We start from the raw sequence: 72,089 nt of genomic DNA, 5'->3' as shown, positions 1-72,089 counted from the left end.
GTTGTACACACCATTCAGTCCTCAACCTTTGTTCAACTAAACATCTCTAAGCAATGATTTATGCCATCCTAGGCATAACTTGGACTATCCTAGGTAATTCTGTAGGCCATTTATATAACAAGTGTACTTGCAGCCCTAATGTGTTAATTTATGGAATGAAGTGCTCTGCATGGCCTCTGAAGCCCAGAAATGGATTAAACACAATCCACAGTTCATAAAACACATTTCATTTCAGTATTGGCCTACATATTTTGTGCAGTCACATTTGGTGGTATGAAGACTTATCACAACCTTAGGTTCTTTTACCTACTCTTAAATAAGTGTTCTACCCAAGCAAGGATGGTAAAAAGATGAAGACAATTCAAAAAGTTAGGAGCAGTTTTAATGGCATAATAGAGAGGCACCTTACTCCTCTAGTCTAAAGGAAGATAGTTTTAAAAAGAGGGAGAGAGCAATCTCAGAGAACCCTTAGTTTTTTAGGATGGATTAGATGGCTATTAACATCACTTACAAAAGTGTATTGAACTTAATGGAGCTTATGTTGAGAGAGCATATTTTTTTTATTTTTCTTTTCTAGTTCCATTTTGCCATGGCCATTGTGATGTCTCCAACTCTTGTAGAATTTGCTGATTTTTCACCTTCAATTATGGCTACATTTGCTTATTTCTAGGCAAGGTGGTTTACTGAGAATATTTCCATAGTTGTTCCTTCTGATAAACTGATACATTCATCAACATAAAATAACTTTCTGGTTTGTTACAACCATTTTTGATTTAAAGTCTGTTATATCTGAAATTAGAACAGCTTCCTCAGCTCTTCCAAGAACATTCAGGATAGTTTCTAGTTATTTTCTCAGTTCATACCAGACACATAATGTAAGACGCAACTTAACACAAGACTCTAGCATGATTTCAAACTACATAAACTCCAAAAGCAGCAGCAGGGAGGGTGCACCAAGGGGTGGTCGCCAGTGGCCAGGCCATGCTGAGAGGGGCACATGGCATGCTTACTTCAGTGCTGTGGATGTCTGGGGTACCTGCATGCGACAAGGTCATGGCCCCCAGCAGATCAGAGCGAAAGGGCAGGGCAGATGCCCAGCATTTTTCCATACAACCCTGCTGGAGTTTCTGGTGTGCCTCCTCTCCAAGAAGCCACTAAGATATGAAGCATTAATCAATGACCTGAGTAATGAAATGCTGAGAAAAGCCTATCCCACCACTGACAGGATTCCTAACATCATGCCACAGGCAGCAAGGACAACCCAAAAAATAAATAAACAGAGCAGCAATAGATCATATTTTTTAAAAAAACACACCTACATTTTCTCAATACCATATTCCTTTTAAAACAAGGTGACAGGTAATAAGTTCAAGAGAATGTTTCTGTCTCTTCTTATGCTGATAGTCCTTATTCCACTGACTTCTCCAGCTGGACTTAGGGGGAAGAAAACGTCCCACAGGGTATCCCAGTACCACCAGCCTCTGCTTCTACAGTTTGTTCCTGTCAAGTCCCATAGCAGTCCATGTGTTCTTGCACCTTTAGACTTGGATAGGCATTAAACTCTTCAGGCCTAGCTAAGGCAACCAGAGTCAAGGTGGTATATAAATTCATGATATGTTGGGCATTCATCTCTGAAAGTTCTACTTGGTAGAAATACTGGAGATCACTTTGAGAAAACCAATTATCATGTTCATCTTGATGCAATGAGAAGAACACAATGCAATTTCTCTGACACTGTGGTTAAAAAATAAAAAAGTATAACCTGAATCCAATCTTCTATCAGTCAAAGCAATCTGAAGAACATTTTACAAAATTCTATGAAATAATTACTTCACCTTCAAAGCAGTCAAGGTCATGAAAAACAAAGGCTGAGAAACCATTCCATTCAGTACTTAAAGAAACATGTTTTCTAGGAAAGCAAACAAAAGCAACTAAGTATACACAATATCTGGGAGTAAACAGAACCCATAACCTTTCATGATAATTAAAATTTAAATAGCCTGAAGAAAGAACCAACCCATGGAGAGCTATGCCACTTTCAAAGAGGAAGAATTAACTTGAAAAACATGCCAATTTTCCCGAAATGGACTTCGGAAATCAGTGTAGCTTAAGTCAGCGGCCACGTACCTTACTGGACCTCCATTCTTGATGCGTGTGCAAGGGAAGGTGTCAAAGGCAGACAACAAGCAGGAGCTGGCCACTGGACAAGGAGCAGCCATTCACATCTGGAGCTGCTGTGCTTCCCGGAGCTCCACCCTAGAGCCGAGAAAAGCCCCACCTGTGGAATGGGCCTCCCTCTAGGTCTTGCCCTCTGAGCCCCAGAGCTCAACCCCAGGCCCTACCGCCTACCACACAGACATGGTCAGCTGCACCCCTGGGCCAGGTGCTGCTCACACGCAGGCTCCCGCTCAGTGCCCAGGGAGTGAAATGGGTCTAGCATCACGGCCTGGGCCTAGCGTTCTCAGCTCACCACAGTATCGCCTGGAAGCCACCCCCCCACCTCCCAGTCCTCCCCTGACCCAGGCCAAGCCCATTCTCCTACTCAGGAAGCAAACCAGAAGACCTCTGCTGGGGGCTGTAGGAACTAGTAGAGACCACCTCAGGCCAGAACTCTGCCACAGAGACTGCCATCTGGGACCTCCCACACCGACAGGAAACAGAAGCTCTGTGTGCCTACTCACTTTGGCCAGAAGTGGAAATGCGGGGCAGCCCTCCCAGGGCCTGAAATGCAACCGCCAGGCATGCATTTTACCTGCCACCAAGCGTCCAGTGGGTGAGCATCAGATGAGAGGCAGGGCCGCTGCTTGCTTGTGACCGACCCTCGTGGGGCCCTTTCTTCCCCCACAGCCATGTCACAGACATGTTTTGATTGTTACCAGCTGTGGGAGGGTGCGCAGGACAGCTCCTGGCTTCCACAACGAAGAATTATCAGTAGATCCGCGTTTGGGAAAGACTATATAGGGGCCGTTAAGTCTCCGACATTCTGAATAAAGTGGAAATGGTTCAGAATTCAACAGAAACAAGACGTGTTTATGGGGTCTAGGGTCACCCCGAAGTGAAATGTGCACAGTGTTAAGTCACTTTTTCCTATTTTAGGGAGTAGATGACTGGACAAGAAACAGGTGAATCCAGTCACAGCCAATGAGCAGATTCCTACTACCCTTTAATAAATCCTCTTTAATAGGGAGTGGTGTGAGGGACAGGCACTGGGGCGTAGTAGACTGAGCCTCCGCATGTAGTGCCGGAATCCCATATGGGTGCTGGTTTGAGTCCAGGCTGCTCTTCTTCTGATCTAGCTCCCCGCTATGGCCTGGGAAAGCAGTGAAAGATGGCCCAAGTCCTTGGGCCCCGGCAACCACGTGAGAGACCTGGAAGAAGATCCTGGCTCCTGGCTTCAGATCAGGCCAGCTCTGGCCAATGTTCATCTGGGGAGTGTAACAGTGGAATGAAGACTCTCTCTCTTTAACACACACACACTCTCTCTCTCTCTCTGCCTCTCTGTAACTCTACCTTTCAAATAAATAAATCTTTTTTAAAAAATTTTCATGGAATAATTGAATTATACATTTAGGGGCAGATGTTGTGATGCAACAGGTTGCACCACTGATTACAACTGCATCCCATATGGAGAGTGCCAGTTCTAGTCCCACAACCTTCACTCCCAATGCAGCCTTCTGCTAATGCATCCAGCAAGGCAGCAAATGATGGCCCTAGTGCTTGGCCCCTTCCGCCCACATGGGAGAACTGGAGGGAGTTCCTTGCTCCCAGCTCTGCCTCGCCCAGTTCTGTTTGTTGCAGGCATTTGAAGAGTAAATCAGAAGGTGGGAGTTATTCTCTCTCTCTCTCTCTCTCTCTCTCTGTGTGTGTGTGTGTTGCTCTCAGTCCCTTTCTCCTTAAATTAGAGGAAAATAAACATTGTTAGAAAAGAGAAAAAAGAAAATAAACATTCTTTAAAATATAGTAATTTTAGGCTGGCACTGCTGCTCACTTGGCTGATTCTCCACCTGCGGCACTGGCACCCTGGGTTCTAGTCCTAGTTGGGGTACCGGATTCTGTCCCGATTGCTCCTCTTCCAGTCCAGCTCTCTGCTGTGGCACGGGAAGGCAGTGGAGGATGGCCCAAGTGCTTGGGCCCTGCACCCACATGGGAGACCAGGAGGAAGCACCTGACTCTTGACTTTGGATTGCCGCAGCATGCCAGCCATTGTGACCATTTGGGGGGTGAACCAACGGAAAGGAAGACCTTTCTCTCATCACTCTCTCTCACTTTCTAGCTCTGCATGTTGAAAAAGTAATTTTAGATTTTTTATATATAGTAATACTCCTGGATTCCTGCCTCTGCCAACAACCACCATGTACCATCTTCTTCCAACTACAATCCTCTCTCACTGAGATCATCCCAAATATCCCAATAGCCTCCAAACTTCCCCCTTTGCCTTTCTTCAGACTGCTCTCAGCACAACACACCAAGGGGTTCTTTTAAGCATGTGAATCACATTTCTTTTTTTTTTAACTTTTATTTAATGAATATAAATTTCCAAAGTACAGCTTATGGATTACTATGGTTCCCCCACCATAACTTCCCTCCCATCCGCAACCCTCCCCTTTCCCTCTCCCTCCCCTCTTCCATTCACATCAACATTAATTTTAAATTCTCTTTATATGCAGAAGATCAGTTTAGCATATATTAAGTAAAGATTTCAACAGTTTGCACCCACATAGAAACACAAAGTGAAAAATAGTGTTTCAGTACTATTTATAGCATTAAATCACAATGTACAGCACATTAAGGACAGAGATCCTACATGAGGAGTAAGTGCACAGTGACCCCTGTTGTTGACTTAACAAATTGACACTCTTGTTTATGGCATCAGTAATCAACCTAGGCTCTTGTCATGAGTCGCCAAGGCTATGGAAGCCTTTAGAGTTCACCAGCTCTGATCATATTTAGACAAGGTCGTAGTCAAAGTGGAAGTTCTCTCCTCCTCCCTTCAGAGAAAGGTATCTCCTTCTTTGGTGACCTGTTCTTTTCACTGGGATCTCACTCGCAGAGATCTTTCATGCTGTTTTTTTTTTTTTTTTTTTTTTTTTTTTTTTTTTTTTTTTTTGCCAGAGTGTTTTGGCTTTCCATGCCTGTAATACTCTCATGGGCTTTTCCGCCAGATCTGCATGCCTTAAGGGCTGATTCTGAGGCCAGAGTGCTGTTTAGGACATCTGCCATTCTATGGGTCTGCTGTGTATCTCGCTTCCCTTGTTGGATCGTTCTCTCCTTTTTTATTCGATCAGCTAGTATTTGCAGACACTAGTCTTGTTTATGTGCTCCCTTTGGCTCTTAGTCCTATCATTATGTTCAATTGTGAACAGAAATTGATCACCAGGACTAGTGAGATGGCATTGTTACATGCCACCTTGATGGGATTGCGGAATCCTCTGGTATGTTTCAAACTCTACTGTTTGAAGTAGGTCAGCTTGAGCATGTCCCGAATTGTACATCTCTTCCCTCTCAATTCACAATAGCTAAGACCTGGAACCAACCCAAATGCCCATCAACAGTACACTGGATAAAGAAATTATGGGACATGTACTCTATAGAATACTATACAGCATTCAAAAACAATGAAACCCGGTCCTTTTCAACAAGATGGAGGAATTTGGAAAACATCATACTGAGTGAATTAAGCCAGTCCCAAAGGGGCAAATATCATATGTTCTCCCTGATCAGTGACAACTAACTGAGCACCAAAGGGGAAACTTGTTGAAGTGAAATGGACACTATGAGAAACAGTGACTTGATCAGCTCTTGTCCTGACTGTTGATGTACAATGTAATACTTTATTCATTTTAGTATTTTTTTTTGTTCTAGTACTATTGGTTGAACTCTGTAATTAACACACAATTATTCTTAGGTGTTTAATTTTAACTGAAAATTGATCCCTGTTAGGAATCTGGAAAGCATTATGTTGAGTGAAATAAGCCAGTCCCAAAGGGACAAATACCATATGTTCTCCCTGATCGGTGACAGCTAACTGAGCACCAAAAAGGAAACCTGTTAAAGTGAAATGAACACAATGAGAAAAGGTGTCTTGATCAGCCCTTCCCTGACTGTTGATGAACAACTTAATACGTTATCCCACTTAGTATTTTTTTGTTTGTTTGTTCTACTTAATACTTTTGCTTGAATACTGTAATCAATATGCAGTTATTCTCAAGTGTAAATCACATTTTGTTCTATGTCAAAGTCATGTTAGGCTTGCCAGTGACACCTTCCATTTCCCAGCCTGGGATTCGCACTCCCCACTGGTCTATGGCTTCTCACACTTCTCCCATCTCTTTACCTCTCCTTGAACAAACCAAGAGACACACACATCCAGACTTCTGTTTGTACTTGAAATTCCTGTCTGGAATGCTCTTCTATCAGAAACATCCATGGAGGGCCAGCACTGTGGTATAGTAGGTAAAGCCGCTGCCTGTGACTCCAGCATCCCTTATGGGTACCAGTTCAAGTCCCAGCTGCTCTACTTCCAATCCAGCTCCCTTCTAATGGCCTGGGAAAGCAGTAGAAAATGACCCAAATGCTTGGCTCCCACCACCAACCTGCGAGACCTGGAAGAAGCTCCCTGGCTTCTCACTTCAGCCTGGCTCAGCCATGGCCATTGTGGCCATTTGGGAAGTGACCCAGTGGATGGAAGATCAATATCTCTATCTCTTCCTCTCTCTGTGTAACTTTGCCTTTCAAATAAATAAATCATTTACAAGGAAAGAAGAAACAAACAAACAAACATCCATGGGCTCACTTCAACCCCTTCTTCTGACTGTTAGTGTTTCTGTGATTGAGCTCCCTCCAAATTCCCTGTGGTGAATGCCATGTACCCCTCTAATTCACATCTGGAAGTCCTAACCTCCAGGGTTCCTCTACGAGGGCACCCCAGGGCACGTGAAACATGTATGCCACCTTTTCATCCCATTATCCCTGTAGATTTGGAGATCCTCCCTGGGTGGATGTACTTAAACAAGATTGTGAAGACATGATGTATTAGGAAGAGAATCTTCATGAGGCATGGAATCAGCCAGCACCTGGTGCTTGCATTTCTGTCCTCTAGGGCTGCAAGAAAATGGATTTCTGCTGTTCAAAACACCCCATCAGTGGCAAATACCTGAGCTGACAAATACCTTCCTTATCTACTTGCTCCTTACTTTGCTCTACACCACACATCTCCTTCTAACATGCTATCTGTCTTATTTATTTTCCTTAGTCATACAGGAGTAGACCAGAATTGAAAAGAAAAAGATTGGGGTGGTGCTGTGGCACAGTGGATTAAAGTCTTGGCCTGAAGCGCCAGTATCCCATAAGGCACTGGCCCTGGTCCCAGCTGCTCCTCTTCTGATCCAGCTCTCTGCTATGGCCTGGAAAAACAGTGGAAGATGGCCCAAGTCCTTGGGCCCCTGTATCCATGTGGGAGACCTGGAATAAGCTCCTGGCTCCTGGTTTCAGATCGGTGCAGCTCTGGCTGTTACGGCCATCTGAGGAGTGAACCAGCAGATGGAAGACCTCTCTCTGTGTCTCTACCTCTCTCTGTAACTCTTTCAAATAAATAATATTAATCTTTAAAAAGAAAAGAAAAAGGCTAAAAGCAAACAATAACCAGCTTCAAAAAGTATAAACAGAAACCACACTACACCCCACTCCACTAGACTAGAGAAAATAGCCAAGAGCACAAAATGATGAAATTTATAACAAAGGCACAGCAGCTAAAGCTGCTGCTACAACACCTACATCCTGTGGCTGAGTGCCATTCCAGTTCTGGCTATTCTGTTTCTGGTCCAGCTCCCTGCTAATGCACCTGAGAAGGTGACAGAGGATGGCCCAAGTGCTTGAGGCCCTGCCAACCATGTGGGAGGTGGAGTTCCTGGCTCCGGGATTCAGCTTAGCTCATCTGGGGATGTGGCAGCCATCTGGAGGAGTGAACCTGTGGATGCAAGATACCTCTCTCTGTGTGTCTATCTCTCTCTCTTTCTCCATCTCTCCTGTCTCTGTGCAACTCTGCCTTTCAAATAAGTAATTAACCCCTTTTTTAAAACCAAAGATAAAAAAAAAAAGATCAACAAAGATGAAAGTTAGTTCTGAAAAACTTCTAGGATCATGATTAGGGAAGAAAAACATGACCAAAAGTGAGAAACGAACATTTGAATGTAACTTCAAAGGCTAAAAAAATGATGAGAGATTATTTTGAACTCCAGGATCCAAAATTGGAAAAACAAAATTTCTTAGAAAAACATAACTTACTGAAACCACGAGGAGGTGCTGCAACATCAGCTTCCAGATGCCTCATGTCTCTCCAGGAATTTTTTGTGTCTTCATCTGGAAGAGCTCAGGTAGGCACAAGGAGCATCCTGCACCTCTGGGTCACTCTTCAGAGAGAGGAAGAATACAGGTGGAGGTGCCTTCAACTAAGACAGCAGGGACAATGTCGATGTTATTGATGAACAGAAAGGATACAAGAGATAACTCCTCACACCACAGTGCCACACATCAGGCCACTATGCTGTTTTCTATTGTTGATGCATGCAATTGATGGCTTAAAACAATGAACACAATTATCTTGCCATTTCTGAGAACTGGAAACCTGGGCACAACTTAGCTGGGTCTTGGGCTCTTACAAGCCTGGAACTGATACAAGCTGTGGTTTCATCTTAAGTCTCAACTGCTGAAGAACCCTCCCTCAAGTTTGATCAAGTTGTCACCAGAATTCTTTTCCTTGTGGTGATAAGAATGAGGAATATAGCTTCTCACCAGCTCTTGGCAGGGGTGGAGGTGGGAGTGGGTGGTGGTGGAGGGTGGGGTGGGCATGGGGATAGGCTGCCTCTGGCCTTGGGGACTATTGTAGTGCCCTGGTATTTGCCTTTTCCATAGACAAGCCACAGGATTGATTTGCAAGGCCACTGGGATAATGTTTCACTCCCATCTGCCAAGACCAAGTGTTTTATGAGGGTACTTCAAAAAGTTTGTTGAAAATAAAATTAGATGATATGTTAGGGGTGAACATTTGGTTCAGCAGATAAGATACTGCTTAGAATGGCCATATGCCATGTCAGAGTGCCTGGTTCAAACCCTGGCTCCTCCATTTCCTATCCAGCTTTCTGCTAATGCATTCTAGGAGGCAGCAGGTGATGGCCCCATGTGGGAGAACATCTGGGCTCCTGGCTTCAGCTTGCTGTTGTGGCATTTGATGAGTGAACTAGCAGATGGAAGCTCTCTTTGTCTGTCTCTCTCCCCACCCCCATCACTCTTTCAAAAAAATCAGTCTTTAAAGAATGATGATGGTTATGTCAGTGACAGTGATGACATGATGATGATAATGATAATGATGATGGTGATGACAATGATGATGAAGGTGATGCTGCTACTGACAATGATCATGATGGCAATGGTAATGGTGATGATGATAATGCTGGTGCTGATGGCAAATTAAATTCATTGAGTACTTACCATTTGCCTGGCATAGCTTTATTTCTTTCACTTGAAACTCTTTTAACTGAAGTATAATGTATATACAACAAAAGTCATGAATTTTAAGTACACAGGCATGCGGATGGAAGATCTTTCTCTCCCCCTCTCTCTCTCTTTGCCTCTCCTACTCTAACTTTTTCAAGTAAATAAATGAATTTGAAAAAAAAAAAAGTGTACCGAGTTCCTTTGGCCTTCATTTCCCATCTCTGATGCCAGCAAGGCACCAGGAGGACCCCTGCCAGGGGGTTCCATTTCCTGCTCTCAGGAAGAAGAGTGCCAACACCTGCTATTTTTAAAAGTATCTTTAACTCAAAGTAAGCCATATGCCAAAATGGCATATTGTGGAGTGACCAATGTCAACCCCCTTTACAGACAGAGACCAAATGGAAGCAGCCTTAAACTCCTATGCCCTGAACCAGTTGCAGTCACTGAGATCAAGGTAGATCATTAAAATGCAGGTTCCCACACTTCTTTTGTCTTATTACAGTTTCACATTGACTATATTTTATTGTACCTACTACATGAAGGTACCTCAATAGGCTCAGGAGAAAATGGAATTTAACATTGTTTATTTTGATGCAAAATATTTTTTTTAAATCTGCACATACATTTTTGTTCTCCATAATCCATGCCCCTTGGTTTGGACATTGTTTATCCCCCACAAGAGCTTGTGTCTTGGGACTTGGGTCCCCAGGGTGGTGCTGGGGCCTTAAAGAGGCTGTAGTCATGTCAATGGTGGCATCACTCACAGAAGAAACTAACACTCCTCTCGTGGACTGCATTGGTTCCTGCAAGAATGAGTTCCTACAGAGACCAAGACTGCCCCTTCCCCAGCCCAGTCTCTTGCTTCCTGTATGGTCTTATGATCCTTCTCACACACTCCCACCATGATGTCATCCACTAGGATGTGGTGCAGCCAAGGGGCCCTCACCAGAGGCAGAACCCACGGGGCCTCCCAGTCTTGCACTTTCAGCCTCCAAAACCATGAGCTAAATCACCCTCTTTCCTTTTCTGTCTAAACTACCCAGGTATTTTGTTATAGCAACAGAAAATGGACTAATGCAAGTGCCTTCTGAGAGGGATAGACATTCCTACTGTGAGTGCTCTCAGCTGCACTGAGACTCAAGGCCCAGGAGGCAGATCCAGGAATTCAATGGCAGGCACCCCACCCTCCAGGCTGGGGCCCCAGGGACTCCGCTAAACTGCAGTGTGGCCACTTGGAAGGTGGTTTGAGGAGCCCCAAGAGGTCCCTCCAGGAAAAAAGGCCACATCCCCACCTACTCACCCTGACACTGAAGCATGCCTTGAGACTCCTTCCTCTGAGAAAACACTTCATTTCCCAAGAGGTTCCTATTAAAAGCCATGAAATCAGGAGGCACCACTCCAGCGGCCACTCCTGCCAGTTAGCAGTGGCATCCATTTCCCCAAGAACTGGGGAGCTTACAGGGATGGAGAGTGTGGGGAAAGCCATCTGGTAGGAGCATGGGGTCAGGGATTACCTCAGCAGATACTTGGAGCTTTGCAGCTTTGAGAACCAGCATGAAAGTTGAGCTGAGGCAAACAGGGCCGTTGCCCTACCTGCCAAACCTCGCTGCTCTCACTGTCTTTTTTAAAGGCTCTGCTGGTGAAGACTTACCTTTCTCCACCTGCTCTGGAGAGAGATAGAACATGGGGCCCACCCTGTGCAAAGGGGAGCTCACCAATTCATTGACACTGCTGCAATGTAAGAGAGAGCGGCTGTCAGGTTGGGTCACCAACAGCACTGATCCTTATCCACAGATGCTTTCCCAGTAGTCAATGGAACCTTGTTGCTGCTGAAATACAAGTAAGGGGACACATTTATATTCTAGACACTGAAACAACTGCATGATTTCTGGTGTTTTGAGAAAACATCCCAAGCTACTTGGAACGACCACCTGAAGAAGCTCTTAAGGGGATCAGTCAGGACTACATGCCATGCAATGGAAACCAAGTTCTCTGCCAGGGAGAAAATGTCACTTTTGCCTCATTGTTCATTGGCTGCATTTCTAACTCTTGCAGAAGTATCTTATGTACACAGTGGGCTACAGCAAACACAGCATTGTATATGTTATAAATCCCATCACTCATGGTCATGTCAAAATCATGTGAAAGCAATGATTCCAAGGAGGTATTCAGTGGACAATACAGCAAGATTTTGCAGGATGCCCCAGAAACTAGGCATCCAAAAACCAGTGACTAGAATCTAGAGAGATAAATGTCTTCTGGGTATTTGGAAGGGTTAGCTGTCCAAAGAAAGTTTTTGAAACCAGAGATCTCACTACAGTGCTGTGAAAAAATAAGAGACCCATGGATGAATGGAACAGGAAGTTTCTCACTGGTGGCAAAATCCCATTCTGAGGTGGTGACCCAGACTTTCTGTGTCATTAAATGTTTCCATGTTTTAAAACTGATGACTATGAGGGATCAGTGTCACAGAAAAGAATCATATTTGCTGATGATTTTAGGATCTGGATATGAAACCTATTCTCGAGTGAAATACGTGACTCCTCAGTGACTGGAATCAATTCCACAAAGTCCACAAAGATGCCATCCTTCTGTATCTCAACTTTTAAATCAGAATTAAACTGAATACCTTTTGGGCAGTCTGTTATGGCCAAAGACACCCAGATCCACCTGAAATGAAGCATCAAGGAGACCATGCCAAGGGCCAGAGAAGTGTCTTTGGGGGCCATCTGATAGAGGGAAGGAAACTGACCACTGTCACTCAGAAGAGGTTCAAAAGACCCAAGAGTCAGCTAAGGGAAAATGCGAGAAATCTCTGTAAGGTTATTGCTATAGTGAATAATCTTATTCTTGAAGAATTTAAGCAAATGCTGGATGTATCTGAAGATTTTAGAATATTTCATTTTTCTCATCTCCCACTGTATATAAACTTCCTAGTTCATGAGTCATTAGACTCACACGTTTAGGAAACCATTTCTCATTTTCACTCACCCACACTACTTAAGGACAAATGTGGCTACTCCACCAACTCTCTGCACACCTTCTCTTTAGATCATACACTGTGGCAAATGTATAAAGTCACTGTAATGTAAATTTTTGTGTCTAATTAAGGCAGCTAAAGGTGATGTGCTTTTCTCCCTTTCCCTTGCACACTCACCTGTGGAACTTCGTAGAGTTCCCAGAGTGTTTCCATGTGGATAGTAATGCTTGTTCCTGATATTACAGCTATAGACTTTCTCTGTTTCTGACACGTGTTATTGGGAAGGGGCTTTTCCAGTCCAGCAAGCCAGATGAAGAGAATCTCCATCACCACAATATCACTCTGATTACATTATAGAGGTCGACTCCTAAGGTCACATTGGGTAAAAGATGGGGTTTTTTTGTGATCTCCTCAATAGTGAAAACCAAGGCCAGAAAATAACTTTTTTTGGGACTGGAACCTGCATGAAAGGCACAAGGATCTTAAGGAAAAAGCCACCAATCCAGATTATCCTCAATTTTACTGCAATAACTGTTACAAATGGATTGGTTGTTCCCAAAAATTCATATGATCTAATCCTTTTCTGTACATTAGCAGAGGACAGAGTGTGAAAACTGCTGTGTTCACAGGACAGAATCCTCAAAAGAACAAAAGCTGATATGACCTTGATCCTGACCCCCCAGCCTATATAATTCTGAAAAGCAAGATCTGCTTTTACACCACATGGTTGTCCATTCAGCCAAAGAACATGATCTCATTTATGGATGCACACCTCATCAATTTAAATCATCTCTGGCATTTAAATCATCTTCTAAGTTTTTATATTTGCCCTCTCGAATGTTCATGAACACCTAGGAAGAACATTCCAGTTGTCCAAGAAAGCATGACAAGGAAAGTCACATCATCTTTAGCATGCCTCCATACATGTTTCCTCAATTCACAAACTACAATGATTCTTCTTCTGATAAACATCAGTAAACGCTTCTTGAAATAGGAGTCATATGATCATAAGGCTGCAGGTTGTAATTGGAAGAAAGAACAATTCAACTGAAGGTTATGTGATCAGAAAGAGGGATGATGTCACAGCACTGAGAATGGTAGAGTGAAAGCCTGCCATTTATCCAGAAAAATCTCTTCCTCATCAAACTTACCCATCAACCAGCATCACAAGCCAGCATAATGAAATCAGATGCAGAGTTACAAGGAGGGAAACAGTGAAAAGGGGGAGCTCTTTAGAGAAGCCTAAACAATCACTGGGTGGACTTGAAACCTTGTGCTGTGAGACCTGTGATGCTTTTCAATTAAGACAGTCATCCATTTTTAGAACACTAAGCATATCTTAAAGTAAATCATTAACAGTGGTATCAGTGTATTCCAAACAGGCCTTCTTCACTCAATTTTCCCTACAGAATTGAACATAAATAGTCTTCCATGCAAAGAACATGATGCATTTCTACTTTCTGGGTTGTGGCATTTCACAAAAATGTAATTGAGGAGTCCTTTGTATTTATTTCTCATGTCTGGTGTGTTGAGTCTTGATGAATGGACTAGATCATGCACAGTTTGTTAAGGGTTATTGTGTGCTCCAGAGAAAGTGACAGTTTTTCAGGTCTTGGTTCATGCTGCAACATAATATGCATGTATATATGTATATATGTGTGTATGTATATTATATACATATTCTCTCTATATATTTATATATAGGTATTCTATAACCATGTAAACAGTTGCTTTATATTGTTTTATATATAGTTTCTATAAATATTTGTTATCCAAATATGTCATTAATACTTTCTCTGCAGAATGAGGAAATTTGAAAATTCTTGCTAAATGAATCAAATAATATTCAGTTTTGTGTTTCATGTATCTCTGTTCCTCTCCTCATTCTTCTACACTTCTGTCAATTCCTCATCCTCTCATTTCTTTCTCCAATTCCTGTCCAGTACGAAAATGTCTAGAAGGCTCTTTAAAACACTAGGTATTTGTGAGCTTCGCCATTTCAAACTGTTTTATGCTGCCTTTATTATCTCTAAGAACAGTTTATCAGGAATTACTGTTTATTTGAGTTTTGGTGAATCCAGCATTAGACGGTATAGTGTCTAAATCTATTGATAGTCAATATGGCTTGTTTTTCCAAGTATCATCAACACAGGTATTTTCTTTTGGGTTTGTTAAGATTAGATTATGATCTCCAATTTGCATGGCATACATCTTGGAGGAATCTTGCTTCTATTCATAGAATCTACTCTTGATGCTGGAAATTCACTATCTCCTTATCTGTGCCATTTAGGGTACACTTAAATGATGTGCTGCATGAATAACCATGGGGAATACTACCACTAAAATAAATAAATATTTCTTAAGTTGGATGCCTTGTGCACATATCAAATTAGGCAAATTTTTAAAAATCAATGTGAGTAAAATCATAACACCAAGCCAATTTCCATCAGGTATTTTCTGGAGAGATCTCTGGACAAATGCCTAAAATACTCAATCAGTTGCATCACCTTGGTGGCACCAAATATGCTTCTCAAATCCATTGGCGCTAATGATAGTGCAATAATCTATGTCCTAATATCTACCTTCTATCAAAGATCTATGCAGTGTCAACCTACTTCCTGGAGCATTATAGTAAAAAGCACTTAGAAAATTAGCACCTTCATAAACAGGTGAGAAGAAAATTATGCTGTCCTACAAGATACTATAATTTGTAAGCATAAAATTTATAAATATATGTATATACATATGAAGCATTTATATTTAGCTACAAAAAGAAAGTATCCTAAAGAGGGGCAGAAGCAGAATAATCCCCTTTCTGAAATGTATTTTTACAGAATAAGATAGAATCAGGGACACATTGTGAATGTTGTAGATTTCAATCATTGAAGTTCTCATGGTATATTCATCATTAAAATATAATTATTATTGTAGTTGTGCAAAGCTGTTGCCCTGAGATTACATTTACCCAGTAAAAAACTTACTTTCTTGAATATCATTCTCCTTTAAAACTGTAGAAGAAATGAAATGTTGTCATAGCCCCAAATCAAGCACATAGAAGAGACGTTTGTGAGCACATGTGGAAGAGTTCATGTAATTCAGGTTGGTTCATTTCAGTGTAGGGGTTCTGTAAGAATCTACCAGTGAGGCACAATAGGCCCCTGAGCTGATGAACGGGGTCAGGGAAGGACAAGAAAATACCAACCAGACTCTGCTTCCTCCTATGATGAGATAACATTTCCTGAACCATTCAAGGTGCTAGGCAAGAAGAAATGTCTTCTTCGTGTCCAGAATTAATTGTCAGTTTTTACAAGGGACAGATGATGGACAAGAAGAGACAAAGAACACATTTCTTTATTCATTTGCACACCCCCAAAAAATTAGCTGTTATGTAAATTAATGGAAAATGATTTTAGCAAGAACTTACCATCTGCGTGTGAGAATATTCTGGAAATTATACATGGTTCTTGGAAAGAAGTATGTGCAAAGGGGGAAAAGCAGCAATCTCAATACATCCATCCTTGTAAAAACTCCATTCCATCTGGAAAAATGTTGTTGCAATCATCATAACAAGAAACAAAGAGATACAGCTGCAGAAAGAGCAACAGAATAATCAAAGTGAAGATCCTCAAAATTTGTGAAAAACCCTAGGACAGGACAGCATTTCAACATGCAGTGTCATGCAGATGCATACATATAGTGTGTGTGTGTGTGTGTGTGTGTGAGAGAGAGAGAGAGAGAGAGAGAGAGAGAGAGAGAGATTGCCTGAATCAAGCTACTTTAATACTGCTCCATCTGATGTCTTTCCACCAGCTGTCCACTCATCCATGGGGGAATCTGGAACCCTTTCTGCTCTGAGGATCTGTAGCTCAGGTCTTCTGACCTGGTGAAAAACACAAGAAACAAAGCATGTTTGTGAAGATCCTCTTCACCACAGGTGTCAGGATTTTCCCCAAGTCCATGGATGCAGACTCAAGGGAGAAACCCCTGTTAGTTACATTTGGTCCAAGGGCTTTGTCAAAAACCTTTCCATGAACTTTTTACAATTATGTACCTGGACTGCATCAGAGGACACGAACGGAGGCATCAGGTGTGGATCTCATTAAGGTTTCAGACCAGAAATCTCCAGTGTCACACACTTCAAAGACCCAGAGAGCAATGGGGCACCCAGTGTTCTGGGCAGGCCCACATTACCTAGATGCAACACAGACCCCAAACCAATCCTGTTTAAGTTCCCATTCGGTATGTCAAATCACCACATCTTCAGTTGTAAAACATGAAACTCTTCCATGTTGCTGTTAACCGTGGTAATCTCGTGTTGATCTGTTTTTGCACCTTCAACCTTGGTTGATGCTCTCATGCGAACTAGGGACTCTTTGACTACTTACCACTTTTTACTACAAAGCAGGCAATACCAGCCAGAAGTCACCTCTTTATTCCCACCACAACAAACACCAAAGGCAGAGTAATGCCTGCAGACTCTTGCATTGCTTGGATACAAGCAACTTTCAGGATGCTTATGTAGGTCACCATCAGGGCAGCTACATACCTTTAAACTCTGTTAAAACCCACAGACTGCACAACACAAGAATGAACACAATGGATAGCATGTGCTGCAGGCAATAATGATGATCAACACTGACTAATAATTTGTGCTTTCATGCCAGTGTGATATATTGCTAATAAAATAAATCTAAAAGGATGGGGTAAAGAGGGCATATAGGAAAATGCTATTATTCCACTCTGAAGTTTTCTGAACTCAAACTGCTATCAATGAGATGCCTAATATTTTCAGCAAAACACATTTTCCATTGCCTAGCCACTGCTCTGATGCCATAAGGGAGATTTTGAATAGAGGCTCGTGCAAATTGAAAATGAGTATAGCCACAATGCACACAAAATTCACTGACTTGCATAAAAATGAGAACATAATGACTTGATGAGTTATATTTATTACCAGTACAGTGATGAAACTTTCGCCTATTCATTTAAACAAGAAAAGTCAATCTAAATCAGAGAAAATATCTCTTATTTTGTCTCATGTGTAGAAACTAAAAGTAGAGTCATTCTGAATGCACACAGTTCACTGAACAAAGGTTGAGAACAGAGATGACGAAGTCCACGCAATGAGAAGGCTTAGAAATTGCATGGAAAATGTGTGTTATGAATATGTGTGTTTGTAATAAAATATGAAAATGTGTGTTTGCAATAAAACTGACTAATGAGAAGAGATTTCACATAGTGTTACATGCCTTACACCTTGGAATTGCAGAGCAAGGAAGAAGCAGGATTGGGAAGAGGCACCATATCACTGCCAGGGGCATGTGCTCATCCTCTGACCTCCACAAAGTCCTATGGGATATAAAGGCAGAGAGCGCATGTACAAGCGGTCCTACTGTTTCAATACACCTGCCTTGCTAATTCTGATGCCAGATAAGATTTGAAAGCTCTGAGGGCTCCTGTGCAAGGTGAAACTCTTGCTGAGGGCTGCTGTTGCCAATCTCACCTGAGTCTTTGGTGCACAAACACCTATTTGGATGAAGTCTCAATCTAGGGGCAAGTGGTGGTCTACACGAGGGCCTCCGTAAACTCCCAGAGTTGCATGATAAAGATCTCTGGAGGTGGTACTGTGGTGCAACAGCATAAGTCTGCACTTCTGGCACCGGCATCCTACATGAGTACTGATTCATGTCCAGCTGCTCCTCTTCTGATTCAGCTCCCTGCTCTATCACCTGGGGAAACAGTGCAGGATGGCCAAGTTCTTGGGCCCCTCCACTCAAGTGGGATACAGAAAAAGCCCCTGGCTTCTGGCTTCAGATCAGCTCAGCTCCAGTCTTATTGGCCATTTAGGTAGTGAACCAGTGGATGCAAGATCTCTTTCTCTCTCCCTCTGCTTTGCAAATAAGTAAATAAATATAAGCTAATAAAACATTAATGAAGAGACCCAATGGTCTCTCTAGGTGGCATTTAGCACAGTCCTGTGGAAAAATTCCAATCCATCGTCAGCCATGGGTGTGCTCACAGGGTCTGAGGGTTACCTTGATCCCCTGAAGGAATCCAGACTTGTGCAGAAGAGCAAGAACAGACTCCCTAACACCCACCATTGTTGGACTGCAAAGACAACCTGAATGTTGTTCTGCAGCACCAATGTTCATCTGATTTCAATGTAAGGGGATCCATAAGATCCCAGAAGAACCAAGAAAAAACATATCTGTACACAACATTCTCTGAATAATATGATAATTATTGTTTCTGAGGAATATGGTTGTGCATGGTTTATCTATTTTTCTTTATATTTAATTTTGGATTTAATTTCGCATGTCTACATCTTGTATAATAAAAAGATAAATGATGCTTCCACATTGAAAATAAATGCCCATGCATTTATACCTAAACTATGAGCACTCCTATTTTAAACAAAAAAAGGAAACAAGCCAAGTCAGAATAGAATAGATTCTTCATATAATGAATACACATATGTGTGACTCAATTATTTCTAATAAATCCAAGTATCAATGAGACACTATTTGCACATACCAACTCAGGCCACCTGTTAAGATAACCAGTGTGAAGGGAATAATAGTGTTATAATTGTCTAGAATGCATCATTTTAATTCTTGAGGATTTCGGACATATGCCTGAAATACTGCATCACATGAATTGCTGGGTTAAACCAATTATATGGTCCATTATAGTGGATTCTCAGAATCCATTGGCTTAAACCATAATGCAGGGGCCAGTGCCATGGCTCACTTGGATAATCTTCTGCCTGTGGTGCCGGCACACCATATATGTGCCAGGTTCTATTCTTGGTTGCTCCTTTTCCAGTCCAGCTCTCTGCTGTGGCCTGGCAAGGCAGTGGAGGGTGGCCTAAGTGCTTGGGCCCCTGCACACACATGGGAGACCAGGGAAAAGCACCTGGCTCCTGGCTTCAGATCGGTTCAATGCCGACTGTAGCAGCCATTTGGGGAGTAAACCAATTGAAGGAAGACCTTTCTCTCTCTCTCTCTCTCCTCTCTCTCTCTCTCTCTTACTGTCTGTAATTCTACCTGTCAAATAATAAAAAATCATAATGCAAAGAACGATGCCCTAATATCTATCTTCTATCAAAGATCTATGTACTGCCTTCTTACTAACTGGATTATTAAAGTAGAAGTCAGTTTGAAAGTCAGAAACCTTCAGAAATTGGTATGATAATAAAATTATGCTAGACCTCAAAGATATATTTAGGTCTAAATTAAATATAAAGGTAGTTACATGGAAGAAAAATATCATATTTTACTACGAATGCAAACCTAAGAGAGGAGGAGGCAGAATAACCACAAATTTCAAATATCTATATATTTTTGCAGTTGTCTAAACACCAAATTATTACTTATGAACTGAAACATTTTCTTTCTTGGCCTATCTTTTATTTTCAATGGGGATTTTTTAAAATGCATTCTTATGGTCCCCAAATCAAGTGCCAGGTAGAAAAGTTGATCAGCACATGTAGAAGAACTCAAGTAAACACAAGGATGTTCATTTCAGTGCCTGGGCCGGGAGACAGTGTTTTTTCAAACTGATCAAATTGGAGAATGGAGGACAGGAGGTATAACAAATACCCTCTCTTTTCTTCTATGAGGAGATGCAGTGTCACACCAACATTCTAAGATTAGTCAAAAGAAATGTCTTGATGAGGCCACAAGCCTCTAGAGATTCACAAAAGAAGACAGTTCACTTAATCTAGAGTCATAGTATCACAAGAAAAGCCACCAGAGCAAAAAACAAAAAAAAAAAGAAGAAAAATGCAAAGAATATCTCCACAATGCCAACAAGAAACAAGGAAAACATCATGACGCTCCCAAATGAACATGACACTCCAGTACATGATTATGAAGATGATGAAAGAGAAGATTGCAAAATATGCAATTGAAAATTTTATGATAAGAACATTTAGAAATTATCATAAGCAAATGCATGAACTACAGAAACCCAAGCAGGACATGACAGAAAATCTCTCTTATGAAAATGAAATATTAAGGAGGAATCAAAATGAAATGAGGAATTCAGTAGAACGTGAAATTGAAATACTGAAGAGAAATCAAAATGAAATGAAGAATTCAATAGAACAAACAAACACATTTGAGAGCCTTAAAATTAAAATCAGTGAGGCAGAATAGAGAATATCTGACTTAGAAGACAGAGCACAGGAAAATATATAGTCAAACCAAAGGAAAGAAGAGGAAATAATAAATCTAAAAAAAATTGATACATGATACTATTAAAAACCCAACATTTGGGTCCAGGGAGTTCTTGAAGGTGTGGAGAGAGAAAGGATTAGAAGGCCTTTTTAATGTGATACTAGCAGAAAATTCCCCAGGTTTGCAGAAGGAAAGAGAAATCCAAGTACAGGAAGCACATAGACATCCCAATAAACAGACCAAAAGAGAGCTTCATCATAACACGTTGTTATCAAGCTCACCACAGTGAAACATAAAGAAAAGTTTCTAAAATGGGCAAGAGAGAAACATCAGATTACTCTTAGAAGATCTCGAATTAGACTAACAGCAGACTTCTCAGCAGACAGTACAGGCTAGGAGGGAATGCCATGATATAGCCCAAGTACTAAGAGAAAAAAATGCCACTACACAGTATTATATCCTGCAAAGCTCTCATTTGTTAATGAAGGTGAAATAAAGACCTTTCATAGCAAAAAAAAAAAAATTGAAAGAATTTGTCACCATTCATCCAGCCCTGCAAAAGATGCCTAAAGATTTGTTACACACAGAAACATAGATACATGGCCAGTGATACAAAAAAGGTAAAGGAAGAAAATCGATCAGTAAAAGATCACAGGAAGCTCAAAGAATTTATTAGAAATATCTTTGGAAAAAATGACAGGGCAAAGTCACTACTTATCAATAGTCACATTGAATGTAAATGGCCTCAACTCTCCAATTAAAAGACATAGACTGGCTGGCTGGATTAAAAAACAAAACCCATCAATTTTCTGCTTGCAAAAAGCACATCTTTCCAACAAAGGAGCATGCAGACTAAAAGTGAAAGGTTGGAAAAAGTGTTTCTATGCCAACAGAAACCAAAAAAGAGCTGGCATAGCTATCTTAATATCACACAAAATAAACTTTAACAAAAAACCTGTTAAGAGAGACAAAGAGGGGCAGTATATAATGCTTAAGTGTTCAATTCAACACTAATTGGAAGATGTAACTATTATAAAAGTACATGTACCTAATCACAGGACACTAGGTTATTTAAAAGATATGTTTAGGAACTTAAAAAGAAGACTTACATTCCAATACAGTAGTATAGGGGGACTTCAATACTCCATTCTCAGAAATAGACAGATCGATCAGATAGAAGATCAACAAGGAAACAGCAGATTTAATAAACACTATAGACCAACTGAATCCAACATATATCTACATAACTTTTCATCCTATACTTAAAGAATACACATTCTTCTCAGCTGTACAAGGAACCTACTCTAGGATTGACCACATACTAGGCCATAAAGCAAGTCTCAGAAAATTAAAAAGAATCAAAATCAAACCATGTATCTTTTCAGACCACAAAGGAATGAAGCTGGAAATTAGCAACTCAGGAATCCCTAGATCACATGCAAACACATGGAGACTGAACAACATGCTCTGAAATGAACAGTGAGTCATAGAAGAAGCAAAACAGAAATCAACAACTTTATGGAAGTTAATGAGGATAACAACACAACATATAAAAATTACAGGATAAAGCAAAATGAGTGTTAAGAAGAAAGTTTATAGCAATAGGTGCCTACATCAAGAAATTGGAAAGGGACCAAATAATGAGAGCCAATGCATCTCAAGGATCTAGAAAAACTAGAGAAACCAGATGCAAAACTATTAGGAGAAGAGAAATAATTAAAATTAGAAAAGAAATCAACAGAATTGAATCAAAAAATACAAAAGATCAGCAAAATGAATGGATGGCTTTTTGAATAAAAACTCAATTGCCACACAATTGGACCAACTAACTAAAAAAAGAAGAGAAAGGACCCAAATCAATAAAATCAGAGATGAAAAAGGAAATGTAACAACAGACACCACAGAAATAAAGAGTCATCAGAAATTATTAGAAAGAGTTGTATACCAGTAAACAGGGAAATCTATCAGAAATGGATAGATTCCTGGACACATACCACCTGCATAAATTGAACCATGAAGACATAGAAAATCTAAACAGACCCATAACTGAGACAGAAATTGAATAAGCAATAAAGTCCCTCCTAACAAAGAAAAGCCCAGTGCCAGATGGATTCACTGCTAAATTCTACCAGACATTTAAAGAACTAACTCCAATTCTTCTCAAACTAGTCAGAACAATCAAAAAAGAGGAATCCTCCCAAATACTTCCTATGAAGCCAGCATCACCTTAATTCCTAAACTTGAAAAAGATGCAGCAGAGAAAGAGAATTACAGACCAATATCTCTGATGAACATAGACATAAAAATCCTCAATAAAATCTGGCCATTAGAATGCAACAACACATCAGAAAGATCATCCACCCAGACCAAGTAGGATTTATCTCTGGTATGCAGGGATGATGGTTCAATGTTTGCAGATAAATCAATGTGATACACCACAGTAGCAAACTGCAAAAACAACATATGATTATCTCAACAGATGCAGAGAAAGCATTCGATAAAATACAACACCCTTTCATGAAGAAAACTGTAAGCAAATTGGGTATAGAAGGAACATTCCTCAGTACAATCAAATCAATTTATGAAAACTCACGGCCAGCATCCTATTGAATGGGGAAAAGTTGGAAGCATTTCCACTGAGATCTGGTACCAGATAGGGATGCCCACTTTCACCACTGCATTTCTATATAGTTCTGGAAGTTTTAGCCAGAATAATTAGGCAAGAAAAAGAAAATTTTTAACTTTTATTTAATGAATATAAATTTCCAGAGTACAGCTTATGGATTATAATGGCTTCCCCCCCATAACTTCCCTCCCACCCGCAACCCTCCCCTTTGCCTCTCCCCCCCTTCCATTCACATCAAGATTCATTTTCAATTCTCTTTATATACAGAAGATCAGTTTAGCATATATGAAGTAAAGATTTCAACAGTTTGCACCCACATAGAAACACAAAGTGAAAAAGACTGTTTGAGTACTAGTTATAGCATTAAATCCCAATGTACAGCACATTAAGGACAGAGATCCTGCATGAGGAGTAAGTGCACAGTGACTGCTGTTGTTGACTTAACAAATTGACATTCTTTTTTGTGGCATCAGTAATCACCCTAGGCTCTTGTCATGAGTCACCAAGGCTATTGAAGCCTTTTGAGTTCACCAACTCTGATCATATTTAGACAAGGTCATAGTCAAAGTGGAAGTTCTCTCCTCCCTTCAGAGAAAGGTACCTTCAAGAAAAAGAAATTAAAGGGATACAAATTGGGAAGAAAGAAGTCAAACTATCCCTCTTTGCAGATGATACGATTCTTTACTTAGAGGATCCAAAGAACTCTACTAAGAGACTATTGGAACTCATAGAAGAGTTTGGCAAAGTAGCAGGATATAAAATCAATGCCCAAAAATCAACAGCCTTTGTATACACAGGCAATGACATGGCTGAGAAAGAACTGTTAATATCAATCCCATTCACAATAGCCACAAAAATAATCAAACACCTTGGAATAAACTTAACCAAGGATGTTAAAGAACTCTATGATGAGAAATCCAAAATCTTAAAGAAAGAAATAGAAGATGATACCAAAAAATGGAGAAATCTTTCATGCTCATGGATCGGAAAAATCAGTATCATCAACATGTCCATTCTCCCAACAGCAATTTATAGATTCAATGCCATACCAATCGAAATACCAAAGACATTCTTCACAGATCTGTAAAAAATGATGCTGAAATTCATATGGAGACACAGGATATCTCAAATAGCTAAAGCAATCTTGTACAACAAAACACAGCCATAGGCTTCACAATACCACATTTCAAGACATACTACAGGGCTGTTATATTCAAAACAGCATGGTACTGGTACAGAAACAGATGGGTAGACCAATGGAACAGAATAGAAACACCAGAAATCAATCTAAACATCATCAGCCAACCTGTATTTGATCAAGGATCTAAAACCAATGCCTGGAGCAAGGATAGTCTATTCAACAAATGGTGCTGGGAAAACTGGATTTCCATGTGCAGAAGCATGAAGCAAGACCCCTATCTTACACCTTACACGAAGATCCACTCAACATGTATTAAAGATCTAAATCTATGACCCAACACCATCAAATAATTGGAGAACATTGGAGAAACCCTGCAAGATATAGGCACAGGCAAAGAATTCTTGGAAAAGAGCCCAGAGTCACAGGCATTCAAAGCGAAAATTAACAATTGGGATTACATCAAATAGAAACTTCTTATGTCTGGCACTGGCAAAAGAAAATCAAAGCAAAATTTATAATAAACAAAATGAACAGATGGAAAAGTTTGCAGAATCACTTCTACATATAATGAAATCTTGGTGTGTATCACATCATTTGAAATTCATATGAAATGATATATAATTAAGGAGTTTCTGGACAATGAATTATACATATTATAATGACAACATGTCTAATGATTGCACTGAAATATTCCAACTATATTACTAAGCTGATTTTAGTATAGACTCCAATGAATGATTAAAAGTAGCAACCAAATGTGTAATTCATTTTATCAAAATAGGAAGATAACAAGGTCAATGAGTTGACAATGAAAATACAGGATTGAAAAGAAATGAGATGGGTTTGTGCTTATGAACATAAAACCCAGGCTAAGAAATTAGTACACAGTATTATTTTGAAGGAGGGGGATTAGGACCACCATGAGGGTGTAGTGGATATAACCACCACCTGTAAACCTAACATCCCATGTTGGTGCGAGTTCATGGCCTGTCTGCTCCACTTGCAACTCAGCTCCTTGTTAAGATCTAGAAAAGGCTCTGGAAGATGGCCTAAGCCTTTCCGTCCCTGGTACTCACATGGACACCTGAATTAACCTCCTTGCTTTGGCATGAACCAGCACTGGCCCACTACAGATATCTTCACATTCCATCACAAGATGGAAGGTTTATCCCACTCTCTCTTCATTTTCTGTGGATTGGTCCTTCAGAACAAAAATGTTTTAAGAAAAGTATAAATTGTTCATAAGGAGGTCACATGCTGCAAGTTATTTTATAACATCACAATGCAAAATCAGTTTTATAAATTTTAGTTTCTAACCATTGAAAACTGAGAGAGCCTAAGAGCTATTCCTGAGAACATCTGTTTCCTTGGAAATTATTCTATCCCTGAATCCTTTCAAAGCATTCTTCTCAGGTCTGAAGAGAATAATGTAGCACTTGGGAACAAAGATGCAGCCCAGGAGCCCTGCACTGGAGCACAAGATGGAGAAGACCTCCACAGCCACCATGACCTTCCCCTTGGTGCTGTGGTAGACAGGCAAGAAGGTCACCCAGACACTGCAAAACACCAGCATGCTGAATGTCAGGAATTTGGCTTCATTGAAGGTGTCAGGCAGATTCCTGGCTAGGAAAGCCACAGTAAAGCTGGCCAGGGCCAAGGAACCCAGGTAGCCCAGGACACAGTAGAAGGCAGTGACGGAGCCCTTGTTGCACACCAGGATGATGTGGCCATGCTCAGAGTGTGCATCTGTGTCAATAAAGGGAGGAGAAGTCCCAAGCCAGAAGCCACAGAGAGCCAGTTGGATCAGGCAGCAGATGGGAATAATGGAGTTAGGTAACCCTGATATCAGCCAGTGTCTCATTCTTCTCCCTGGGCCAGTGACCCTGAAGGCCAGAAGCACAGTGATAGTTTTGGCCAGGACAGTGGAAATAGCCACAGTGAATACCACTCCAAATGTGGTCTGCTGGAGGACACAGGTGGTTTTGTTGGGACGACCAATGAACACTAAGGAGCAGAGGAAGCAGAAGATGAGGGTGATGAGCAGGATGTAGCTGAGACAACGATTGTTGGCCTTGACTATGGGAGTGTCTCGGTGCTTCACAAAGACCCCAAGGACAACAACGGTGAGGACAGAGAAGCACAGAGCTGTGCAGACCAGGGTCATCCCCAGGGCATCTTCAAACGACAGAAAGGTCACTCTTTTGTGGAAGCACTGGTCTCGCTCTGTGTTGGCATACTGAAGATCTGGACACTTCACACACTGGTCCATATCTAGTGAGAAACATACAATAACATCATCCCAAGTTCCTGATTCACAAGGACCCGACTTAGCCAGTTTAAGCAAGTAGTCCTTATTTGATGTTGAAATAGCATATAAGATGACATCTACAAATTATTGGCCATTATTCATGCCCATCTTCCTCATGTTAGCCAGAGTTATTACTCCATCTCCCTAAGTACCTTACATACTCATGAGTACATGCTCTTTTTGTCCTAACAAAGTACTAAGGGCTACTCTCTGAACCTACTCATGGTACTTTAAAAACCTACCTTTTTGACCTGTTTCATTTTAACACCACAAATTCATTCTTCACGGTTTCTTCAGATTGGGAAGTGATGATCAAGATGCCAGGGGTTTCTATGTGTGGTAAAGACTACTCTGACCTTTATACATTGCACATGCTTGCTGCATCCTCACTTTGAACAAGAGCAAGCAGCAGTCCTTGTTTTCTTAATGAATACATTCTTTCATAATTCAACTTTTTTTAACTAATGCTTTTTTCATAGATAGAACTTTGGGAATATACGGGTTCCTTCCCCTAAAACCACCTTCCCATCCCAACTCTCATCCCACCTCCCTCCCCCTCTCCCATTTCCTTCTTTATTATGGTTCATTTTTAGTTTGATTTTAAATATAGAAGACCAACTCCATATTAAGCATAGATTTGAACAGTTTGCATCCATGAAGACAAACTACATATAGAATAGAGTTTGGGGAAAAATTGCAGTCAATTCTCAAAGCACAACTCATTATGGATGGAGTTCCTACATGGGGAATAAATGCACGGTGACTCTGTTATTCCTTTAACAATTAACACTCTTATGTATGACATCAGTGATCAGCCGAGGCTCTTGACATGGGCTGCCATCAATATTTGGACATTGCCATAAGCAGTTGGATGTTCTCTCCTCCCTTCTGAGAAGAGTATATTCTTCTTTGATGACCATTTCTTTCCATTTAGGTCTCACGGAGATCCTCCATGGAGGCTATTTTTTGCCAGAGTCTTGGCTTTTTATGCCTGCAGTAAGCCCTTGTTTTAATGGTGTTATTCCTTCTGGATTCTCATGGCCCTCTTAATGACCAAAGGATCCCAGTTTTATTTCTAAGGAGTGTTTATTTATTTATTTATTTATAATTTAATGAAAGGCAGAGTTTTGGAAGGAGGAGGAGAAGTAGGAGAGAGGGAGAGTGAGAGGGAGAGAGAGAAGGACAGGAGGACAGGGAAAAAGAGAAGGGGAAAGAGAAAGAGGGAAAAAGAGAAAGGAAGAAATCTTCCACCAGTGATTCACACCCCAAATGATGGTAATAGCTGGAACTAGGCTGTCTTAAGGCAATAAATGGGAGCTTCTTCTGGGTCTCCTACATGATGTGGACTCAGAAACTTGGGCTGTCTTCTGCTGCTTTCCTAAGCATCAGCAGAGAGCTGCATTGGAAGTGAAGCAGCTGAGACTGGAACTGCAGCCCAACTGGGATGCTGGCATTCCAGCCAGAGGCTTCGACTCCTAGTCACAGTACTGGCCCAGGTTCCCACTCTTAATTTCATGCACTGGGATATTTACTGTGTGAATTTGGGGTGCACAGAAAGTACCCTGTTATCTCACTAAACCACATCTCTCTAAGGTAGGATCTGGATAGCCATTCTATGGGCAAGCACTGATTGAGAGATCACCATTAGAAAGCAGATGGTCAAGTTCTAGAGAAATGCAGAAGAGTTGTACACTTGATACCTTCTGGATAAGATGCCACCCTTGAGCAGATTTCCATCAAGGAACACACTGGGATGCTGCCTGTAATCAAAGTCAGTCTGGAGATCACCTTGAACCCTACTGGCATAGTTCCACTTTGCTGCCTTTTTATCCTTGAACATGAATTTTCTTTCTCTGTCAGTATCCCCTTCTATACATTGCTCCATCGATGTCAGATATTGCAACTTGAAGATGTCTTCCAAAATTTAGGTGGTCTTATCTTTGGATAGTTCCTACTTTTGAGATATTACATGTGCTCATTTTCAGAGCTTTGTTTTCCAGAATTGGTAAGCAAAAATAACCGTTTTTTTTTTTTGTATTTAATCTAGTATTCCAGCACTACTTAACTCAGTTACTGATTTTTGATTGTATTACACCATCCCAAGATTAGTTGAAAATGATGCCACTTTTATATCTTCCCTTATAATAAGTTGCATGGCTTTCATTTCTATTATATGCACAAAGCAGACCATCCTGGTAATTTCCTGCATAAGTTGCACTCTTTCTTCAACTTTGTATCCAATCTTCAGCCATAACTTCCATGATTTTAGCATTCTAAAGCACACTTTAGGATTGAAAACTGATCCTTCTTTTTGGCATTTTTGAGTTGTCTTGTTCTTCTTGTATAATTCTCAGATCACTTAGATTTGTTAAATGTTTTTGTTCAGTTATGCTATTCTTATTACTATTATTGTATGCAAGGCATTGGGCATGATGTAACCTATTTAAAAATACTGTTGGATTTATGTTGTTTAAAATTTCAAATGTGTGAATTTATTTCAACAACAGTGTCTTACAATTTCATTTTACTGAAATATCTGGCAGTATTTGACCAAACAAGTTAAGATGTTTCTGTAGAAGAAACAGAATTTTTCCATTTTTCCTATTCTGTACAGGAGTTGAGAAAGAGTTCCTTTCCTATGTGAAAGTGTTTATCACAATAAAAGTATTAAGCATTATTTTAATAATCTTCAAGATACTTGAATTTTTTAAAAATTTCTCAATGTATTTCATCATTTTTATATCTGGAAATTTCTGAATTTCTTCTCTATTCAAACTATCACCATTAAATGATTAAAAAGTTCTAGTATTACTATTTTTATATCTGTGCAGAGATCTCTTCAGCTCTCTTTGTGTAACACACACAGACATTGTAATCTTGTTTTTAGTACTGTTCCAACTTTCTGAGGTTCATAAATTTTGCTTGTTTTATGAGCACCACCTATAAGCTCTTCCAATTTTTATTTACCTCAGTTTCTTTATAATGTCCACATCCTATCTTCAAGGGTTTGTGTTGAATTTGATGTCATTAACCTACCTTGCTATGCATTCTTTTTACCATGCATGTCAGCATGTATTATTTTGAAATAAATTTTACTCATGAGTGTATGTGTGTATGCATAGGAATGTTCCTGAAGATATATATTTTCATAAGCAATGATTTTTCTCAAAGGCTAAGCTTAGCTCATTTATGATATCTGATGAGTGTTATCCTTAGCATGATATACTATATAATTTCTAATACAGCTTTTCGTCTTACACACAGTTTGATGAGAGTTGTGCTTTCTCACTGCAAGCATGCTATATTTGAATTTGGTGAAAGCATTTTATCTAAACACACACAAGGAATGCAGACATGAATTTACCTAAATGATTTTGCAAATACTACATGTGGTAAAGTATAGTGTGCAAAATTTTATCCTTTTAGGGATTATTACTGAATATAAGGTTTAACTTCCACCAGAAGATGAAAAGAATCTTCTCAGCAGTCATAATCCACATCCTTTTCTTTTCATGGAGAAGAGGAAATTCTAAGAAACAGGTGTTAATTTCTCCATGAAGCTGGCACTGACATACCTGTCTGATTGGAAATCTCATTCTCAGAACAAGGTGTGCAATCAAAACAACAGGTAGGCTTCCCCTCCAGAGGGGCTTTCCTGAATCCAGGGCTGCAACTCTCACTGCATACTGAACGTGGAGTCTGAGAAAAATCAAATGAATATTGGTCATATTGGGAATGTTACTTCTGTTCCAAGTAGAGGGTTTTCAAGTCCTGCACAACCTATTCACTGAAACTGTAAACACCTATTTCTGACACAATCATGACATGCAAGTTTATTTCCTAAATAAAAAGATTCAAAACATGTGGAGGAACAAGTGTGTGTACTGTCCATCCTCAGACACTAAAAACATAACAAAGTATTTAGATTGGGAGGGGTGTGGTTTAATGTCTCTAAGTATGTTATAATAAGCCAAGTTGCACAAATCCCCATATTAATTGGAGGGTAACAATGTATAGTGTGAATCTTATGATCAGACCAACTTACCTCTGTAATTCCTGTGGCCCACTCTATCAAATTCTCAGAGAGAGACAACTGTTGGCTCTGTGGAACATACGGGGAAAACTGTCCTACTTTAACCTTATGTCCAACACCATATGGAAAATTCAGAAAGTTGAGAATGTCATATTCAGCTTCCAAATTCCTCATGTGATTCAAATTCACTAGGTCACCCGCAGGATTGGTAAGTTGGAGGTTCTTGAGAAACGGGTGCAACTGAAAAAATGCATCATATTCTCATGAAGACTGCCCAAGCAATAACACATCAAACCCAGGTTAGAGAAAGCCTTTTGTCTGTAATCACAAATAAACAAAGGGAACTTTTTATAGCCACCCAATGAATTAAAACTAAAAACCTGATGAGGACTACATCAAAATAAGTGTGATTTCACTCACGTTCATCCAAAAACAAGGGCAATCAAAAATATCTAACTGTGAAATTATGACAGTTTCAAAATGTGGTCCACATTACCAACACTCACTTATTTTCCCAGTGTCCCTAGGACAACCATCTGTAATGCAGTTACCAGAATAAAATAATATGCAATTTAATGAGATGTCTTATGTACATTGTGGATGAGCATACTCAGCAACATTTGACACTAAAAAGTAATAATTTCTTTACTGCTTAGATTGAAAATGGAATGACACAGTCTAGGTATTCACAAGTCATAATTAAATTGTCAGGATGGGAGAGTAATTTTTAAGACACAGCACTGATGCTTATCCAAGTTACCTTCCCACTTGAAAATGGAACCCTGTTTCTAATCACAAATTAGAAAAAAGGCTCATTTATATCTTGTGATTGAAGGAAGATTCCCAAGTTATTGGTTTGAAAACCCGCAGAAGCTTTTAAGGGGATCATTCCAATAATACAAGTCATGCAAAGGAAACCAAATTACCTGCCAAGGAGAAAATTCCACCTTTGACCCACTGCTCACTGGCTGCATTTCTAACTCTTGTAGAAGCATCTCATGTACACTGTGGGCCACAGCATACACAGCATTGTATATGTTGTAACTCCCATCACTCATGCTCATATCAAAATGATGAAAAGGCAAGGATTCCAAGGAGGCATTCAGTGGACAGTTTCTCAAGGTTTTGCAGGATGGCCGAGTAACTGAGCAATCAAAATGTAGTGACCAGAATGTAGAGAGGTAAAAGTCTTCTGGGTATTTGGAAGGGTTAACTGTCTGAAGAAAGTTTTTGAAACCAGAGATCTCACTATGGTGGTGTGAAAAAATGAGAGTCCCATGGAATGAGTGGAGCAGGATATGATGCTCATCGCTGGCAAAATCCCATTGTGAGGTGGTGACCCAGACTTTCCATGTCATTACACGTTCCCATGTTGGAAAGCTGACGCCTATGAGTGAATCAGTGTCACAGAAAAGAATCACCACATTTGCTGATGATTTTAGGATCTGGATATGATACAGCCTCTGGAATGAATTATGTGACTCCTCAGTGACTGGGATGAATTCCACAAAGTCTACACAGATGCCATTCTTCTGCATCTCGACTTTCAAATTGGACATAAACTGAATACCTTTTGGGAGGTCTGAGATGGCCAAACCCACCCAGGTCCAGCTGAAATGAAGCATCAAGGAGACCATGCCATGGGCCAGAGAAGTGTCTTTGGGGGCCATCTGATAGACAGAAGGAAACTGAGCACTGTCACTCAGAAGAGGTTCAAAAGATCCAAGAGTCAGCTAAGGGAAAAGGCAAGAAATCTGTGTAAGGTTATTGCTATAGTGAATAATCTTATTTCTGAAGAAATTAAACAAATGATGGATGGATCAGAAGATTTTAGAATATTTCATTTTTCTCATCTCCCATTACATATAAACTTCCTAGTTCATGAGTTATTAGACTCACAGGTTGAGGAAAACATTTCTCATTATCACTCACCCACATCACTTTAGAACAAATGTGGCTACTTCACCAAATCTCTGCACACCTTCTCCTTAGAATATGCACTGTGTGAAATATATAAGGTCTCTGTCACTTAAACTTTTGGGTCTAAGTAAGGCGCCTAAGGTGATGTGCTTTTTCCCTCTCCCTTACACACTCACCTGTGGAATTTTGTAGAGTTCCAGGAGTGTCCCCATTTGGGCAGCAATGCTTGTTCCTGATATTACGGCTACAGACTTGCTCTGTTTCCTACACGTGTAATTGGGAACATACTTTTCCATTCCCGCAAGCCAGATGAAGGGATTCTCCATCACCATCATGTCACTGTGCATGACATTATAGAGATCAAATCCCAATGTCATGTTGGGTAAAAGATGGGTGTTCTTGTTGATCTCCTCAATAGCAAAAACCAAGGCCAGAACATATTGGTAGTTTTTGGATTGAAACCTGCATGAAAGGCACAAGGATCTTTAAGGGAAAAGCCTCCAATCCAGATTATCATCAATTCTACTGTAATTACTCTGACAGATGGATTGGTCATGGTCAAAAATTCAAGTGTTCTAATCTTTATATGTGCATTTGCTTAGGACAGAGTGTCAAGAGCATCATATTTGCAGGACAGTTGTCCTCACCAGAACCAAAGCTGCTAGTATCTTTATCCGGGTCACCCAGCCTAAAAGATTCTATAAAATAAGATCTGCTTTTACACCATAATGTCACATCACAAATACTTCTTGAAATAAGAGTCATATGATCACAAGGCTGCAGGATGCAATGGGAAAAGAGAATAACTCAGCTGAAGGCTATGTGATCAGAAATTTGGATGACATCAAAGCATGGAGAATGGTAGATGGAATCTTGGAGTTTATCGAGAAAAATCTCTTCCCCATCAAATGTACCGATCAAGGACCATCCCAAGCCAGAAAAATGAAATCAGATTCAGAGCTTGAAAGAAGGGAAACAGTGAAAAGGGAGGAGCACTTTGGAGAAGCTGGAAACACTCCCTGGGTGGACTGGAGTCGCTTTATATATATATATATATTATATATAAATATGTATAAATAAATAAATATATTTATTTATATAAAATATATTTTATTTATATAAAATGTATTTATTTATATAACAAATAAATATAACTAAATAATTATATATATTTATATATCAATATATATTATTGATATATAAATATTATTTATATATGAATATAAATGTTTTATATATGTATATTATGTATATATATATATAAAACATTTATATTTAGCTCTAAAAATGTATCTTAAAGAGGGGTGGAAGCAGAATAATCTCCCTTCTGAAATGTATTTTTCCCAGAAAAGGAAAGAATCAGGGACACATCATGAGGGTTGTAGATTAAAAACATTAAATTTCTTATGTTCATCATTAAAATATAATTATTATATTTGTGCAAAGGTGTTGAGCCAAGATTGCTTTTAACTAGTGAAAACTTACTCTCTTGAATATCTTTTCTTCTTTACAATGTAGAAGACATGAAGTGTTCTCATGGCCCCAAATCTAGTACATAGTAGAAAAGATTGTGTGCGCATGTGGAAGAGCTCATGTAACTCAGTTCATTCATTACAGTGCATGGGTTCCGTAAGAATCTAATACTGAGGCACAACAGGCACCTGAGTAGATGAACATGGACAGGGAAGCACAGGAAGATCCCAACCTGACTCTCTGTCCTCCTACGATTAGAAAACCTTTCCCTGAACCGTGCATGAACACAAGAAAGAAAATGTCACCTCATGCTCCAAATTAATTATCAGCACTTTTTAGGAGAGACAGAGAATGCAAAGAGTAGGAAACCACATATGTCTATTGGGTCTGCAGACCGAATAACAAGTAGCTATTATGTAAATCAAGGGAAAATGATTATGGCAAAGGGAACTTACCGGATGAATGTGAGATCGCTTTGGAAAATATTCATGAGTCTGTTAACGAGGTGTATGTAAATGGGGAAAAAGGAAGCAATCTCAATGTCTCCATCCTTGTAAAAACTCCGTTCAATCTTGGAATAGCACTTGGGACCATCCTGACAAATCACAAGGAGATATAGCTGCAGAAAAAGCAACAGAAAAATCCAAGGAAACATTTTCAGAGTCTGGGAAAAACCCTAGGACACAACCACAGTGGAACGTGCAGGGTTATGCAGGTGCATACATATAGCATGTGTGTGTGTGTGTGTGTGTGTGTGTGATTCCTTGAATCAAGCCACTTTAATACTGCTCCATCTGACTTTTTCCACCAGCTGTCCATTTGTCCATGGGGGAATCGTAAACCCTTTCTGCCCTCAGGCTTTGCAGCTCAGGTCTTCTGCCAGGTGCAAAATACAGGAAAGAAAACATGTTTGTGATTCATCCTCTTCACCCCAGGTGCCAGGATTTCCTCCAAGTTCATGGATAAAAAGACTCAAGGGAGAAACTCCTCTCAGTTACATTTGGTCAATGGGCTTTGTCAATAAACCTCACCATGAACTTTTGGCAATTATGTACCTGGATTACATCAGATGGCATGAAGGGCAGCATCAGGCAAGGTTCTCTTAAAGGTTTCAGACAAGAAAACTCCTGTGTCACACACTTTAAAGATAAAGAGCCACAGGGCAGCCTCCCACACTGCATTTTTGGGCAGGCACATATGGTCTTGATGCCACATAGACCCCAAACAAATCATGTATAGAGAGATACCCACTAGGACATGTGGTTTTCAATCACTGTGGAACCAGTAATCACCCTGAATTCAGAAGTTCCTATTCTGTATGTCAAATCACCACATCTTCAGGTGTAAAACAAGAAACCCTTCCACTAGTGTTAACCACGGTCATCTCATGTGGATCTGTTTTTGCACCTTCAACCTTGGTTGATGCTCTCATGAGAACTAGTAACTATTTGAGTACTCTTTGCTTTTTACCATAAGACAGACAACAGCAGCCAGAAGTCACCTCTTTATTCCCACCACCACAAACACCAAGGGCAGGGTGATGGCTGTAGACAACTGTACTGCTTGAATGCAAGTGACTTTCAGAACTATTATGATGGACAGGGCAGCTACATACCTTTAATCTTTTGCAAAACCCACATACTACACAACACGAGAGTGAACACAATGGATAGTATGTCCTGTAGGTAATAGTGATGATCAACACTGACTAATCATTTGTGCTTGCATATCAGTGTGATGTATTGCTAATGATGTAAATCTAATAAGGATGGGACAAGAGGGCAATAAGAGAACTCTAGTATTCCACTCAGAAGTTTTCTAAACTCATACTGCTATAAATGAGATGCCTAGTATTTTAAGCAAAACACATTTTCCATTGGGTACTCACTGCTCTGATGCTACTAGTGAGGTTTTTAATAGAGGCTCATACAAATTGAGATGAAGTATAGCCACAACACACACAGAATTCACTGACTTACATAAAAATGAAAGTTCATTGTCTTGATGAGTTTGATTTATTACCAGTACAATGATGAAACTTGTAGTCTGTTCAGTTAACAAGAAAAGTAAATCTAAATCAGAGAGCAAATATCTCCTGTTCTCTCTAATGTGTAGAAACTAAAAGTAGAGTCAATCTGAATGCAAATGATTCACTAAAAAAGATTAGGAATGGAAAGGATGCACTCCATGCAATGAGAAGTCTTCAAAAATTCATGGAAAATGTATGTTATGAAACAATTGTGCATTTTTTTTAACTTTTATTTAATGAATACAAATTTCCAAAGTATAGCTTATGGATTACAATGGCTCCCCCCCATAACTTCCCTCCCACCCGCAACCCTCCCCTTTGCCTCTCCCTCCCCCCTTCCATTCACATCAAGATTCATTTTCAATTCTCTTTATACACAGAAGATCAGTTTAGCATATATGAAGTAAAGATTTCAACAGTTTGCACCCATATAGAAACACAAGGTGAAAAATACTGTTTGAGTACTAGTTACAGCATTAAATCACAATGTACAGCACATTAAGGACAGAGATCCTACATGAGGAGTAACTGCACAGTGACTCCTGTTGTTGACTTAACAAATTGACACTCTTGTTTATGGCCTCAGTAATCACCCTAGGCTCTTGTCATGAGTCGGCAAGGCTATGGAAGCCTTTTGAGTTCACTGACTCTTATCTAATTTAGACAAGGTTGTAGTCAAAGTAGAAGTTCTCTCCTCCCTTCAGAGAAAGGTACCTCCTTCATTGATGACCCGTTCTGTTCACTGTGATCTCACTCATGGAGATCTTTCATTTAGGTCCCTATTTTTTTTGCCAGAGTGTTTTGGCTTTCCAAGCCTATAATACTTTCATGGGCTTTTCATCCAGATCTGTGTGCCTTAAGGGCTGATTCTGAGGCCAGAGTGCTGTTCAGGACATCTGCCATTCTATGGGTCTGCTGTGTATCTCACTTCCCATGTTGGATCATTCTTTCCTTTTTTATTCGATCAGCTAGTATTTGCAGACACCAGTGTTCTTTGTGTGCTCCCTTTGGCTCTTAGTCCTATCATTCTGATCAATTGTGAACAGAAATTGATCAGAGGGACTAGTGAGATGTCATTGGTACATGCCACCTTGATGGGATTGAATTGGAATCCCCTGGTATGTTTCTACCTCTACCGTTTGAGGTAAGTCAGCTTGAGCATGTCCCGAATTGCACATCTCTTCCCTCTCTTATTCCCACTCATATTTAACAGCGATCACTTTTCAGTTAAGTTTCAACACTTAAGAATAACTGTGTATTGAATACATTATTCAACAAAAAGTATTAAGTAGAACAAACAAAAAATACTAAGAGGGATAACGTATTAATTTGTTCATCAACAGTCAGGGCAAGGGCTGATCAAGTCATCATTTTTCATTGTGTTCATTTCACTTTAACAGGTTTCCTTTTTGGTGCTCAGTTAGTTGTCTCGGATCAGGGAGAACCTATGGTATTTGTCCCTTTGGGACTTGCTTATTTCACTCAGCATAATGCTTTCCAGATTCCTAACAGGGATCACTTTTCACTTAAAATTTAAACACCTAAGAATAATTGTGCGTTAATTACAGAGTTCAACCAATAGTACTAGAACAAAAAAAATACTAAAATGGATAAAGTATTACATTCTTCCTCCCATAACCACCCACCCTCCCACAAACCATCCCATCTCTTACTCCCTCTCTCATCCTATTCATCATTAAGATTCATTTGTAATTATGTTTCTATACAGAAGATCAACTCTATACTAAGTAAAATTTCAACAGTTTGCACCCACACAGACACACAAACTATAAAGTAAAGTGTTTTTTTTTTGTAAAGTAAATTTTGAAGATTCGTTTTAGCGATAATTCTCAAAGTATAACACATTAAAGACAGAGGTCCTACAAGGGGTGCAAGTTCACAGTGACTCCTGTTGTGGATTTAGCAATTGACACACTTATTTATGACATCAGTAATCATCTGAGGCTCTTGTCATGAGCTTCCAAGGCTATGGAAGCCTCTTGAGTTCACAAACTCTCACCTAACCTATTTAGACAAGGTCATAATCGAAGTGGAAGTTCTCTCCTCCCTTCATAAAAAGGTACTTCCTTCTTTGTTGGCTGCTTCTTTCAATGGATCTCACTCACAGAGATCCTTCATTTAGGCTTTTTTTTACCACAGTATCTTGGATTTCCATGCCTCTGTTGCAATCATGGAATTTTCAGCCAAATCCAAATGCCTTAAGGGCTGATTCTGAGGCCAAAGTACTGTTAAGGGCATATGAGTCTGCTGTGTATCCTGTTCCCATGTTGGGATCGTTCTCTCCTTTTTAATTCTATCAGTTATTATTACCAGACACTGGACTTGTTTATGTGATTCCTTTGACACTTAATCCTACCTTTATGATCAGTTATGAACTTCAACTGATCAATTTACCTAGTAAGATGGCATTGGTATCTGCCAACTTAATGGGTTTGGAGCCCCATGGCACCTTTTTAGATTTACCATTAGGGGTAAATCCAAGGGTGCATATGGCAATATGTACATCTCCTATCTCTCTTACTCCACCCCTATTTTTAACAGGGATATCACTACAGTTGGATTTATACCCCTAAGAAAATTTCTGTGTTAATTAAAGAGTTCAAAGAATGCATTGAATAGAAAAAAAATACTAAGAGGAATAAAATAGTAAGCTGTTCCTTGAAAGTCAGAACAAGTGTAGATCAAGTCATTGCTTATCATAGTGTCAGTTTCACTTCTACAGGTTTCCATTTAGGTGATCAGTTAGTTGTCACAGATCAGGGAGAGCATATGATATTTGTCCCTTTGGGACTGGTTTATTTTACTCAGCATGATTTTTCCAGATTCCTCTGTTTTGTTGCAAATGACTGCATTTCATTTTTTTTACTATTGTGTACAATTCTATAGAATACATATCCATAGTTTCTTTATCCAGTCTTCCATCGATTGGCATTTAGGCACATTCCATGTCTTAGCTATTGTGAATTGAGCTGCAATAAACATTGAGGTCCAGATAGCTCTTTTATTTGCCAATTTAATTTCACTTGTGTTAATGTTGAGGAGTGTGATGGCTGGGTCATGTGGTATGGCTATATTCTGGTTTCTGAGAAGACTCCAAACTGTCTTCTATAGTGACTCTACCAATTTGAATTCACAGCAAGAGTGGATTAGTGTGCCTTTTCCCACAAATCCTCACCAGCATCTGTTGTTAGTTGATTTCTGTATGTAAGCCATTCTAACAGGGTGAGGTAAAGCCTCATTGTGGTTTGGATTTGCATTTCCGTGATGGCTAATGATCTTGAACATTTTTCATGCTGGCCGTGAGTTCTTCATAAATTGCTTTGATTGTGTTGAGGAATGTTCCTTCTATACACAATTTGTTTAGAATTTTCATCATAAAAGAGTGTTGTATTTTATCAAATGCTTTCTCTGCATCTATTGGGATAATAATATGGTTTTCCTCTGCAGTTTGTTAATGTGGATATCACATTGATTGATTTTTGAACATTGAACCATCCCTGCATACCAAGAATAAATCCCACTGGGTATGGGTGGATAATCTTTCTGATATGTTGTTGAATTCTACTGGCCAGAGTTTAATGAGGATTTTTGTATCTATGCTCTTGAGGGAAATTGGTTTGTAATTCTCTTTCTCTGTTGAATCTTTTTCAGGTTTAGAAAATAATGTGTACTGGCTTCAAAGACAGAATATGGGAGGATTCCCTCTTTTGATTGTTTTAAATAGCTTGAGAAGAATTGTAGATAGTTCTTCTTTAAATGTCTGGTAGAATTCAATAGTGAGTCCATCCGGTCCTGGGCTGTTCTTTGTTGGGAGGGCTTTTATTACTGATTCAATTTCTGTGTTGGTTATGGGTCTGTTTAGGTTTCCTATGTCTTCATAGTTCAATTTAGGTAGGGTGTATGTGTCGAGGAATCTATCCATTTCTGTTAGATTTCCCAGCCTGTTGGCATACAACTCTTTTTAGTAATTTCTGATGACTTTTCTTTCTATTTCTGAGGTTTCTGTGTTAAACTCTTTTTCTTCTCTAATTTTATTGGTTTGGGTCTTCTCTCACCTTTTCATGGTTAGTTGGGCCAAGGGTGTGTCAATTTTGATTATTTTTTCAAAAAAAGCTTTTAATTTTTCTGATCTTTCGTTTATTATTTGGATTCAATTTTGTTGATTTCTTCTCTAATTTTAATTATTTCTCTTCTCCTACTAGTTTTGTGTTTGCATTGCTGTGTTTTATACAAGATCCTAGAGATGCATTGATAGCTCATTTATTTGGTGCCTTTCCAATTTCTTAATGTAGGCACCTATTGCTATAAGCATTCCTCTTAACACTGCTTTTTCTGTATCCCATAAGTTTTGATATGTTGTGTTGTTTATTTGCTTCCAGAAAGTTTTCAATTTCTCTTTTGATTTTTTCTATGAGTCTGTTCATTTTGGAGCATGTTGTTCAGTCTCCATGTGTTTGCATATGTGCTAGGGATTCCTGAGTTGCTAATTTCCAGCTTAATTCCATTGTAATCTGACAAGATGCATTGTAAGATTTTGATTCTTTTGAATTTGCTGAGACTTGCTTAATGGCCTAGCATATGGTCATTCTTGGAGAAAGTTCCATGCACTGCTGAGAAGAATGTGTATTCTGCAACCGAAAGATGAAAAGTTCCATAGGTATTCATTAGATCCATTTGTCTGTAGTGTCAATTAAATCTGCTGTTTCCTTGTTGATTTTCTGTCTGGTTGATCTGTCCATTGCTGAAAGTGGATTATTCGAGTCCCCCAATACTACTGTATTGTAGTCTAAATCTCCCTTTAAATCACTTAACATATCTTTTATATAGTCCAGTGCCATGTAATTATGGGCATAAATGTTTATAATGGTTACCTCATCCTGTTGAATTGATCCCTTACTCATTATATAGTGCCCCTCTTTCTCTCTTTTAACACTTTTCATGTTAAAGTCTATTTTGTCTGATATTAAGATGGCTACACCAGCTCTTTTTTGGTTTCTGTTGGCATGGAATAACTTTTTCTAACCTTTCACTTTGAGTCTGCATCCTCCTTTGTTGGAAAGATGTCTTTCTGGTAAGTAGCAAATAGATGTGTTTTGTTTTTTAATTCATTCAGACAGTCTCTGGCATTTAACTGGAGAGTTGAGGCCATTTGTATACAATGTAACTATTCGTAAGTAATGACTTTGCCCTGTCCTTTTTCCAAAGAGATTTATAATATATAATTTGAACTTCCCATGATTATTTACTGAGAGATTTTCTTCTTTGACCTTCTTTTGTATTGAGGACTGTGTTTCGGTGTGTTACATATCTGTAAGCATCTTTTGCAGAGCTGGAAGCCTGGTGACAAATTCTTTCAATTTCTGTTTGCAATGGAAGGTCTTTATTTCACCATAATTTACAAATGAGAGCTTTTCAGGTTATAATATTCTGGGATGACAGTTTTCTCTTTAGTACTTGGGCTATATCTTGGCATTACCTCCTAGCCTGTAGGGTTTCTGATGAGAAGTCTGCTGTGAGTGTAATTGGAGATCCTCTGAAAGTAATCTGGTGTTTCTCCCCTGCACATTTTAGAATCTTTTCTTTATGTTTCACTGTGGTGAGTTTGATTATAATGTATTGTGGCGAGGATCTTTTCTGGTCATGTCTACTGGGAGTTCTGTATGCTTCCTATACTTGGACGTTTCTTTCTTTCTCCAAACCCGGGAAGTTTTCTGCTAGTATCTCACTAAAAAGGCCTTCTAATACTTTCTCTCTCACCATGCCCTCATGAACTCCTAAAACCTGAATGTTGAGTTTCATAATAAATACTGTCGATTCCCAACATTTTTTATATTTCTAATTTCCTCTTCTTGTCATTGGTTTGACTGTATACTTTCTTGTGCTCTGTCTTCTAAGACCAATATTCTCTCTTCTGCCTCACTGATTCTGTTTTTAATGCCCTCAATGGCATTTTTTCCTCGTTCTCTTGAATTCTTCATTTCATTTTGATTTCTCTTCAGTATCTCAATTTCATGTTCTACTAAATTCCTCATTTCATTTTGATTCCTCCTTAGGATTTCATTTTCATGAGATAGATTTTCTTTCATTTCCTGCGTGGATTTCAGCAGTTTGTGTATTTGCTTTTGATTCCTTCTATGTAATCTTATCATCAGTATTTTAAGTTCCATTGCTTGCATTTCTTCTACCTAATCTTGTATTGAAGTGTCATTTTATTTTGGGAGTGTCATATTTTCATCCTTCTTCTTATTTCCTGGATTGTTGCATTTGTTGTTTTGCATTTTATGAAATAGTGGTTGGTTTCTTCTTTTTTGTCCACTGTGTCAGCTTTTATCATTGAGCTATGACTCTGTAGATAAGTGGACTGTTTTCAGTGAATTTCTAGAGGCTTGTGGTGGGTGTGGCCAGAGAGCTCTGTTTAGTTCTCCAGGATCAAGAGTGTGCATAAAGTGAAAAACCCACTTTGGGTGCGGTCAATCTCCTCTCATTTTAATCAGAAGGAAAGTAATACCTCGCAGCTGAGCTATTCTCCTCGATGGAGACCAATGCAAGAGCACGAGCCCCAGTGGGTATAATATTTATCTACTCTGTCCCAAGGACCACACAAAGGATCTGTGCAGTCCTCAGTGTATTTCCCCAGAAATGTCTCTCACAGAGTTACGAGGACCACCCAAGCTCGTGGCATCTCCCACTGAGACTGCTTAAAGTCTCAGCCACACATTGAGTTCTCCCACACAACCTTTTTTTTTTTTCACAGTCCCAGTACAGAAGCCTCACACAATCACAAGTTCTTATTCGCCTGTTATTTCTCCCAACCAGAATCAGGAGTCTCCACTCAGCTGATTGCTTGGTGCAGACACGAGCAAGTGCAGCTGTTACTTATGTCCAAAATGGCAACTGCTCTATTGGCTTGTATGTCTTTGTAGGGTGATCAGTGAGAGCGAAACTTGTCTGAACCATCCTCTTTTTTCTCTCTTTTCTAGTTAGGCTGGTGAAATTTCACCCATGGGGCTTCAAGCCTCATTACCTCTAGGCTCTTCCTGCCACTTTTTCACCAGTGTCTTGGGCTACTGTGGTCTCATCTCACCTCACTTTCCAGCACACATGTGTAGCTCTCAGCTATTGGAGTCCCAAGCTGTGGGCATTCACATCCTCCCCATGGGTCCACTGTCTCTCTCTAATTTTGGAAGAGATTCCTCTGCCTTTTTTTCTCAACTCTTCCCTGAGAATACACTATCTCCACTTTTTTACAACTATTTTATCCTGAGATGGATCAGTAAGCTCCCTCACTATTCCACCATCTTGTAACTCCATCTTCTACATTCTTAATGCTGAACATTATGGTTTTTATAGCCCAGGCCACTGCAGTCTGATCTCCTCTCCTTACCCAAGATGTTATTTTCCGTGGTTCTTTGCCCCTAAAGCTCAATTTAGACAGAAATGTATGATCAGATTCTATACTTTTTTACAATTAGAATGTATATTTTCCTTAAATAAGTTTGAAGTGCTACATTTGAAGCATTCATTACAAGCTATAAAATCCATAACTTTCAGCAGAGAGCTGGAACACAAGAAAAGTGCCAGAACTGGAAACAGTGCCAATATGAGATGCCAGCACTGCAGGGAGTGGATGTACCTACTGTGACAATTTGCCAGCACCAGTTTGAGAGCATTATAGATCACAACTCTTATAAAACATGTCCAGGAAAGTCCTTTTCTCCTTTACCATTTTCTTCTCTCTATGTAAAATAGAGAAAATATCACTACTCCTATCTCTGAGTGCTTCCTCTTTATATTCTACCTTTGGACAAAGAAAATTTTCATTTTACATCTTTTTGTACACTTGAGAAGGTCACCCAGATGAATGTGGGTTTTCTGTCTCCCCTTCTTACCAATCTGTGGGAATTTGTAGAGTTCCAGGAGTGGCCCAATCTGAGTATAAATTCTTGTCCTGGAGAGTACTGCTACAGTAGAGGTCTCACTCTTCTTTAGCTGCAATGTGGGAAGTCTTTGTCCAGCCCTGAAGCCAGATGAGGAGACTCTCCCTTGTCCTTAGGTCACTGTGCATGACACAATACAGATCAAATCCCAGAGTCATGTTGGGCAAAAGAGAGGGGTTCCAGCTGATGTCCTCATTGGTAAATACCAGAGCCAGAACATACTGGTAGTTCTAGGACACAAACCAGCACGGAGGACATAGAGATGCTTAGGGAAAAGATTCCAACCATGATTATTACCAACTACAATTCTATCACTGCTATAGAATGAATGTGTTGTGCAAATATACAGAGGCTGAAATACTGCTCTGTTGTGTGATCATAGCTGATGAGGTCTTTGGGAGGTAATTACAATTTTTTATGACTTACCTACCCACTTTCTTGGATGTTTTCAATATGAGAATGTGGAGAGAGATTGTACATCTCCACCTGGTGAAGACAGTGTGAAGAGGAAAAGAAAAAAAAATGTCTTTCTTTGAGGCAGGAAATGTGTCTTTAACAATCACCAACCTCATGTATCTTGACCCTTGTCTTCCCTCTGTAATTCTAAAAATAAATTTCTGTAGTTAATTCACAACGTCATGGTATGTTGTTATACGGAAAATCTAGGTGACCAACACAACAATCAAGTTTGGATGAACATTAGTTGATTGCTTTTGTGTCAACAGCTGGCTCTCCCATCTCCTTGGATTTGTAGCAAATGCCAGAACAGGCTCTGGAATGTTCTGTCTACATTCCATGCACCGCAACGAGGATAAACTAATTTTCAAAGGAAAGGATAATGAATTAAATGCAAATCACTCTTGGTGAATTACTGCACATGTTCCATTCATGGGCCAAAATGGTTAAGTTAGCACAGCATTATATGCTTCCCTGAACAGTTTCAACATGAACACAACTTTTTGCAAGGTCATAGGATTGAAGAATAACTCACCTGAAGGCTATGTGGTCAGCAGAGGCAGGATATCAAAGTGTGGAGAATAGTGAGTACAAGGCTTGGCATTTACAATGGTTAATCTTTGCCTTATAAAACCTAGGCATCAGCTCCCATTCCAAATCAGAAAATGAACTCAAATTCAAAGCCTGAAAGAAGGAGGATCATAAAAATACAGAAATTTAGAAGATGTCAGAATCACTGTGTGGGTTCAAGTACTGTAGATCAAAATGCACTGCACCTAGTGAATTTGAAGGCCTGCCGTCTATTTTATATGGAAATCTGAAAAGTATTTTCATATAAAAATTACTATTGGTAGCAGTTCTAACTACAAAAAGGTCTTATTCTCTGAAGTTTTTTTCCAGACTTGCCTGTAGATAGAATTGCATGCCAAAACAAACAAACAAACAAAAAAACACCACACATTTCTACAGACACTGACACAAAACTTCCTCAAGGAGAAAACACAGGTGCCCCTTGTATTTCAAATGCCCTGTGTATTCAGTTGTGATGAACTGTCTACTTCATGTTGAAGACTTGTTCATGCTTGCTGTGCTCCTGACAGAAGAGCCATCTTTCAAATGTTGGGCACAGAATTTTATATGTTTCCAACAAATGAAATTGTAAACTTGACTTTTTTTTTTGACAGGCAGAGTGGACAGTGTGAGAGAGAGACAGAGAGAGAAAGGTCTTCCTTTTGCCGTTGGTTCACCCTCCAATGGCCGCCACTGCAGCCGGTGCACCGCGCTGATCCGATGGCAGGAGCCAGGATCCAGGTGCTTTTCCTGGTCTCCCATTGGTGCAGGGCCCAAGCACCTGGGCCATCCTCCACTGCACTCCCTGGCCATAGCAGAGAGCTGGCCTGGAAGAGGGGCAACCGGGACAGAATCCGGCGACCCAACCGGGACTAGAACCCGGTGTGCCGGCGCCGCAAGGTGGAGGATTAGCCTATTGAGCCACGGCGCCGGCCCAAACTTGACTTTTTTTTAAAACTTTTATTTAATGAATATAAATTTCCAAAGTACAGCTTATGGATTACAATGGCTTCCCCCCCATAACGTCCCTCCCACCCGCAACCCTCCCCTTTCCCACTCCCTCTCCCTTTCCATTCACATCAAGATTCATGTTCGATTCTCTTTATATACAGAAGATCAGTTTAGCATACATTAAGCAAAGATTTCAACAGTTTTCTCCCACACAGAAACATAAAGTGAAAAATACTGTTTGAGTAGTAGTTATAGCATTAAATCTCAATGCACAGCACACTAAGGACAAAGATCCTACATGAGGAGTAAGTGCACAGTGACTCCTGTTGTTGACTTAACAAATTGACACTCTTGTTTGTGCCATCAGTAATCATGAGCTGCCAAGGCTATGGAAGCCCCCTGAGTTCACTGACTTATCTTATTTAGACAAGGTTGTAGTCAAAGTGGAAGTTCTCTCCTCCCTTCAGAGAAAGGTACCTCCTTCATTGATGACACGTTCTTTCCACTGGGATCTCACTCATGGAGATCTTTCATTTAGTTTTTTTTTTTTTTAGAGTGTCTTGGCTTTCCATGCCTGAAATACTCTCATGGGCTTTTCAGCCAGATCTGCATGCCTTAAGGGCTGATTCTGAGGCCAGAGTGCTGTTCAGGACATCTGCCATTCTATGGGTCTGCTGTGTATCTCACTTCCCATGTTGGATCATTCTCTCCCTTTTTTATTCTATCAGCTAGTATTTGCAGACACTAGTCTTGTTTATGTGATCCCTTTGGTTCTTATTCCTATCTTTATGATGAATTGTGAACAGAAATTGATCACTGGGACTAGTGAGATGGCATTGGTACATGCCACCTTGATGGGATTGAATTGGAATCCCCTGGTATGTTTCTACCTCTACCGTTTGAGGTAAGTCAGCTTGAGCATGTCCCAAATTGCACATCACTTCCCTCTCTTATTCCCACTCTTACATTTAACAGCGATCACTTTTCAGTTAAGTTTCAGCACTTAAGAAGAATTGTGTATTGATTACAGTAAACTTGACTTTTGAGGTTTCTTTTTTATTGTCTTTGTTGCTTTCTCGCTATGTTAAGTTGAAAATTCTTCTACATGAAAATATATTTGCTCTTATATATTGTTTTTTTCTCTTCCTTGTCATTCTTGCAGTTTTCCTCTAATTACTCTGTCCTCTTCATCTCCTCCCCCTCCTCCTCTTTTCTACTCACAATTCACAAGGAGAACCCCAGGGGAACCCCCTTACGCACACATCTCCTCTCTTCCCCAGGTCTCACCACTTGGGATAGAGTCTGGGAGGGCCCATTGAGCTGCAGAGCAGTGAGGAGCTTACAGGGGGCAGTGGCGGGAAAACACTTTGCTCCTCTGCAGCTTGCCCCTTGGTGACCACACACATAAAGCCCCATATCCTCAGATTTTGCACCAAAGAAGCAAGGCAAGGTGGGGCATCTTCTCATTCTCCATGCCTCATGACCCATATTCCTGTACAGGACATGGTTCCTACCTCTGTCCTCACAGAATGTACTATGTAGTTAATACAGAAACATATGATCTAGTTATAAATGATAGAAATTATAATCAGAAATATCATTCACACATTAACTCAGGACTTATTTTTTTCATGCAAAGAATATGGAATTTCAGTTCCAGTGATCTTGCCTTTATAATGAATGAATAATGAGAAGAGAATCCATATGGTGCTACATGCCTTACACCTTGGAACTACAGAGCAAGGAAGAAGGATTGGGTTGCGTTTTCACAGAGTTCCTCCATGTAGTCTATTTTTGCTAGAAAGTCTTGACTTTCCATGCCTGCAATGAGGACTTGTTTTAATGGTGCTATTCACTCTGTACTTTCATGGTGTATTCAACCACCCAAGGGTTGCAGTCTTTGTTTTAATGAGCATTTATTTATTTATTTATACTTTACATGAGAGTCAGATTCAGAAAGAGGAGGAGAAGCAGGAAGGAGGAAGAGGGAGAGAAAGGAGGACAGGAGGACAGGGAAAAAGGGATGGGGAAAAATGGAGAGAGGAAAAAGAGAAAAGGAGAGAACTTTTGACCCAGTGATTCACATGCCAAATGATGCTAATAGCTGGAACTGGGCCATTTTGAAGCCAGTAACTAGGAGCTTCTTCTGGGTCTTCTACATGGTGTGGGCTCAGAAACTTGGGCCATCTTCTGCTGCTTTCTCAAGTATCAGCAGAGAGCTGCATTGGAAGTGAAGCAGCTGGGACTGGAACTGCTGCCCAACTGGGATGCTACCATCCCAGCCAGAGGCTTAACCTACTATGTTACAGCCCTGCCCCCTGTTCCCACTTTAAGTATCATGGACTGGGAGGTTTACTTTGTGAATTTTGAATGCGCAGGAAGCACCCAGTGATCTCACTAAGGCACATCGCTCTAAGGTAGAATCTGGATCATGTCATTCTAGGGGTAAGCACTGCTGGACAGACCACCATTAGAAGGCAAATGGTCAAGTTCTAGAAAAATGCAGAAGAGCTGTCTACTTGATACCAAGTGGAGTAGTTGCCACCCTTGAGCAGGCTTCCATAAAGGAACACACTAGGATGCTGCCTGTAATCCAAGTCAGTATGTAGAACATGTTGTACCCTACTGAAATCTTTCCACTTTTCTGTCTTTTTATCGTGAACATGAATTTTCTTTCTGCATCCTCTTTTTTTCTATACATTGCTCCATCATTGTCCAATGTCTGAACATGCAGATGTCTTCCAACCTGTATTCTTACTTTGGGATATTTCCTACGTTTGAGACATTACATGTACCATTTTTCACAGCTTATTTCCCAGAATTGGTAAGCAAAAATAACTGTTTTGTGTGTTTAATTTTGTATTCCAGCACTACTTAACTCAGTTACTGAATCCCTGATTTCATTACACCATCCCAGTAGCAGTTGTAAATGATGCCACTTGTATATCTTTCTTTTTAGTAAGTTGTATGTCATTTTTTGACAATATGCATGGAGCCAAGCCTCGGATAATTACCTGCAGAAGTTGCATTTTTTCTTCAACTTTGTGTCCAATCTTCAGCCATAACTTCTATGTTATTGAATTCTGCAAATACTCTTTAAGAATGAAAACTGATTCTTCTTTTTGTTATGTTTGAGTTGTTTTGTTCTTTTTAACAATTCTTAGATCAGTTAGATTACATCAAGTGTGTTTCTTCCATTATTCTAACTAGTATTACATCTTTTCAGGGACTATAAACTGAATTAGATTGTATACATCACTTTGGCATTATGTAACCTATTTAAAAATCCTGTTGGATTTACATTGTTTCAGATTTCAAATGTGAGAATTTATTTCAACAACAGTGTCTTACAATTTCTTTTTTCTGAATTGTCTGGCAGTATTTGATCAATCAATTTAAGATGTTCCTATAGAAGAAACAGAATTTTTCCATTTTTCCTGTTCTCTACAGGAGTTGAGAAAAGAGTTCCTTTCCTATGTGAAAGTTTGGTAAAAGTCATCTTAAAATTGTGGAACACATATAAGTACTGGGAATTATTTTAATAACTGTGAGGATATTTGGATTTTTCAAATATTTCTCAATGTATTGGACAAGATTTCTATCATGAAATTTCTGAATTTCTTCTGTGTTCTTCAATGTATCACCATTAAATGATTAATATGTTCTAATATTACTATTTTTAATATCGACAGAGACCTCTTCAGCTGTCTTTGTGTATACGCACACACACACACATACACCCACACACATAGTGTGATCTTATTTTCATAGTGTTCCATCTTGCCTGAGGTTCATAAATTTTGCTTGTTTTCTGATCACCAACTTGAAATTCTTCCAATTTTTATTTACTTCAGTTTCCTTATAATGTCCACATTTTACCTTCAAGAGCTTGTGTTGAATTTGCTGTCACTGACCTACCTTGCTATGCATACTTTCTTTTTTTAAAGACAGAATTACAGAGAGAGGTAGAGACAGAGAGAGAGGACTTCTGTCTACTGGTTCAGTCCCCAGATGGCTTCAGTGGGTGGTGATATGCTGATCTGAAGCCAGGAGCCAGGAGCTTCTTCCAAGTCTCTCATGTGTGTGCATTGGCTCAAGGACTTGGACCATCTTCTACTGTTTCACAGGACATAGCAGAAAGCAGGATCAGTAGAGGAGCAACTAGACTAGAACCGGGGCCCATATGGGAAGCTGGCACTTCAGGCCAGGGCATTAACCCACTGCGCCATGGTTCAAGCCCTGCTATGCATACTTACTACCATGTATGTGAGCCTGTGTTCTTTTGATATAATTTTTATACATGTGTGTACATGTGTAAGCATATGAGTATTCCTGAAGATTTATGTTTAGAGCAACAGTGACTTTCTCAAAGCTTAAGGTTAGCACTCTTCATGATATTTGATGAGTATTATCCTCAGGATGATATACTCTATGATTTCTAAGACAGTTTTTCACATAACACAAAGTTTGTTTAGGGTTGCCCTTTCTCACTCCAAGCATGCTACACTTGAATTTGGTGAAAACATTTTTATTTATACATGCACACAGAACAAGACATGATTTTCCTATACTGAATTAGTACATACACTACACTAATCCCACGAGTTATACTCTGCTGCCATAAACTTTCACTATCAACAATAAAACCTTTCACTATCAGCAATAAATATTAGAATAATACTAAATATGTGGTGCAAATTACTACTCATACAACACAAGAAAAACTGTAAAATCTTTATGATACATGTGATGATAGCAAAGTACTGCTTCATGGAACAAATCTCAGAAATCCCACACTGTTTAATGTGGTGGATATTCTCCAATTTCTGATTCCATTCATTTTTTACCATATATTTCACCATGAACTCCAACATGGTCAGCCTTCCTGTGACAATCATTCTTTCACATGCCTTCATAAATACATAGAGTGTCATGTAAAGTTTTACCTTTTGAGAATTATTACTGATTATAAGGATTAATTTCTAAGTGAAGGTGGAAGAATTTTCTCAGCAGTCATATTCCACATCTTCTTCTTTCCATGGAGAAGTTCCATGACGCAGGCACTGACTGACTTACCTGTTAGATTGGAAATCTCAGTATCAAGACAAGGTATGCAATCAAATCAAAAGGTAGGCTTTCCTTCCAGAGGGGTTTTCCTGAATCCAGGGCTGCAACTCTCAGTACATACCTGTAGGTAGCCTATGGACAAGACAAGGCCGATCTTGGCTTGTGGAATTCCTGGGATAAGAAAGTCACATACTCCCATCCTGAAGGAGAATGTTGATCAAGAACACTCTGTTAAAATTATCTGTGTTACAGGAGGCCTGATAAGTTGTTTGCATATATTGTTATCTTTAGTGCCTCTTTGAGCTTCAGCTGGTTATGTATAAATATCGCTGAGACACTGGAATAATTGAGCCTTGATCAGCTCTTTGTCTTGCGTCCATTCTCTGCGCCCTTGTCCCTCTTTTCATTCCTACTCCTTCCTTCAGGTTCTGTTCGGCTGATGTGGCAGGCCCGCACAGGTGGCGCCTGAACAAGGACCTGAATATGGAGGAACTATGTGAGGAATGCCAAAAAAAAGAAGGACGCTGCAAGCTTGGTAATGCGGAGGAGTAGGTAAGTACCCACTACCTATAATCCTCAGTAAGCAACAGCACAATATGGGACAAGCACAAGGAAAAAGAGAGATAATTAAAGCCATTAAAGGTTTACTTCAGATGCAGGGAATGGGGTTAAAGAGCAAACTGTAGAGCAATTTGTCAGTGCTCTGGAAAGGATTAGTCCTTGGTTCACTGAGGAGGGAGTTGTAGATGAGGAACATTGGGATTTATTAGAAAAAGAGTTGAATACCCATTTGCAGACTTTCAGTCAAGATGATCTTCCTGTTATGATATTTTCTTTATGGTCTCTGATAAAAGAAGCATTATCAGCACAAAAAGGAAAGGCTAGTGTTTGATCGGCTGTACAGAATCTTCAGGAAACAATTGAGGAGGCACGCAGTCAGATATCAGAGGCAGGAGAACAGCTCTCTTGTGACACCGTGCCACAGAAATTAGCAAACCCAGAAGAGAAAAGTGTAGAATATGGACCATAGGAAAGGGACACTCTGGGTCCTTTCAGACAGGAGCCATGGCCTGAAGCTTCCCATATATCAGTCAGTTGAAAGAGGAGGTTGAATGATTGGAGAAACAGGTTTTATTGGAAAAGGCCAAACAAGATTAGTTAGACAATTCCAAAGTCTTCGTAATCAACAGGAACTTTTCCCCCCAGACCTTTCTTATTCCCATTGCCCTCTTGTTGGGGTTGAACAAGTTATTCAAAATGCTGTAATGGCAGGAGAAGATGGGGCTGAAGTATTTTTGCATCTTTCCCTGTGGAGGAATATCAGCAAGATGGGCAGAACATGAGGAAACATACTCCCGTATCATTTAAAATGTTGAACGAATTAAAATTTGCTTGTGATTCTTTCAGCCCTATAGCCCCATATACAATGACATTGCTACAAAGCTTAGAATCCATGGTACTTGCACCAGCTGGTTGGAAGACAATAGCTAGAGCATGTCTTTCTGGGGGAGATTACCTGGTATAGAAGTCAGAATTTTTTGATCAATGCCACAAAACTGCTTGACTTAATGCTCAGGGAGCTAATGTTGGCTGGACTTTTGATATGTTGGCAGGGCAAGGGGCATATGAGGATATCTTAGCTCAAATAGCACAGCCCATTGCTGTTTTTCAGGAGACAGCTGTGGCTGCACACCAAGCTTGGATCACTCTCCCCTCAAAAGGAGCAAACAAGGGAGAGTCACTTTCAAAGACCATACAGGGGCCTGATGAGACATATGCTGACTTTGTTAATCTCTTGTTGCAAGAAGCAGGAAAGATCTTTGGGGATCCACAAGCAAGAGTGGATTTTATAAAACCATTGGCTTATGAAAATGCCAATGTCCCGTGTAAGCGGGCTATTCATCCTTATAGAAAAAAGACAGATTTGGATGGGTATATTAATCTATGTGCTGACATTGGACCTTCTTGTACTCAAAGATTAGCCATGGCTGCCTCTCTGCATGGTATGTCATTACAAGAATCAGCAAGGAGAGCTATGCCCAATAAATGAGGGTGATATGAATGTGGGCAGTATGGACATGTGTGAAAAAAATTGTCTGAAAGTTAAAAATCAAAATAGGGATCTTCCTGGGATTTGCCCCCAGTGCAAAAGGGAAAGGCATTGGGCCAAAGAATGTCACTCCAAAACTGATAAATAAGGTAATTCATTAAAAGAACAGAGTTTGGGAAACTAGAGCAGGGCCAGCCCCAGGCCCCAGCCTGACAGAACTGACAAATCTTTGGGGCCATGACATTTGTTCAACAAAACACCTTAAATCAGTTGGTACCTTGCAGTTAGCCACTAGGGGGAGTGCAGGACTGGACCTCAGTACCCCCACCTACACAGACCTAATGCCCAAAATGGGAACACTGGCCCTCCCAATGGGTATCTGTGAGCTGTTGCCTAAGGGATTCTTTGGGCTTCTACTAGGAAGAAGCAGTACTATTATGAATAGATTGCAAGTATTCCCTGGGGTTATAGATGGAGATTTTATGGGGGAAATAAAAATTATGGCACAAGCTAATGGTACTGTTGTCACACTTTCTCCAGGACAGTGCATTGCTCAGCTGGTCCTTCTTCCTCTTGCCCTCTTGCCTTATTTGGAACCACATTGGCAAACTCTCATGGGGAAGGAGGTTTTGGGTCTTCAGATGCTTATTGGGTCCAGCTTATAAGAAAGGGCAGACTGGAATTTCAATTGAAATTCAATGAAATTAAATTAAATTAAATTAAATTAAATTAAATTGTTCTTAGGGTTACTAGATATGGGAGCTGATGTTTCTGTCATTTCTGCAAATAAATTGGCCTAAACGATGGAAAAAAGAATTAACTATGACTCAGTTATGAGATATTGGTCAGAGTCTGGGGTTAGAACAAAGTTCTGAATTGTTGGAATAGGAGGATGAAGCAGGTAATGCTGGAAACTGTCGCCCCTATATTTTAGCTTGGTTACCTGTTAATCTATGGGGACATGATATTCAAACTCAAATGGGGGCTTTAGAGTGTAGTCCAAATGAGACTGTTACCATTAACATGCATCAAAAGGTCATTTGCCAGGTAAAAACTTAGGCAAACAACAACAAGGTATCACGTCTCCAGTTACTTTAACTGTCAATCATGAACGGAGAGGCTTGGGTTTCCCTTGATGGCCAATGGTCAGCCTGTGTCCCATGCAGAAAAAATAAAATGGAAATCGGATAATCCTGTATGGGTGGATCAGTGGCCTTTACTGCAGAAAAAGACAGCTGCTACACAGATATTGGTGAAAAATAATTGATAACAGGACATATAATTCCTTCTAATTCTCCTTGAAATAGTCCTATTTTTGTTATCAAAAAGAAATCTGGGAGATGGAGGTTGCTTCAGGACCTTAGGGCAGTTAATGCTACTATGGAACTTATGGGGGCCTTGCAACCAGGTCTACCACTGCCTACTGCTATTCTAAGAGACGCCTATGTTACGCTAATAGATCTAAAAGATTGCTTTTATACAATACTTTTACATCCAGAAGATTGTCCCTGATTTGCCTTTAGCGTTCCATCAGTAAATTTTTAAAAATCTATGAAAAGATATCAATGGAGGGTTTTACCTCAGGGAATGGCCAATAGTCCTACTCTGTGCCAACAATTTGTTGATGTCGCTCTTCAAAAAATTCGTGAAATATATAACAATTTATATATTGTACACTATATGGATGATATTTTGTTATCTGGCCCCGAGGAACCTCTGGTTATACAATGTTTGACAGAAATGAGAGAACAGTTATCTGCCTTTGGTCTTATTATAGCCCCTGAAAAATGCAACTTCAATATCCTTATCAATATCTAGGCTTCTAATTGTATACACGAAAAATACTTCAACAAAAAGTGACCTTACAGTTGGATTCTTTCTGGACTTTAAGTGATTTTCAAAAACTTCTAGGGGATATTAATTGGCTTTGTCTCCATCTCTGCCTCACAACAGGAGACCTTAAACCTTCATTTGATATCCTGAAAGGAGATAGTTCTCCTACCTCCCAATGAGTGCTTACTCCTGCAGCATGGCTGGCCTTGGAAAAGGTTCAACAAGCCTTATCTCAGAGCTTTGTTTCTGATATTGATTATAATCAGCCTTTAATTCTTATTATTTTGATTACAGATTATTTACCCTCTGCTCTGCTGGGGCAAGAAGCTCCTTTACTTTGGATATATTTACAGGCTACCCCTAAAAAGAATGTCATACCATATTATAATGCAATAGCTGAGATTATAGCTAAAGGGAGATTAGAATGTAGAAAGATATTTGGGATAGAGCTGACATGTGTATGTCAACCATATACTGACAAACAGCTGATTTGACTCCTGTCTTTCGCCAAAGATTGGCCTCTTGGATTATCTTCTTTTTCAGGACAAGTTCATAATAACTATCCAGCAGATAAAGTATCACGGTTTTTATGACAACCTGTGTATTACCACAAAAAACAAGTTTTCAACCTTTAGAGAATGCTGCCTTGATATTTACCGACGGTTTCAACACTGGTCAAGCTTCTGTAATTCATGATGATCAACATACTGTTATGAACACCACTTTTTCATCTCCACAGCTAGTTGAATTAGCTGCTGGTCCACTTGCATTGCAGTCTACTTTGGATGTAGTGGTTAACATACACATCAATATCAAATATGTGTTCCTATCGGTTCCTCAATTATAAACCTGTTCATTTTTTCCTGAATCTTCTGCTGCTTCTACTTTGTTTTCTCACATTTCCACTATCATTCGAAAGTGTACTTGCCCTTTCTTTATAGGTCATATGTGAGCACATTCTGATCTTCCTGGACCTTTGGTAGAGGGCAATCATTTGGCAGATTCTGCTTTTCATGTATATTCTATCAAAATAACAACATAATATCACACTTTACATCCTTTAAATCCTCATACATTACGTTTAAAACATAAAATTGCTCAAGAACAAGCTCAACAAGTTGTAAAATCCTGTTCTACTTGCTCCATCCTGTTACCAGTACCTTATTATGGAATTAACCCTCGCAGTTTGTTCCCCAGTCAATGATGGCAAATGGATATCACCCACTTCACGGAATTTAGTAGAAAGAAGTATATACATGTTTCTACCAATACTTGTTCTGGATTTATTTTTGCTTCCTTACATAAAGGTATGCTACAAAACATGTTATTGCCCATTGCTTGTAAGCTTTTGCTTCCTTGGGAACCCCAAAATAAATCAAGATGGATAATGGACTTGCTTATATTTCTACTTCTTTGAAAATTTTTGCGCAACCTTTTTTATATCTCATGTTACTGGTGTTCCTTATAATCCTCAGGGTCAATGCCTTGTTGAACACACACATAATACTTTAAAGCAATATTTAAATAAAAAAAGGGAAAGTTTGGGCTTTCTGCCCATTCTCCTAACAAATGGCTCTCACATGTTTTATTCATTTTAAATTTTCTCACATTGGATAAAGATGGTCGTTCTGTAGCTGATAGACACTGGCATACACAAACAGCTGCAAAAAGAGCAATGGTGAAATGGACGGATCCTATCACCAATCAATGGAATGGACCTGATCTGGTACTGGAATGGAATGTGGGCTCCTAATGGATGGGGTTTTTTTAATGCAGCTAATATGCTTTTACATCATTAGCCCTTGATAATTTCTGCAACTGCTCATTGGGCCATGTGGCCCCGATGCTGACATCGGCAATGTTCATTACCTGAGAACTGCGATGACAATGTCATCCTAATCAGAGAAGACACTGCCTTTACCATGGCTATATCGGTAGTAGGAGTTCCTGGATTGGCTTATGGAAATAATCCTGGACTACAAAGGCATGCATGTCTGGTGACCAAAATAATCAATCTTACTGCTACTGCACTATCCAGTATAGCTGAAGAATTGGATCACGTTTGCTCAGGAACCCTTTTCTACCATGCAGCTATCAATCACTTGCTGTTGAAAGATCATATATGCTGTGAATCTGTGCCTGGGGGGTGTTGTTTTAACATTACTAACAATGTGCCATATACAGAGTCTGTTATTGATAAATTTAAGAGTGAAATACAGCATATGTTCATTAACAAGCCCCTATCATTTGGAGAGTTTCAGAGGATCCATTGGTTATTAATGTTGGCTGGACCACTACTGCTTTTCCTACTTTGTATGGGAAGTTTTCCGTGTGTTTTACAACTTACGTTAACTTCACTACAGTCTATATGGACTGAGATCCATCATTTAAAACTTCTTGCTAAACCTCCTTTGTAATGAAAATAATTGATATTTGGCCAAATATCTTATCAATCCTTGACTCTCACCTAATGCCTAGCTGGAATGATCCTCAGAGCTGGGTAAGACACTCAGAATCCTGTACCAACCTAATACAGGGCTCTAGGCCAAGTCGCCAGTTACCAATGATGGTAAGTACAGAGATGACTGAGGGCAACCTAAGACAGAGGCCATTCTCAATAAAATAAAAAAGAGGAGATGTAGGCAGCCTTTGGACAAGTCAAGGCCAATCTTGGCTTGTGGAATTGCTGGGATAAGAAAGTCACATACTATGTACTGCCCAGCTGAGGCGCCCAGTGGTGACCTGGTGCTGGGGCTCCAGCTCCTCCAGCCGGGCTTGGCATGAGGCTGGCGCGGCTGCTGTGCAGAGTCACCGTGGCCGGCTCGGGCCCGGAGCTGCATGCCATAGGCCCCCGCAGACACCGCAGCCTTGCCTCGGACTCCGGCTCCGGCTCCGGCCCAGTGTTGGCGGACAGCGGCATTCTGGGCCAAGTGGACTTCTACATGCTTCTCGCCATCCCTGCTCTCCATGAAGCAGTTCCTGGACTTCGGATCAGTGAATGCTTGCGAAAAGACTTCGTTTATGTTTCTGCGGCAGGAGCTGCCTATTAGATTGGCAAATATACTGAAAGAAATAAGTCTCCTTCCAGATAATCTTCTCAGGATGCCATCTGTTCAGTTGGTGCAAAGCTGGTACATCCAGAGCCTTCAGGAGCTTCTTGATTTTAAGGACAAAGGCGCTAAAGATGCAAAAGCTGTTTATGACTTTACAGATACTGTGATCCAGATCAGGAACTGCCACAATGACGTCATTCCCACAATGCCTCAGGGAGTGATTGAATACAAGGAGAGCTTCGGGGTGGATCGTGTCACCAGCCAGAATGTTCAGTACTTCTTGGATCGGTTCTACATGAGTCACATTTCAATTAGAATGTTGCTCAATCAGCACCCCTTATTGTTTTGTGGAAAAGGAAGTACATCTCATCGAAAACACATTGGGGCCAGCGCTGCGGCTCACTAGGCTAATCCTCTGCCTTGCGGCGCTGGCACACTGGGTTCTAGTCCTGGTCAGGGCACCAGATTCTGTCCCATTTGCCCCTCTTCCAGGCCCGCTCTCTGCTGTGCCCAGGGAGTGCAGTGGAGGATGGCCCAAGTACTTGGGCCCTGCACCCCATGGGAGACCAGGACAAGTACCTGGCTCCTGCCATCAGATCAGCATGGTGCGCTGGCCGCAGCACACCAACGGCAAAGGAAGACCTTTTTATCTGTCTCTCTCTCTCACTGTTCACTCTGCCTGTCAAAAGAAAGAAAGAAAGAAAGAAAGAAAGAAAGAAAGAAAGAAAGAAAGAAAGAACGAACATTGGAAGCATAAATCCAAACTACAATGTAGTTGAAGTTATTAAAGATGGCTATGAAAATGCTAGGCGTCTGTGTGACTTGTATTATATTAACTCTCCTAAACTAGAACTTGAAGAATTAAATGCAAAATCACCAGGACAGCCAATAGAAGTGGTTTATGTACCGTCCCATCTCTATCACATGGTGTTTGAACTTTTCAAGAATGCAATGAGAGCAACCATGGAACACCATGCTGACAAAGGTGTTTAACCCCCCTCCCCATTCAAGTTCATGTCACACTGGGTAATGAGGATTTGACTGTGAAGATGAGTGACCGAGGAGGTGGCGTTCCTTTGAGGAAAATTGACAGACTCTACAACTACATGTATTCAACTGCACCCCTACCTTGCCTGGACTTCCCGCGCAGTGCCCCTGGCTGGTTTTGGTTATGGATTGCCCATATCCCGTCTTTATGCCCAGTACTTCCAGGGAGACCTAAATCTGTATTCCTTGGAGGGTTATGGGACAGATGCAGTGATCTACATTAAGGCTCTGTCCACAGAATCCATAGAAAGATTGCCTGTGTATAACAAGGCTGTCTGGAAGGATTACAACACCAACCACGAAGCTGACGACCGGTGTGTCCCCAGCCAAGAGCCAAAGGACATGAGAACATTCCACAGTGCCTAGTTGAGCTGGGGACAAACTGGCTTTTGTGTTAAATTTGGAAGGGATGGCATTCAGAACTACATTATACCAAATACTTCACATGTCATTCTTGCAGAACAAATGGAAGCTGAGTTCCACTTGTGCCTGGTAAAGCTCCTAAAGGATGAAACTCTACCAGTCAATGGGGCATACTTTTAAACACCTGTAGTTTTGGTCAATTTTTTCTTTCCAGAGACTTCAGAAGTGTGCATGTCTGGGTTTCTATAGGAAGCTGTGTTTTTTTTTTAAATACTTTTAATTTATGTATGCTAGAAGCATTTTATAAATACTGAGTGTAGTTGGTTAGCCATCTTTCTGTGATTTGGCGGTATTCCTGCTATCCTTTATTGAGTAGTGACAACTGAAATAAGATGGTGACCAACTACAAATATACCATGTAAACCTAGGACCAGCTACCTTTCACTGCCTACATGCATTGCTTAGCTCTGAAATTAATTTATAATCTTAAATTTTTGTAAAAGATTGTGATGACTAGTTCCCTGTGGATTTAAGCCAAGATCATGGGCAATCTTTTCCAGTGTGCTGGTGATCAATGTAAGGGAAAATTTTATATTAAACATGACCTGGCAGTTGCTAAAATTATAGAGAAGAAATTGAAGACAGAGCAGTGAATCCTTGAAACGGACCTAATCAGTTGACTGTTGGTGATCACCTGGGCAGCTTTTAAGAAGTTTCTCCAGGTCCTGCTGCAGACTTGCTGGATCAGCATCTTGTGGGCAGGAGCCCAGAGAGCTGTTTTAAAACACTTCCTAGGTGAGTCAGATGCTAGTCTAGTTATGATACTATTTCTGTAGAGTGCATAGTGTAGACAGTGTAGTTGCCAAAGTAACAGCGATCTTTATGGTGGTTTCCACCTATTTCAAAGTCAGATTTCTGCACTCCAGGAGAGAGAAACTGAGTCTAGGCATGGTGCAACTAGAAGAGTGATTGGAGACAGAACAGAGTGATTGTAAGAAAAGAGACAGATAACCAGAGTCAGAATCATAAATGCATTAAGTATTGACAAAGAATGCCTATTTTCTAAAATACAGATTTTTTTCTTTAACCAGGGAAAAGTCAACCTAGATTTATGAAAATCCTTTGCATCCATGTGGTAATTTGTAGTTTACAATTACTTCGATATATCATAGTCGCTCTGTTGGTCTTCAAGGCAGCTAGCAGGTGCACCACACTCATTTTCACACAGAGCCTGACCCAAAGTTGCATAGGATTAGAGCAAGAGCTGTGTTGTTAGTTGTACCTTATCTTTTTTTAAGGTGATAGATGCCCTGAAAATAAATTTTAAAGCAAAATCTAAACATTTAAAGAACAGCACACCACTTAAATGGGAGAACTGTATTTATCTGGAAAATGACATTGAGTTGAAACACTTTCTTTTGATCACACAAGGTTAACAATTCTGTATAAACCTGTAGGTTGGAAGGGCTGTTAAAGGGCACAGAGTCTACCACCCTCACTGAAGAAATGAGGACCTGCAAACTCAGAGGTGGTATCCTTTGTCTAGGGCTTCTTATACCAGTGAATCTGACCAAATGTCGGAAACAGGTATCTTAGGCCGGCACCGTGGTTCACTAGGCTAATCCTCTGCCTTGCGGCGCTGGCACACTGGGTTTTAGACCCAGTCAGGGTGCCGGATTCTGTCCTGGTTGCCCCTCTTCCAGGCCAGCTCTTTGCAATGGCCAGGGAGTGCAGTGGAGGATGAACCAAGTGCTTGGGCCCTGCACCCCATGGGAGACCAGGAGAAGCGCCTGGCTCCTGGCTTCCGATCAGCGCAGTGTGCCAGCCACAGTGCACCAGCCATGGTGGCCATTGGAGGGTGAACCACAGCAAAGGAAGACCTTTCTCTCTGTCTCTCTCTCTCTCACTGACCACTCTGCCTGTCAAAAAAGAAAAAAAAAAACAGGTATCTTACATAAGCTATTGTTCCTCAATTATGGATTCTTTGAAAAACAGTAGAATATACTGATTTATATTAGTTTGACATGTTACAATTTTTTGGCTTTAAATTAAGCTTGTAATGATGAAATTTTTAGACTCTTTTGAATCAAAATGTTCACTTTCTTTCCTAAATGAGACATTTGTAATAACTAACTTAAACCTGACATTTTTACTTATAAAATATTTCCCCCTCCAAGAAAGTTTGTCCTCTCTTAAGAGCTAAGACATGATATTTGCAAAGGAAAAGTGAAATTATTTTCCTTTAGCATTTTTTAAGCTTTATACTTGGTTATTGTGGTAATGGACAGACGATTACATGCAAAGTATTCTGGTATATCTTTTACCAGTTGGTATCAAGCCATCTGAGCTATCTGAGAGGTTTTTCAAGATTCTTAGCTGTTTTGAGCACCAGGATTAATATGCAGTATGGATATAAAATGTTTCAAAGGACAGAAAGTGGACCCTCACTAATTGTTAGAACCCAAGCGAGTAATGTGCCAACATTTTTAGGAAAGTGATAGAAAAAATATTCTGTGCTATACTTAAGTACTGGCTGCCTTTGGATGTCTTCATACTTAAAAGTGATCACTTTCTTGCACTGTGAAATTTTTACATGAAGATGTTAAAGGGGACGTCTACCTTCTTATTTTGTAAAATGTTTTCTATAAGGCAATAAACAAAGCATAGACCAGCAAAAAAAAAAAGTCACATACTCCCATCCTGAAGGAGGATGATGATCAAGAACACTGTGTTAAAATTATCTGTGTTACTGGAAGCCTGATAAGCTGCGTGTGTATGTTGTTATCTTTTGTGCTTCTTTGAGCTGTAGCTGGTTATGTATAAATATCACTGAGACACTAGAATAAATGAGCCTTGATAAGCCTTGTTGTCTTGGCTCCATTCTCTGCATCTTTGTCCCTCTTTTCATTGCCACTCCCTCCTTCAGGTTCTGTTCCACTGGTGCAGCAGGCCAGCACAAGTACTAATAAATAAAAGTATCAGTGAGGCGTTATTTGCACATACCAACTCAGGCCACCTGTTAAGATCATCAATGTGAAGGGAATAATATTGTTATAACTGGCTAGTATCCATCATCATAAAAGTGGAGGGCTCTGCGGACATAAGCCTACAATACTGTATCACACGAAATGCTTGGTTGCACAAATCATGTGGTCCATTATTATGGATTCTTGGAATCCATTGGCTTAAATCATAATGCAAAGATCGATGCCTTAACGTCTATCTTCTATCAAAGATCTTTGTACTCTCTTCCTACTGACTGCATTATTAAGGTAGAAGCCAGTTAGAAAGTGAGGAACATTCAAAAATTGGTTTCAAATTAAATTATGCTAGACCTAAAAGATATATTTAGGCCTGAATAATCATAAAGGAAAAATATTTATCATATTTTACTATGGAAGGAAAACCTAAGGGAGGAGTCAGAATAACCTATATTTTGAAATATCTATATTTAAGTAGTTGTCTGAACACAAAAATGTTAACCGTCTGTAATGAAACATATTCTGTCTTGGTCTATCTTTTATTTTCCATTGGGATTTTCTAAAAAAAGCATTTCTATGGACCCAAAAACAAGTGCCTTGCAGAAAAGTTGAGCAGAGCAAGAGGAAGAGCTCAAATAAACACAAGGGTGTTCATTTCACGGTATCAGTTGGGAGACAGTGTTTTGCCAAGGCTTATAGGATTTCTGAGCTGATCATAGTGGAGAAGAAGAGAAGACAATACCCTCTCTTTTCTTCTATGAGGAGAAGCAGTCTCTCATCCCACAATTCAGAGATAGGTGAAAAAGAAATGTGATCACGAGACCACAAATAAATTATCAACAAATTCTATGTGAGGTAAGGGATGGACAGGCCAGAGACACAGAATTTTATCTCACCAATTATCTAAGCATTTGTCTAACCATTTTCAGAATCCTCAAGAAATAACTAACAGGACAACCACAGAAAATATAAAGAAAGCAAAGGACACTTACACTTGGCATATGAATATGGGATTATTGATGCTTCTCTTAGTGATGTATCTATACATGGGGGGGGTCAGCAATCACCATATCTCCATCATTATGAAGGCTGTTTTGTAACTCAAGAAAGCACAAACTATCAACCAGTGAACACACAAGGAAGGGAACCTGCAGTAGGGGAATGAGAAAAAGCAAAGGAAGCATTTAGGAAATCTGTACAAAACCCTAGAACTCAATTGTAGAGGAACCTTCAGTGCTAGGCAGGTACACACACCTATTGTATTTTTCTGCATTCATGTATGCACATCTGTGTGTGTTTCTACTGGATGGGAGGGCTGAACCAATGCTCTTCAATCTAACTCCTTTCTGCCAAGCCACCTCCTCTTCCATGGGGTATGGAATCATTCTTCCCTGGGGCTCTGCAGCTGAGGTCTTGTGTCCAGGTGAAAAATACAAGATGAAAAACCTAATTTTGGCACATCTTTTCTACCCCAGGTGCTATGATGATATCAAAGTCTATGGATAGCAAGATCCTAGAGACAAACTGCAATTAAATATGACACGAATAGACTGCCTCACAGGGTGCAATGGGGGCTGTCAGGTGAGAACCTGGAGGGGCCAGTCTCAGTCAGCACTTAGCCAAGAGCATTCCAGCATCAGATTCGCCAAAGGACAAAAGAGGAAGGGGCAGCCCCACACACCCAGTATCCAGGGCAGGCACAGAACATTTCCTTGTTTCCCACACAGATCTCATAGGAATCCTGTGCACAGAGAAACCCACAAGTACCAGGTTCCCAAGTACTGTGGCCCAACTCATCACTCTCAATTCAGAGATTCCTAATCAGTACATCAACATCAATCTATCTTGGTGTTCACATATCCATGTATGACATCTATCCCGAATGTTCTAGTATCCACACTAACTCCATGAAGATTTACACCTACAACCATGGGTATTTCTCATTTAAGCCCTTATGAGGCCATGGGAGCTAAGTGCCAAAGTCTCCATTTTTACCCTAAAGCAGAGAAATCAGCTGGAAATCATCTCTAGTCTCAGCACGATAACCACCAAGGGCAGGAGAACACCCTACAGATATCTATGTATCTGGAGTGCAAGTGGTTTTCAGGAATACTCTCTAGAATACCATCATGGAGAATACATGTCATTATTCCACTGCCAAAACTTGTGGATTGTGCAACAAAAAAGCAAGTTTACCAAAGTAAACTAGAAACTTTAGGCAAAGTGATGAATCAACAGTGGCTCATCAATTGTCCATTTTATCCTACTATCCTACTGTCATGAGATGTTATCAATAGAGGATAGCTAAAGGAGTTGGGGACACGTAAGAAAATTCTAGTATTCTGCTCAAATACTTTGTAAGTTTAAACTGCTGTAAAACAGAAAGTCTAATAATTTTGATATAAACAGATTTTTCATCCAGTCACCACTGGTGCCTTGCCTTTAGTAAGCATTGAGTTCAAATAGTTCAATTGTCTAAGAGCCTTCCATTTTCTATGAATAATTTGAGGTACTCTGGACATGTTGCATACATACTCTAAAATATCACAAACTATTAAGTGCTAATCAAAGCTGTAAAATAACTTAAGAACCTGAAAACATGTGATTTGATTATCATCTACTGAACACATGGGAGAAATGATCATTCTGTATTTCCTAAACATAATCAAAGTAATACATTTACATACACACGTATTACACAATTGCTTTAAAATGCAAAGGAATCAAATACAAATTGACTTGGATATTAGACAAGGCATCTGCTAATGGCTACTCATACACAATTGAGTATGACTCAGGAAGTTTTCCTATGTTCTGAGACAACGCCATAAAGTTATGGTATCTCACACCCGAGTGCTTCTCAGGCTATAGGAGCTGAAGACACTGTTGGAGGGTTTGGGGAGAAAGAAGTAATTCTATGAGGAACTATCTACTGTGTTGGAGATGATGAGGACATTTGTAATTTAAGATACCTCAATTGGGGAAAAAGCTCTCAAAAGGAGGTTGGAAATAACCTGTTCTGATGCTTTTCCACTTTTAAGAATAATGAAGAGGAGCCAAGATGGCGGTAGAGCAACAAGATGTTCTCAGTCTCAAGGTGGAAAATAGTTAATTAGAAAAGGTGATACAGGCTGGTGACAGAACCACAAGAATTTTGAGTGGAGAAGCCCAGGAGTCTAGCAGAGATGGAGCAGGACCACACTGGGAAGCAAACAGCCACTGAGCCACAGCAGAGGTGTGAAGAAGAACCCAAATGGGGTAACTGATGTGACACCATCCCCTCTCCCTGGGTGTACCAGGTGAGATGTAAGTTTATGATTCCCCAGACCTGCAGTTAGCAGTGGGCAACTGTTTGAAATTCCCAGAGGGAAGTTAGGGGAAAGGACAGAGAACTAGGGCATACTCCTGCCCACCTATGTCTCCCCCTCCAATCAGACTGGCAGCCAGCTGGGAGAAGCCATAGTGTCTGTTTACATCTCTGAAAATAAACACAGTGCTACTATATTTACCTTCTGTGTGCATGTCCATTGAATGTGGGGCTACTTCACTGCACACCTGCCACCCAGAAACAAGGATAACAACATTTCAGAGTACTTTCCCCCACCACCACCACATGAGCTATATGACAGTCAGAAGTTCTAAAGACTGAAATCCCTAGTTCATTTCACACACCAGAGCGTGGCCAAAGTAGGCAGGGCTTAGTGCACCAGAGCCCTTCTATCGGCCGCCATCACCATCCAGAAGGAAGCAGGACTTTCAGAAGTGGAACTACATATTTCCACTGGCAACGTAGACACATAGCAGAGGGAAATCTTGCCACAAGCACCAAGACACATATTAAAGAGGAAAGAAATTGGAAGTGCTGAAAAACAAGGGGTTAAATTTTAATAAAAATAAGGAAGATAGTATTAGCCCTAGAATGAAAGATTACATCTGCTCTTCATTAATAGAAGCAGAAGAGCAAGGGATTGAAGATATTCCAGAAACAGAATTCAGAAAACTAATCATCAGATTACTTAGAAGCAATAAGAAACACATTCACAACCTAAATGAAATGTGCTCCCAGGAAACTGAGATATTGAAGAGAAATCAGAATGAAATTTAGATGTGAAGAATTCAGAGAGTATATAACAATACAGTGGATAGTCTCAAAAAAACCCTCAAAGAGAAGAAGAAAGAACATCAGAACTAGAAGCTCTCCTCAGTAACACATAAAGAAAAGATCTTAAAATGTTCCCAAGAGAAATGCCAAATCACATTCAGAGGGAACCCAGATAAACTCACCCCAGTCTTCTCATCACAAACCCTACAGGAAAGGAGAGAATGGCAAGACATATTCCAACTCTTAAGAGAAAAAACATGGTCAACCCAGATTACTATACCCTACAAAACTCTCATTTATGAATGCATGAGAAAAAGGATCTTTCACAGCAAATAGAAGTTGAAAGAAACTTTAAGTACATGCCCAGGCCTAAGTAACACGCTCAAACATGTGCTACACACAAACACAGAAACAGGAACATCACTGCAAAATGACATAATTAGCCAGCAAAAGAACAAGTGAAATCCAAAGTACATAAACAGAACGATTTACTAAAAATGATAGGGCAAAGTCGGTACATAACAATAGTACCACTGAATGTAAATGGTCTCAACTCCTCAGTTAAAAGACACAGACTGGATGAATGGATTTAAAAAGAAAACTCATCTGTTTGCTGCCTACAAGAAACACATCTTACCAAAAAACGTGCTTGCAGACTGAAAGTGAAAGGATTGAAAAAGATATTCCATGCCAACCGAAACCAAAAAGAGTTGGAGTGGCCATTCTAATATAAGACAAAATAGGCTTTAACACAAAGACCACCAAGAGAGAGAAAGAAGGACACAATGTAATATCAAAGGATCAATTCTAGGCTTTAACACAAAGACCACCAAGAGAGAGAAAGAAGGACACAATGTAATATCAAAGGATCAATTCAACAGGAAGATGCGATCATTATAAATGTATATGCACCTAACTATAGGGAACCTGGCTATTAAAAAATGTTAAAATATTTAAAGGGAGATATAGATCCAAATACCATAGGAATGGGGGACTTCAATACCCTACTCCCAGCAATGGACAGATCAACAAAACAGAAAATCTGTAATGAAACATCAAACTTAATCAACACCATAGACCAAATAGACCTAGCAGATATCTACAGACCTTTTCATCCTACAGTTGCAGAATACACATTCTTCTCAGCAGTGCATGGAACTACATACTAGGCCATAGAAAAAGTCTCAGAAAATTAAAAAGAATTGAAATCATACCATGCATCTTCTCGAACCACAATGGAATGAAGCTGGAATTTGGCAACACCACATCAGGAAGATCATTCACCCAGACCAAGTGAGATTTATCCCGGTATGCAAGTATGGTTCAACATTCACAAATCAATCTATGTGATACATCACATTAACAAATCAAAGAACAAAAACCATACGATTATCTCAATAGATGTAGAGAAAGCATTTGATAAAATACAACACTCTTTCATGATGAAAACTCTAAGCAAATTTAGTCTAGAAGGAACATTCTTCAACATAATTAAGGCAATTTATGACAAACCCATGGCCAGCATCCTATTGAATGGGGAAAAACTGGAAGCATTCTCATTGAGATATGGAACCAGAAAAGGATGCCCACTGTCTCCATTGCTATTCAATATAGTACTGGAAGTTTAGCCAGAGCCATCAGGCAAGAAAAAGAAATGAGAGGGATTCAGATTGGTAAGGATGAAGTCAAAATACCCTTATTTGCAGATGACATGATTATATATATAGGGTAACTGAAAGACTCCACAAGGAGACTACTAGAACTCACAAAAGAGTTTGGTAAAACATCAGGATATAAAATCAATACACAAAAAACTGCAGCCCTTCTATACACAGACAATGCCAAGGCTGAGAAAGAATTTCTAAGATCAATCCCATTCACAATAGCTACAAAAAAGTAAATACCTTGGAAAAAATTTAACCAAGGAGGTAAAATATCTCTATGATGAGAATTACAAAACTCTCCAAAAAGAAATAAAAGATGATATTAAAAAATGGAAAAAACTTCCATGTTCATAGATCAGAATAATCATCATCATCAAAATACCCATTCTTCCAAAAGTCATTACAGATTCAATGCAATACCATTCAAAATACCAAATACATTCTTCTCAGATGTAGAAAAGATGATGCTGAAATTCATTTGGAAACCTAAGAGGTCTAGGATAGCTAAAGCAATCTTATACAACAAAAATACAACCAGAGGCATCACAATACCAGATTTAAAGACATACTACAAAGCAGTTATAGTCAAAACAGCATGGTATTGGTACAAAAACAGATGCATAGACCAAAGGAACAGAATAGAAATGCAGAAATCAATCCAACAATCTACAACAACCGACTTATATTCATTCAAGTAGCTAAAACCACTCCCTGGAGCAAGAACAGGGATTTCCACATGTAGAAATATGAAACAAGGCCCCTACATTACACCGTACACAAAAATCCATTCAAAATGGATTATAGACCTAAATCTATGACCCAATACCATCAAAGTACTAGAGAGCATTGGGGAAACCCTGCAAGACATCAACCTAGGCACAGTGTTCCTTGAAAAGACCCCAGAGGCACAGGCAATAAAAACCCAGATTAACAAGTGGGATTACATCAAATTGCAAAGCTTCTGTACAGCAAACAAACAGGGAAGTAAAGAAGCAATGAACAGAATGGGAGAAATTATCTGCAAACCACACAACTGATAAAGGATTAATAACCAGAATATATAAAGCGATAAAAAACTCAACAATAGCCAAGCAAACAACCCAGTCAAGAAGTGGGCAAAGCATGTAGACATTTCTCAAAAAATGAATTCCAAGTGGCCTACAGACACATGAAAAAATGCTCAGGATCACTAGCCATCAGGGACATGCAAATGAAAACCACAATGAGGTTTCATCTCACTCTAGTTAGAATGGCTCTCATACTGAAATCAATAAACAACAAATGCCAGTGAGGATGTGGGGAATAAGGTACCCTAATTCACTGCTGCTGGGAATGCAAACTGGTAAAGCCACCATGGAAAACAATTTTGAGATACCTCAGAAATCTGAATATAGCCCTACCCTAGGATCCATCCATCCCACTCCTTGGAATGTACCCAAAGGAAATGAAATCAGCAAATAAAAGATACATCTGCACCTGTATGTTTATTGTAGCTCAATTCACAATAGCCAAGATATGGAATCAACCTAAATGCCCATTAACCAAAGACTAGATAAACTATGGAGCCAGTGCCACAGCTCACTAGGCTAATCCTCCGCCTGCGGTGCCAACACCCTGGGTTCTAGTCCCAGTTGGGGCATTGGATTCTGTCCTGGTTGCTCCTCTTCCAGTCCAGTTCTCTGCTGTGGCCCAGGAGTACAGTGGAGGTTGGCCTAAGTGCTTGGGCCCTGCAACCACATGGGAGACCAGGAGAAGCACCTGGCTCCTAGCTTCAGAACAGCATGGAGCACCAGCCACACTGCTCCAGCTGCATTGGTCATGGGGGGGGAGGGTAAACCAATGGAAAAGGAAGACCTTTCTCTCTGTATCCCTCACTGTCCATTCTGCCTGTCAAAAAAAGAAAGAAAGAAACTATGGGATATGTACTATATGGAAAACTATTGGCAGTTTAAAAGAATGGAATTTGGTCATTTACAACAAATGGATGAATCTGGAAAATATCATACTTAGTGAAAGAAGCCAGTCCCAAAGGGACAAATGTCATATCTTCTCTCTGATCTGTGACAACTAACAGATCACCTAAAAGGAAACCTGTAGAAGTGAAATAGACACTATGAGAAGCAATTACTTGAACAGCCCTTTGCTTGACTGTGGAGGGAACACTTATTATTTCATTTTATCTATTTCTTCATTCTTTTTTTCTTCTCTACTTAATACCATTAGCTAAACTCCTTACTTAACCTAGAATTAATCATAAATGTAGAAGAGGGAGGAGCTGTACAGATCAGCACACATTCACAGAGACCTACCCCTAATGGTGAAGCTAAAAATGTTCCATGGACTCCAAATCCCATTTAGCTGGGTGGCACTGTTCCCTTCTTATGTGTAAAAGTGATCATATTAAGAATCAACTTGATCATGTACATAGGAATATCAGACAAAGGGATCACATAAATAAGAGCAAGTGCCTGATAATAACAATAGACAGAATTACAAAGAAGGGAAAGTTCCAACATGGGAAGCAGTCCACACAGCAGACACATAGAATGACAAACACCCTAAACAGCACTCTGACCTCAGAATCAGCCCCTGAGGCCTGACTGAAAACGTGATGAGAGAATTTCAGGCATGCAAAGCCAAGACATAGTGGCAAAAATGGTTCTGCATGAAGGATCTCTGTAAGTGAGACCCCAGTGGAAAGAAAATGCCATCAAAGAAGGATGCACTTTATGCTGAAGGGAGCATAGAACTTCCACTTCATATATGCCCCTGAATAAAAAACTGACAGAGTTTGTGAATTCGAAAGGCTTCCATAACCTTGGCAGCTCATGTCAAGAGCCTCAGGTGATCACTGACATCATAGCTAAGAGGTCAGTTGTTAAATCAAAAACAGAAGTCACTGTGCACTTGCTCCCCATGCTGGACCTCTGTCCTTAATGTGTTGTACTACAAGAATTAAGGGAAAACTTGTCTTCAAACTGTGCTTCATGCCGTGTGTGTCTGTCTGGGTGCAAAGAGTGGAAATCTCTCTTAGTAAAGAGTAGGTCTTCTACATATGAAGTCAGTTGAAAATGAATCTTAATAGAAAATGAATGGGAGAGGGACCAGGAGTACGGGTGGGAGGGTGGTAAAGGGGACAAGGAACACTATAACCCTAAAAGCTGTACATATGAAAATTTGTATTCATTAAATAAAAACCTTGAAAAATAAAATAAAAATAAAAAATAAAAAATAATGGAAACTGGAGGTGGGCTGTGGTGTAGTATAGTAAGCTTCTACAAGCAGTGCTAGCATCCCATATGTCAATGGCTTGAGTCCTGGCTGCTCCACATCTGATCCAGTTCCCTGTAAAAGCAATAGGAACAAAACAGCAATGAAGTGAACATCCAGTTAAGAAATGAAAAATGACTTCAACACTCATTTTTCAAAAAGAAGAAACTGAAATGGCCAAAAGCACTTGAAAATAATGTTCGGGACCACTAGCCATCAGGGAAATGAAATCAAAACCACAATCAGGTTCCACCTCACCCGTCAGAACGGCTTTCATACAGAAATCAACAACCAACCTATGCTAGAGATTTGTGTGAAAAGGTACCCTAATCCACAGGTGGTGGGAATGTCAACTGATACATTCATTGTGGAATACAGTATGGAAATCTCTGAGAGCTGAAAAGAGATCTGCCATATGACCCAGACAACTGACTCCTAGGAATTAATCCAAACAAAATGAAATCAGCATGAAAAGGGGTCATCAGTACCCCATGTTTATTGCACCTCAATTCAATATAGCTAAGTATGGAATCAACCCGGAT

At 39.9% G+C, this 72,089-nt stretch overlaps 2 protein-coding genes and 2 pseudogenes across 4 annotated transcripts; 2 read left to right on the top strand and 2 right to left on the bottom strand.

Moving 5' to 3' along the window:
• The first annotated feature begins 1,376 nt into the window (after positions 1–1,376).
• LOC127486084 (phosphatidylinositol N-acetylglucosaminyltransferase subunit Y-like) lies at positions 1,377–1,578 on the top strand (annotated as a pseudogene).
• A 23,762-nt stretch (positions 1,579–25,340) lies between these two features.
• LOC127486802 (vomeronasal type-2 receptor 116-like) lies at positions 25,341–32,698 on the bottom strand. The gene is made up of 6 exons (XM_070067584.1): positions 32,660–32,698; positions 31,687–32,493; positions 30,773–31,000; positions 30,303–30,426; positions 30,065–30,091; positions 25,341–26,690 (listed from the first exon to the last, which is right to left on the bottom strand). Exons 1-6 carry the CDS (start codon positions 32,696–32,698, stop codon positions 25,756–25,758), a joined length of 2,160 nt encoding a protein of 719 aa, XP_069923685.1. The 3' UTR covers positions 25,341–25,755.
• Position 32,699: 1 nt separating this feature from the next.
• On the bottom strand, positions 32,700–45,533 carry LOC127486800 (vomeronasal type-2 receptor 26-like). Of its 3 annotated transcripts, XM_070067502.1 has the most exons (3): positions 45,132–45,533; positions 34,609–34,772; positions 32,700–33,142 (listed from the first exon to the last, which is right to left on the bottom strand). In XM_070067502.1, the coding sequence occupies exons 2-3, from the start codon at positions 34,641–34,643 to the stop codon at positions 32,845–32,847; spliced, it is 333 nt and encodes a 110-aa protein (XP_069923603.1). In that variant the 5' UTR covers positions 34,644–34,772; positions 45,132–45,533; the 3' UTR covers positions 32,700–32,844. The 3 variants fall into 3 exon arrangements, 2 of the variants coding, with proteins under 2 accessions (XP_069923603.1, XP_051686995.2); XM_051831035.2 differs by lacking the exon at positions 45,132–45,533 and having other exon boundaries at positions 34,609–36,418; XR_011385717.1 differs by lacking the exons at positions 32,700–33,142; positions 34,609–34,772 and adding an exon at positions 41,554–44,743.
• Positions 45,534–57,847: 12,314 nt separating this feature from the next.
• On the top strand, positions 57,848–59,597 carry LOC127489195 (pyruvate dehydrogenase (acetyl-transferring) kinase isozyme 1, mitochondrial-like; annotated as a pseudogene).
• The last annotated feature ends 12,492 nt before the right edge of the window (positions 59,598–72,089 follow it).

The sequence above is a fragment of the Oryctolagus cuniculus genome (assembly GCF_964237555.1).
Source record: "Oryctolagus cuniculus chromosome 16 unlocalized genomic scaffold, mOryCun1.1 SUPER_16_unloc_1, whole genome shotgun sequence".
Taxonomy (NCBI): Eukaryota; Metazoa; Chordata; class Mammalia; order Lagomorpha; family Leporidae; genus Oryctolagus; species Oryctolagus cuniculus.
Note: the sequence above shows the minus strand (reverse complement) of the source record. Positions and strands in the feature narration are given on the sequence as shown.

Coding starts and splice junctions, on each gene's coding strand:
- LOC127486802 (XM_070067584.1), bottom strand. CDS start 32,698: ATGTGGGTGAGTGATAATGAGAAATGTTTTCCTCAACCT. Junction 31,001..31,686: donor TGGAATTTTCTCCTTGGCAG/GTAATTTGGTTT, acceptor GCATTTTTTCAG/TTGCACCCGTTTCTCAAGAA. Junction 30,092..30,302: donor TGAGATTTCCAATCAGACAG/GTATGTCAGTGC, acceptor AAAATCATTTAG/GTAAATTCATGTCTGCATTC.
- LOC127486800 (XM_051831035.2), bottom strand. CDS start 34,808: ATGTTTCCTTGGATTTTTCTGTTGCTTTTTCTGCAGCTATATCTCCTT. Junction 33,143..34,608: donor AGCGATCTCACATTCATCCG/GTAAGTTCCCTT, acceptor CCTTTCATGCAG/GTTTCAATCCAAAAACTACC.